A 55,374-nucleotide genomic window follows, 5' to 3' on the forward strand; every position below is an offset into this window, starting at 1 on the left:
TGAAAACGGGGGACCCTGAAAGTCTTTCTCTGGTCTGCATCCCCAATATTGTGTGTATTGTCTGAGCTGCACTGTATTGTACCCATTCTGCAATCTGTTAATACAATTTCCAATCAATCAATCAATCAATCAATCAATCAAAAGGCTGTTGTTGTTGTTGTATTACCTGTAGTAATACACATCACTCTTGCCAGCGCTGAGTCCCGACTTCCGGATGACTTCTTCTTTCTTCCAGCCAGGAGGGAGAGCGGGACAGTCCATCTTGCTCTTCATCTCCATAATCATTTAATAGCAGTGATATATCCGTGGGGCGGGCGGGGGGGGGGCGAAATCCCTCCGGCGATCGATTCAATAATAATAATAATAATAATAATAACCGTTAAATACCTCCGGTAAAGAAGACGCGGCGGACACCGTGGTGGGTGAGGAGGAATATGAAAAACCGCCACACAAGCGGCAGGCAGGGCTGCTGGGTCCCACCAAACAACTGATATTATCCACAAAACTTTTTTCTTCTCTCTCTCTCTCTCTCTCTCTCTCTCTCTCTCTCTCTCTCTCTCTCTCTCTCTCTCTCTCTCTCTCTCTCTCTCTCTCTCGCTCTCTCTCTCTCTCTCTCTCCTTCTCTCTCTCCCTCTCTCTATCTGTGTGTCGGTGTGTCTCTCTCTCTTTTCTCTCTCTCTCTCTCTCTGCTGGTGTGTTTGAAATGTGACAGTTTCCCCAATGCCGCGCGATGTGTGTGTGTGTGTGTGTGTGAGTGTGAGCTGTGTGTGTGTGTGTGTGAGCTCGTTGTGTGTGTGTGTGCGCGTATGTGCGTCTGCGTGCTCAACGGCGAGTGCAGTGACGTTGTGAAATTTCAGCACCTCGTCATCCCACACAACACTGCTGACCGCCCCGCAGCCCCGCCCCTCCGGGCCGGAACCCTCCTCCTGTCACTTCTCGGATCCGCCCCCTCCCTCCTCGAGTAGGGTCCAGCTGCAGCGCCGGAGAATCATCCTCTCACTGGGCAAGCCTGTGGCAGCCACAGAGCCGCGTGATTACCAAAGAATGAATGAATGAAAACTTTATTTAACAGATTGCAGAATGGGTACAATACAGTACGGCTCAATACATACAATTGTTAAGGGGATGCAGACCTGAGAAAGACGTTTGTCTTAGTTGTTTCCATCAGGGTCCCCCATTTTCATTTCATATAGACATTTATGACATACACAACATACATGACATTTATGTCATAGGGACATATAGGTATTTAGTACTATATGTAGCCGCATTTCTGGCCGCATTTCTGGCAGACGCTCTCTGATTGGCCGACGCCAGTTTCTACACTGGTTATTTTTCAGCTGCTTTTTAATATTCTTCCGATTTCTTTCTCTCCTTGACATTCTGTAATCATAGAATATAGGCCAATGCTAAACCCACTTTTAAGTTTACTACCACTCGGGGCGGCTAGGTGGCGCAGTGGGCAAGGCGCTCGCCACCAACGCAGGAGATGCTGGGTTCGAGCCCAGCTCTCTGCGTTGCTACCAGCTTGGCTGGTCGTTCATACTAATACAATTGGCAGTATTAGGGGGAGGGAAGCTGGTGGGTGGGGATCGGACGTTGTGGACAGCGACTCCTACAGGTCGGTTGGTGCACCTGCGCAGTAGAATCAGGAAGCGACGAGGGCGGCGTGTCCCTCCCACGCAGACCCTCGCCGCCGAGAGATCGCGCTGTGCAGGTGAAAAGATGCGACGGCTGCCTCCTCGAGTACCGGAGGGGACACGTGATGCAAGGCTTCGTCCACATTGCAGCCGGCTTGTGGGAGGCATGGCCTAACAACGTTCGAGACAGGGGAGGGTAGAATTGGACGATACGAAATTGGAGACGGGAGAAAAATAGAAAAATGGGGGGAAAAAGTAGATAAAAAAAAAAGTTTACTACCACTCATAAGTTAGCTTTAAAAAGCAATTCACACTGAACTTTAAAGTGCTATGGGTATATTTTGTGAAAATTATCCTAAAATAATTTGTACACTTTATTTCTAAATTGAGAACACAGGTTAGCATAGAATCAGCTAAGCAATGTACCTGTTTAGTTAGCTAGCTACAGTAGTAATACAGCTAGCCTACAGTAGCCTAGGCCAAAACATACTGCCATCAATAAAAGCACTTGCAGTGTACATACATTAGTATTGTAATGCATAATTGGCCAAACAAACTCAATCTTTGCAACTTCAAAGAAAGCTTGCTGTATTACCTACCTCACACATAGCAGTAGGGTGCAGGGTTACAGCTCAGACTGCATTAAGCCCTCTGGCATCTGAACATTCAAGAGGGGATGTGTCTAAAACAGAAAACTTAAACGGATGGAATATTGTAGTGACGGGCTGCTCAGAGTTGTGCCTCAAGTTCCCAGCATTCTTTGTGCCTCAGTTAAACTAACTTACTCTAACCTAACCTAAAGGATGCATTGGGGGGAAAGTAGGGCCAGTGCAGATTGAGAAACATCCAAATGTTAGCTAGATATAGCCCATCGGTTCCTTGCAAAAACGCAATAAGCAGGGTTTTATTTTGCAACACCCCTAGTCTTCATCATGGCACCCACTTTGGGAAACCCGGCCCTAGTAATCTGCATCACATTGTATCCACTAACAGAGCAGTCATTAAGACACGTTATTTCATTTTCTTGCTATGTTTTCACCACTCAATAGGGCGCTTTAGCATGACGTTTTTCAACCGTGGGGGCACATGGTAAAGTTTAACCATTGGAGGGGCACCAATGGGCATGTGCTCTCATTTTCGCCACAAAAAATGGCATTTAGCGCAATGTTTTCAACTGTGGGGGCCCCTGTTCACGTTTAACCATTAAAGGGGCACCAATAGGGCACATCCTCAAATTTTTTCCACTCAAAAACGCACTTTTGCGTGACATTATTTAACCGTCGGGGCACATGGTCAAGTTTAGACCATTGGAGGGGGACCAATGGGCACGTCCTCTCATTTTCGACACTCAAAAGGGCATTTTAGCGTGATGTTTTCAACTGTGGTGGCACATGGTCAAGTTTAACTATTGGAAGGGCACCAATGGGCACGTCCTGTAGTTTTTTCCACTCAAAAGGGCACTTTAGGTTTAGTCCAATGTTTTCAACTGTGGGGGCACATGGTCAAGTTTAGACCATTGGAAGGGCACCAATGGGCATGTCCTCTCATTTTCTACACTCAAAAGGGCATTTTAGCGCAATGTTTTCAACCGTCGGGGCACATGGTCAAGTTTAACCATTGGAGTGGCACCAATGGGCACGTCCTCTCGTTTTTGCCACTCAAAAGGGCACTTTAGGTTTAGCACAATGTTTTCAACATTTCAACGTTTAACCATTAGAGGGGCACCAATGGGCACGTCCTCTAATTTCTTCCACTCAAAAGGGCACTTTTGCATGACATTATTTAACCGTGGGGCACATGGTCAAGTTTAGACCATTGGAAGAGCACCAATAGGGCACATCCTCTAATTTTTCACCACTCAAAAAAGTGAATACCACGATCACACCAGAGGGAGCTCCACAAATCATGTTAAACCCAGATTCGGCTCAAACAAGGGACTAAACACGTTTCGCAATTATGCCACATCAATGTGGAACGCCCTACCCAAAGCTGTAAAGGAATGTGAATCACTACCCACTTTCAAAAACACTCTCAAAGAACACCTACGGGAGACTGCAATTCGAAACTGGCCCCTACAAATGTTCTAACCCAGTTGTACAGTAAAGACCAAGTATGGCTTTGTCAGTATTCCAATGTACAGTGTACAGTGCCCCCCCCTACCCACCCCCCCCCCCCCCCCCCACCTCCAATGTACAGCCCCCACACACCCAACCCCACCCCACCTACCCAACCTCCTCCAATGTACAGTTTCTATGTCAAATGTATATACACTCTTTTTCTGGACACTTTTTGTATCACAAACAGTACTGTATTTGCAAATCTGGTATGTCATAAATGTATAGATGTAGCAGTACTGTCTATCTTATGATGAATTGAAAATGGGGGACCCTGATGTAAACAAGACGAAAGTCTTTCTCTGGTCTGCATCCCCTTAACAATTGTATGTATTGAGCTGTACTGTACTGTACCCATTCTGCAATCTGTTAATAAACTTTTCAATCAATTCAATCAATCAATCAAACGCCAGACGTACTTCGAGAAACGTCCGTACTTTCCGCCAATCAGCGCGCTTTCTGTGGCTGCCACAGGCTTGCCCCTTGAGAGGATTCTCTGGAGCTGCAGCTGGACCTTATTGCCTCCCTCCCCTCCAGAGAATTGTGTGATGCAACCTCATTTATTATTTTTAATAATCAAATCAATCATGTAACCTGGGATTGTTATGACCACTCACACCAGAGTGGTATAGGTTTTCTAAATGTGGTGGTTCGACAACCTTTGCTTTGGAGAGTGGGAGAGTCGAGAGTATAATAACACGGGTTGTTATGTAACGGTGTTGTTTTGAACGCAGGGAAAGATCATGGTCGTCCCACGTTATATATCCCTGGAGCTCTCGTGCGAAGTTGCTACATTGTTTCTGGGAAGTTCTCAGAAATTATAGGAACCTGTCGCTTGTTTGTTATGTGCAACTTTGGGGAGTAAGTGTAACTGATTACACAAACCAGGATTACAATAATCTAAGAAAAAATAATTGAATTATACAAAAAAATTATTAAAAGTATCTGTAATCAAGAATCAAGAGGTTTATTTGTCACATACATACCAGGGCATACAGTGAAATGTGGGTGGTCATGCCCGCATCAATTGTGCAATAATACAATAATAAAATTTAAAAAAAAAAAACAGGTAAGACATAAGATGTGCATGATAAAAATAGACATGCTAAATTCCTGAGAAGGCACTGGTTCCTATGTACACTACAATACAATATACAATTTTAACTCTGTCATTATGTTATGCTTACTATATCTAAACTACAAGAACCACATCTGTTCTATCCTTAAAGTGACTTTTATATTCCTCATTCCTTTCAAGTGACTTTTCCATTTTGTTAATCTATTACAGTTACTCAATAAAACACACCAATCAGAGTAGAACTAGTAAATAAACACGTTACACTTATAATAATTTGGGATTACTCTGAACTCTGTTGACTATACTCAATGTATACCCATCTACTGCCTTCACTGTCTAAAACTGCCTTGCACTGTAATCACAACTACCTACCTCACCTATACCCATATATTATTGTTTACATACTTGTATGATGTGTAAATACAATAATACTGTGTGTATATTATATATATTTATTACATGGCGTTTTCACATTCGTCGAAATGCTTGCTTGTGATTGGTCAATAGCCCCCCGACAGCGGTCATTATTACACAATAATGACCGCTGTGGGACAATAATGACCGATGTGCGCAGCTGTTCGCAATCAAGCCCACATCAGTGCAGCAAATCAGACACACCTGCCGCGGCTGCACTGACAGCGGAGTGTGTGTGACGATTACAGCGGAGCCAGAACAGAGGCTGCCCGCGATAATAATAATCACTTTATTTGGGCTGACAGAGCCACAGAACTGCGAGTTGTCAAATGAATTAGGTATATTGTTAGTAAGTTAGCCATGTAATAAGCGGGATAATGTATAGCTTTACTCGGTCATCATCGCAAAATAATTGACCTTCACTGACGTTTAAAACACCTCGCAGAGGCGGCTCGGTATTTTAAACTACGTGTCGGTCAATTATTTTGCGACAATGACCTCGTAGCTATACATTATCCCTTACATATCCACATACCTGTATACAGTACATACCATATTATTATATCTATATCTCATACTCTTACTAGTTATACCACTGGCCAGTATGGCTTACTACCACAGCAGCCAACTTCAAGTCAAGTCAAGTCAAGAGTTTTATTTGTCACGGCATACAAGTATACAATGAAATGCGGGTGGTCTTGCCCGCAACAATGTGCAATACAGTAGTAACAACATATAATAGAATCCAATAAAACAACATTGTGCAATAAACAGGTAACATAGTAGGGCATATCGGTATTTGTACGTAAGTTATTTACAGAGCATGGAGGACATGCTAGGTCCTTTGGTAGTGCAATACACTGTTACTGTTACTATACTATTTTTAAAGTGACCTTTCCTTAGTGGCCATAAGTGTGGGCATGTGCAGCATGAGTGTGTGCTTGCTCATGTTAAAGTGGCTGCTAGTGTGTGAGCGTGTACAGCGTGCATGTCGTGTGTGTGCTCATGTCATGTGTGCTTGTGTGTGGAGAGTTCAGTGTTCAAGGCTCTGATGGCCTGGGGGAAGAAGCTGAGCCGAAATCTCTCTGTCCTAGTAGCTGGGGTTCGCAGGCGTCTGCCTGACCTCAGCAGCTGGAACAGGCTGTTGTTGGGGTGGTGAGGGTCTTTCATTATTCTGCAGGCTCTGGATTTGCACCTCTTGTTGTATAGAACCTGCAGGGGAGGTAGTGCAATACCCGTGGTACGCTCGGCTGAGCGCACCACTCTCTGTAGGGCCTTCTTGTCCTGTGCCGTGCTGTTTCCATACCAGGCAGTGAAGTTTCCAGTCAAGATGCTCTCTACAGCTCCGGAGTAGAAGGACTGGAGTATCTTCCCAGATACTCTGAACTTCCTTAACTGTCTCAGGTGGTAGAGGCGCTGCTTCGCCTTTTTTACGACTGAGTCTATGTGTGTTGTCCATGTCAGATCCTCTGAGATGTGGACCCCCAGGTACTTAAAGCTGCTCACCCTGTCCACGGTAGCCCCGTTTATCCTCAGTGGTGTGTGTGTCTCCTGCTGTCCTTTCCTATAATCCACGATCAGCTCCTTGGTTTTACCAATGTTCAGGAGCAGGCTGTTCCAGTACCTCAACCTCCTCCCGGTAGGCCTTCTCGTCGTTGTCCGTGATCAGCCCCACCACCACCGTGTCGTCTGCAAACTTCACTATGGAGTTGGAGCTGAACTTGGCCACACAATCATGTGTGTATAGTGAGTACAGTAGGGGGCTCAGAACACAGCTTCTTTTTGTTGTACTGTACTTGTGCTGTATGATAATAATAATAATAATAATAATAATAATAATAATAATAATAATAATAATAATAATAATAATAATAATAATAATAATAATAATAATAATAATAATAATAATAATTTAATAATAATAATAATAATAATAATAATAATAATAATAATAATAATAATAATAATGATGATGATGATGATGATGATGATGATGATGATGATGATGATGATGATGATGAAGAAGAAGAAGAAGAAGAAGAAGAAGAAGAAGAAGAAGAAGAAGAAGAAGAAGAAGAAGAAGAAGAAGAAGAAGAAGAAGAAGAAGAAGAAAAGAAGAAGAAGAAGAAGAAGAAGAAGAAGAAGAAGAAGAAGAAGAAGAAGAAGAAGAAGAAGAAGAGGAAGAAGAAGAAGAAGAAGAAGAAGAAGAAGAAGAAGAAGAAGAAGAAAAAGAAGAAGGTCTGAGCTTGACGTGTTTTGTCTGAAAGGAAGCATCATGACCCAGACATTAGTGCTGGAGCTTGACGTGTGTTGTTTGAGGACATTTCTCAGTCACACATAAAGTGAGACAGAGTTTAACCCTTTCACTACCACACTACCAAATGGTTAACCCTTTCACTGCGACAATACAGAAGGTCAACCCTTTCACTGCCACTGTAGTGTGGTAGTGAAAGGGTTAAACAGCCATGAAAGAAGCAGCTCTCTTCATGTGCCTCCGAGGTCCAGCAGAAGATATTTTTATGTCTCACCTATAGGTCCAGCCTGGAGCAGTTTGGGGTAGTATACTGCCTTGCTCAAGGGCACGTTGTGATTGCACCCGACCAGAAGAGCTCATCTGGGCAAGTTGTGTTTCATAATACATCATTGTTGGGAGACTTTTCTCTTGTTCGGCCCAAGTCAGCCACATTTCATGGTTTACTTTAGTTTAGATTATTAAAGAAGAAGCATTTTTTCAGGAAAAGGTTAAATAGTGCAGGATTAAGTATAGTGACTGTCTAGTTTGCTTTTAACCCTTTCACTGCCGCATTACCAAATGATTTAACCCTTGCACGGCAACAATACAGAATGTTAACCCTTTCACTGCCACACGACAAAGGGTTAACCCTTTAACTACCGGTTAACCGTCTGTAGTGTAATAGTAAAGGGTTAACCTTCTGTAGTGTGGTAGTGAAAGGGTTAAAGGAAGGTCTGTAACGTGTCTGGCTGTGTGACGTTAACTTAAAGAATTACACCAGAATATCTTATTTTAGCAAAAAAGCTAATCAGACATTGTCGCTGTTGGGATTTATTATCAAAACATACTGTTAGGCTTATGACCATACGATGCCTGGACATACGGCTCTATATTCTCTCAATATGTAGATCAACAAATAGATTTACAGACACGAGCCACACAGTTACTGGTTATTGCACGTGGAACAGGAAGTGAAGTGAGTCACTGGCTAAAATTAAATCAAATTAAACCTGTTGGCACATCAAGTACAATCAAGGAGCGCCACTTAGTGGCCAAAACATGGCACCGCAACTAAATAGTAACACAAAAATAGGCACACTTGTGACTGTTACGAAATCCATGGTGGTCAGCAGTCTGAAAGTAAGAGAATCCGAGGCACTCTGATTGTAAACAAAAAATCCTTTATTAAGGCAGGGATCACCGACGCATGTAGACTCTAACGAGTTGAATTAAAATGAACGGAAGTGAATGAGGAGCCTGACAAGAGGAATGGTGGTGTTGACAGCAGACGACAGGGACAGCAGTGGTCGCTAGTTTACTACTAGTAGATGACTTTAGATAAGAGGTAAGACTGCTGACAGGTTCTACTAAAGTGAAATATCCCTTTAAACCTTTATGCCATTTATACTAGAGCAGTTTTTACCGTAGGTGGATGAATTAGCTGGGTCAGTGTCATAATGATCACTTGACAAGCTTTTAAAATGGACACCCGACCTCTATTGTTTTCACACCCTGATGAAGACTTGTCAGAGTCCAAACGCGTCAGTAAGACCTGCCTTAACTACAGACGGTTAACCGTCCTTCGGTAGTGTGGTAGTGAAAAGGTTAACCTTCTGTAGTGTGGTAGTGAAAGGGTTAACCCTTTTTGTCGCAGTGAAAGGGTCAACAATTTGGTAGTGTGGTAGTGAAAGGGTTAATAAAGGATTTTTCATTTACCATGAGAGTGCCTTGGATTCTCTTTCAGACTGCCGGCGTCTACCGTGGACTTCCTTTGTGAAAGCAAGCTGGACTGCCTCTGTATTTAATCCTATGTTATTTGCCCTATCCTTGAAGAGCACCTGATTTCTTTGACCTTCAAACATTACCAACTCCAGCTGTGATGCCTGGCTCAAGAGCAATGGCAGGGAATCTAGCATGCATGTCTTGGGAGGAATCCGGAGTACTCAGAGGAAACCCGCATAAACCCGGTGAGAGACATGCAAACTCCACACAGAAAGGCCCCCTGCTGGGGTTCAAACCCAGGACCTTCTTGTTGTGAGGCAGCAGTGCTAACCACTGAACCCAGGACCTTCTTGCTGTGAGGCAGCAGTGCTAACCACTGAACCCAGGACCTTCTTGCTGTGAGGCAGCAGTGCTAACCACTGAACCCAGGACCTTCTTGCTGTGAGGCAGCAGTGCTAACCACTGAACCCAGGACCTTCTTGCTGTGAGGTAACAGTACTAACCACTGAACCCAGGACCTTCTTGCTGTGAGGTAACAGTACTAACCACTGAACCCAGGACCTTCTTGCTGTGAGGTAACAGTACTAACCACTGAACCCAGGACCTTCTTGCTGTGAGGTAACAGTATTAACCACTGAACCCAGGACCTTCTTGTTGTGAGGCAACAGTATTAACCACTGAACCCAGGACCTTCTTGCTGTGAGGCAACAGTATTAACCACTGAACCCAGGACCTTCTTGCTGTGAGGCAACAGTATTAACCACTGAACCCAGGACCTTCTTGCTGTGAGGCAACAGTATTAACCACTGAACCCAGGACCTTCTTGCTGTGAGGCAACAGTATTAACCACTGAACCCAGGACCTTCTTGCTGTGAGGTAACAGTATTAACCACTGAACCCAGGACCTTCTTGCGGTGAGGCAACAGTATTAACCACTGAACCCAGGACCTTCTTGCTGTGAGGTAACAGTATTAACCACTGAACCCAGGACCTTCTTGCTGTGAGGTAACAGTATTAACCACTGAACCCAGGACCTTCTTGCTGTGAGGCAACAGTATTAACCACTGAACCCAGGACCTTCTTGCTGTGAGGTAACAGTATTAACCACTGAACCCAGGACCTTCTTGCTGTGAGGCAACAGTATTAACCACTGAACCCAGGACCTTCTTGCTGTGAGGCAACAGTATTAACCACTGAACCCAGGACCTTCTTGCTGTGAGGCAACAGTATTAACCACTGAACCCAGGACCTTCTTGCTGTGAGGCAACAGTATTAACCACTGAACCCAGGACCTTCTTGCTGTGAGGTAACAGTACTAACCACTGAACCCAGGACCTTCTTGCTGTGAGGTAACAGTATTAACCACTGAACCCAGGACCTTCTTGCTGTGAGGCAACAGTATTAACCACTGAACCCAGGACCTTCTTGCTGTGAGGCAACAGTATTAACCACTGAACCCAGGACCTTCTTGCTGTGAGGCAACAGTATTAACCACTGAACCCAGGACCTTCTCACTGTGAGGGAACAGTATTAACCACTGAACCCAGGACCTTCTTGCTGTGAGGTAACAGTACCACCACATTTCTTCATTATTATTTACATAGTGCAATTGTAATTCTTCGGCTACTATAATTTTTCATCTTTCTTCCCCATATATTTTCTAAAGTCAAGTGCGGTATTTCAGTACAATAACCAATGACATAATCGCACGTGTGTGGCACCATGTACGTAGTTCAGGATAAAGTCCTTACATCAGACTAATTATACATATACTACATATCATGTCACCGTAGGTCTTAAAATAGCTTTGCTGTCACACACACACACACACACACACACAGTCACACACACAGTCACACACACACACACACACACACACACACACACACACACACACACACACACACACACACACACACACACACACCACCCATCCTGCACTCTCTCACAGGTCACTTTAGGAAAAAGCAAAGGTGAACTATACTAACTATACTATACAAACACATACATTTATCTTTCTTAAAGGGACCTTTCAAAGGTCCCTTTAAGAAATATAAATGTATGTGTTTGTATAGTATAGTTAGTATAGTTACATATAGCTAACTGTATAGTATAGTACAGTATAGTAGTAGTAGTAACTGTATAGTAGTGTATATAGGACTCATTACCTTTAATTCGTAAGCTTAGCATAGTATAGTATTTTATCTTAGTACCTTTTATCATGTCTATCTATTATCTATTCTATTTTATTCTATTATTATTTGTATTTTTTTGCACAATCAAGGCGGGCATGGCCACCTTAATTTCACTCTGGAAAATTATATAACTCACATCCTCCGTTTGTTGGTGCTGAGCCAAACTGTAGAAACAGTCATACATAAAACAAAGCGGGGCTCGCAACTCACTTGTTGTTCCAACTAAGGTGTTTTAATTGACAAAAAAGACAGTGGATACGACGTTTCGACCGATGCTTGAAGAAGACCGGAAAGGTCGGTCGAAACGTCGTATCTACTGCATTTTTTGTCAATTAAAAGAAAACACTTTGGAACAACAAGTGAGTTGCGAGCCCCGCTTTGTTTTACACCGCAGAGCTAATGATGCTAATGATGGAGCATCGCCGTCGGTTGTGTGATAGTAAAGGGCTAACCTTCTGTATTGTCACAGTGAAAGGGTTAACCGGCTACTCGTGTGGCAGTGAAAGGGTTAATGTCACTACATGTCTCGTGTTGTATGTACAGTATGTATGTACAGTATGTGACTAATAAATCTCTTGAATCTTGAATACAGCATGAGCACAGTACAACAAAAAGAAGCTGGCATCTAACCAGAGTGCAAATGTAGCAGCAAAGTGCAATAACAATATACAATGTACAAGTTATTAAATGTGATATATATAATAACAAGCTACTGAGTAATATATGCCAAACTGATGCAGGTAAATATACTATGGTACACTGGCCAATGGTATAACTAGTAAGAGTGGTATGGGATAAATACAAAGATACAGATATAAGATATAATATACAGTATTTAAAGTGAACAGTGATATATACAGATATATCCAAGCAGTTATATATATTTATACACAGTATAAAACACAGTATTATTGTACATGGCTATCATACATGTAGGCAAACAGCAATATATGGTAGACTATAGGTTGAGGTAGGTAGTAATGATTACAGTGCAAGACAATTGCTACTGAACACACAAACAGACGTGTTCCCTGAAAGTAGGCTACTGGGAAAAGTCATCGCGCGCGTCCGTGCGTGTGAGTGTGTGCGTGTGTGTGCGTGTGTGTGTGTGTGGGTGTGTCTGTGTGTGTGCCGGTGTGTGTGTGTGTGTGTGTGCTGTGTGTGTGTGCGTGCGTGCGTGTGCGTGTGTGTGTGCGTGTGCGTGTGTGTATCTCCTCTGTACCTTTAAAACGCAGGGAGCGTTTCACTCGGCCAACATATTTTTTCAATCACCAGTGCCAGGATGGATGACGTCTCCGCCAACAGCCAAGGGGCTTCGTCGCGTTGACAACCGATCCAGGGTCAGTACTTTCGTTTGCTTCAACGTTCAATCGAACGAAGGATCTGTGAATGAAACTGATCAGAGATCAGCGAGGAAAGGGAGGCAATGTAACCCGGGAACCTTGAATTCATACGGCGGCGTTTTTTGCAGTTTGCGTGAAGTAGTTGATAGCTCTGCTGTTGTTGTTGTTGTTGTTGTGAGTGTTTTCACTTTTCGGGACCGAAACGGGATTCACACAAAAATAAATAATTTCTACTATCTTAACAGTACGTAACGTTATCTGAACTGTTGCTAATGTTAGCTAGGGAGCTAGCCTGTGGGTCTTGTAGACTGTTCTTCTGCGACATGACGACTGTTGGTTTGTATTTGTTTTGGTTATAACCAGCTTCCACCAACGTTAGTAGCTAACATCAGCTAACTCCGTTATGTTACGACAATTATACAACGTTTTGTGTTGTTAATACAGTAGCTAGATACTTGTTATTAATGACTTCACCAATGATATCATGATGAATCATTGATTAATTGAAAATGGGGGACCCTGATGTAAACAAGACGAAAGTCTTTCTCTGGTCTGCATTGATTGATTGAAAACTTTATTAACAGATTGCAGAATGGGTACAATACAGTACGGCTCAATACACACAATTGTAACTTAAGGGGATGCAGACCAGAGAAAGACTTTCGTCTTGTTTACATCAGGGTCCCCCATTTTCAATGCATCATACATATGATATACATGACATACAGATAGACAGTACTGTTGCATCTATATATATCATATTAGATTAGATTCAAATGTATTGTCATCATACAGCAGTACAGTACAACAGAAAGAGGTTTGGCATCCAACCAGAGTGCAAGTGTAACAGTAAAGTGCAACAGCAATATACAATGTGCAGGTGATTAAACTGGATATAAAATATATAAATTAGTACGACTGAGTAATAATGGTAATAAGATGTGTGCTAATCAGAGCTACCTGTGGTCACAGCCTGCAAAACAGAAAACATTAGTACTTGGTTGCTATGATATGGCGTTATTGTTCATCTTGTCTGTGTGTGTACTATCATGTAACTAAGGCTGAGGTTAGACTAGTGTATTCCTGGCGTTTTTTTATACGTTTTTGACGACGTATCATGTCCTATCTACACAGAAACGCGTTTTTTGGCGTTTTTTTGTGGATACGGCTGAAACGCAAAATTGTGTTTGCGTTTGGAGATACGCAAAAAAAACGCCAGGAATACAGCGTGTAGTCAGCACGGAGCAGTTGTTGCGAAAACGCCCATGCGCAGTAGATACCATCTGCGTGCCCTTCCTGTGTACAGTGTGTGTGTTTGGGACAGAGCTCCGTGTCCCAAATAGCTTCAGCTACCATGTGTTGTCAAGTTATTGTTATAAGGACCCCAGTCCAAGCTACAACAGTCTGCATTCCCTTAACAATTGTTTGTATTGAGCCGTATTGTATTGTACCCATATGCAATATGTTAAATAAAGTTTACATCCATTCATTCTGCTAGCATTACCGATTGCATGAGCAGCTGGTTAACGTGAGCTATCAGGATTCAGACCCTGTTAGCTCAGAGTTCCTCTTTCAACTTAACAAGCATTAAACAAAATGGCCCAGTCATCTATTCACCTTTGTTTAATACACACAGCGTTGTCTCTAATGTTATCTAACTACTGATAGCTCGCGATATCATCAGTTTCGTGCTGGCTAAGTAGCGTGAGCTAACGTTAGCTTCTAGCCACAATGCTATATTGTTATAATGGCATACTCCATTGACGTTAGCATGCAGCTAACAATGCTACCGATCGTTTTTAGACTAAACTATCTGCTCTTGGTGGTCACTTGTGTTGATGTTAGTTTTGTTTAATCAACAAATGACAGGCAGAACACACAGTGAATGTATCCGTTTTGTTTATTGCACTTTTATTAGGCTTTGCTGAAAAAAGAATTGCTGCATTGAGTGAGCAAGCAAGATGGTGGCGCGGCATAGGCGCCTGCCTTATTGACATTTCTTTGCTGGAGCTTCCACCAGGAAGTGTATTGGCACATTCGTTCTGATTGGTTGAAATTGCCTTCATGTTTGCCACCTACTGCCACCTACTGCTTTGGCAGTGTACTACATCAGTGTGCTTGGCTGACAAAAACGAAAAAAAAACGAAAGTGTGACTCAGGCGCACGACGTCGCGGCGATACGCATAAGAAAACAATACGAAGATGATACGAAAGGTGTAACCTCTGCCTAAGGCCCCGTTTAGACGGAAACGCTAGCAGGTGAATCCGCAAAAATATTTTTTCGGATGTGCCTTTCGTTTATACGGAAACGGCGTTTTTACGGGGTGAAACCGCAAAAAAGTGAGACTACCTTCCAGGGTGGAATTCCTAGAAACGCAAAAGCTTTGCGCTCTCGTCTAAACTGTCAAACCGTATAAATCTGTTAAAATGATGACGAAAGGGTTGTCACGGCTCTGGTCGCGCGTACTGCTTACGTCACAGGTAGCAGGTATGCGCCAGTAGCCGAGACGTAAACAAAGCAAGTATGTCTGACTATCAACGGAGATCACCTGAAGGCTACATTGGCAGTACTTTTAACCCTTTCACTGACACACGACAGAAGGTTAGCCCTTTACTATCACACAACCGGCTGTCGTGTGGCAGTGAAAGGGTTAAATACACAAGAATCTGTCCCGCGGCGTGAGTGGACCCACTGTCTGTGAGTGACTCTGCTTTGGTCCAATCACATTCCCCATCCACAGTCTGCGAATCAGAGGCAGAGTAGGGCGGGTCTTCACAGCACGTCATGTGACATATGCGCCAATCGTGTGACAGCGAGGCTCCGTCGTCTGCACGGAGAATTCCACCCCAAAACGCTCGTCTAAACGTAAAATTAAACGTGAAACCGCAAAACGACTTTTGCGGTTTCTGTTCACAAAACGCTCGTCTAAACGTAGCCTGAATGTCATTCAAATAATCTGCAATATACCGATGAAATCCAAAGTTGCAATGAATGCACGCAAAATATATAGAATGATATTGATCCTCATTCTCAAACGGATATACGTAAAACTTACAAAGGAATTCCTTCGTAACCCGATTTACGTACTTATTCTAGAAACAGCTTCTTATTGTAAATTCTTTGTAGGATTTACGTACTCGAAAAGGCAGTCGTAAATCGGACAGACCGGTGTGCGCCCGTGGTTTCAACAGCTTTTTCTGGGACAAGTCTTTGGGGATTGCCGATACTACAGACATCCGTGTAATTAAATAATTATAATGATAATTAATATGACAATATTTGTATCATTAACAATTATGTTTTACATTTATAGTCATGACTCAACGAACCATGATGTCCGAAAATAAATCAATTAATAACAACTAAACCCTATCAACGCGGATATAGCTATAGTGGAATAGACTTAATATTCCATATACCATCTTGTTATTATGATATTATTCATTGTTGGTTTTATTTATTTATTACATTGCTTGCGCACATCTAAGAGCCAGTGTAGAAACGGCTTGATTGTACTTACATTTGCACTCTGGTTGGATGCCAAACTTATTTTTGTTGTACTTGTGCTGTAGATGACAATACATTTTAATCTAATCTAATCTCATTTTGGGAGATTATATAAAAGATTATTATCATCTGGAGTCGCAAATCGCTGTCGCGCTATGGAGCGTGCGTGTGTGTGTACAGTATACAGTATCAGCTGCTGCATCGTTAATGAACTATAGATTTATATGGAATTCGTTAATCTATTCTTAGTTTATTCCACTATATCGCACGATTGGGTTAAGATGCAGCAGGTGAGGCAGGCGACTTAGTGAAGATACTGTACATACGCCTGTCAAGAGCCAATCGTTCAGTATTCATATTAAATGAGATGTCATGCAATTATGTCATGTTCTACAGTAGGACTTACTACTATAGTACCTAATAAAACAAGTCATTAGAATAATAGAAGCCTACTTTGCTGGAACAATTAATTTCGCATGTACAGTAGTATGTGTGTGCTTGCGCGCTGAGGCTGCCTCACTACTCCATGCATTTATTTATCCACTCTGGTTGGATGGTGTATTGTACTTGTGCTGTATAATAACAATACATTTGAATCTAATCTCATTTTGAGATCAGTCGCAAATCGCTTCTGTTGAATGGATCAGCATGGTGGATGGCAATGCTAAACCTTACCTTATAAGGAGCTGGTGTCTGTATGCAAAAGCAATCAACGAGAATGCACATTTGAGTTTAAGAATGAGTGACGTATTTCATTTGTGGGAACCCAGCTACGAAGATTTTGGCCACATACGCGTATACGCGTGCGTTCAGGAATCCGGAGGCGGATTTTCGTAAATCTGTTGGTACAAAATTTTTACCAAGATATTTACCAAGGCATTTACGAACAGTGCACGTTCGAGAATGAGGACCATTGTGTACAAGATATAGAGCACTATTGGGGTGTAGGGTCTTGAGATGGGAGATTTATTATGATTTTCCATTCTTGATTTGTGGCGATATAGGAGTTGATGGTTTCTTGTTGTGTCTGTGTCAAGGCCTGCCTGTTGTTGTTTACAGGATGGCGGCTGCAGCAGCTGCCAGTGACTTCCTGTCTCCGGAGTCCACGGTCACCTCCCTGCTGGCCAGCTCTGGCCACCTGAGAAGCAGCCTCCTCCCTCCGCAACTCAACACCAGCATCCGATACGGAGACAAGGTTGTCTTTATGCCGCTTTTTCTGCAGTTCAATAGGTGTCACGAGTCACGACTCAGGAACACGTGTCAGAACATCTACACCCAAATGACCTGTATTACTCCGTAGTAAAAGCAGGGTTCGTACAAGGTCCTTGAAGTGCTTAAAGTGCTTGATTTTTGACAAAAGTTGAGAGTTGAATTTCTTGAAAACAGCCAATTTTTTTTACAAGTTTTGTTCATTCATGATAAAAAAAATTCTGAATCAAGAAATATAATATATGTTTTTATCTAAAGTGTAACTAATCAGTCGGATATTGGTTTTTAACCATAAATATTGGATTAAAAAAAAAACGGCATTTAAGTGAATTGTATCCTTTTAAATGCTCTTTTAAAATAAAAAATGGTGCTTGGAAAAGTATGTGAAAGTCCTTGAATTTCATTTGGCAATGTCTGTGGGAACCCTGTAAAAGGTGATGAATAAGGTGCTTTAACCCCAAACATGTCCTCCTGGGTGCTGTCCCTGTTTATTCCTTACGGCAACAAGGAAGGGCTAGATCAGGGGTCTCAAACTCAATTTACCTGGGGGCCGCTGGAGGTAGAGTCTGGGTGAGGCTGGGCCGCATCAAATATTCCACACAAAAAGGGTTTCATGTATTTTTTTTAAAAGATTTATGGAAATGTATGGTTGAAACATGCAAACGTTCAAACGCACACACACTAATAAGCATTGGAGGCTTTTAACCAGGGCCAGACTGGGGAAATCATTCAGGCCAGGAAATATAGTGCGAAATATAGCCCCAGTCAGGCCACTTTTTAAGCAGGGGGTCCCCCACCAGGAGATTTTGTGTTACAAAGACTTCATTTCCTGCATTCTGGTGCAGGAATTGTTTTATTTGTACCCTTTAAATGCCAGTGTTTGTGATGACATGACTGCAAAAAAAATAAAAAATTGGGGGGGCCGCAAAATATCATCCAGCGGGCCGCAATTGGCCCGTGGGCCGCGAGTTTGAGACCCCTGGGCTAGATCAACAAAACTGTTCAAAGGCATATATTTAACCCTTTCACTGCCACACGACAGAAGGTTAACCCTTTACTATCACACAACCGACGGTCGGTGATAGTAAAGGGTTAACCGGCTGTCGTGTGGCAGTGAAAGGGTTAACATTCTGTGTATTGTCGCAGTGAAAGGGTTAACCGTGTTGGTAGTGCAGCAGTGAAAGGGTTAATGTCTCAGGAGGTAAAGCGGTCGTCTGGTAATCTGAGGGTTAGAACTAGGGTTAACAGTGTTAGGGTTATCTGTGTCTCAGGAGGTAGAGCAGTCGTCTGGTAATCTGAAGGTTAGGGTTAGCAGTGTCTCAGGAGGTAGAGCGGTCGTCTGGTAATCTGAACGTTAAAGTTAGCAGTGTCTCAGGAGGTAGAGCGGTCGTCTGGTAATCTGAACGTTAAGGTTAGCAGTGTCTCAGGAGGTAGAGTGGTCGTCTGGTAATCTGAAGGTTGGGGTTAGCAGTGTCTCAGGAGGTAGAGCGGTCGTCTGGTAATCTGAAGGTTAGGGTTAGCAGCCTCTCAGGAGGTAGAGCGGTCGTCTGGTAATCTGAAGGTTAGGGTTTGCAGTGTCTCAGGACTCAGGAGGTAGAGCGGTCGTCTGGTAATCTGAAGGTTAGGGTTAGCAGCCTCTCAGGAGGTAGAGCGGTCGTCTGGTAATCTGAATGTTAGGGTTAGCAGCCTCTCAGGAGGTAGAGCGGTCGTCTGGTAATCTGAAGGTTAGGGTTAGCAGCCTCTCAGGAGGTAGAGCGGTCGTCTGGTAATCTGAAGGTTAGGGTTAGCAGCCTCTCAGGAGGTAGAGCGGTCGTCTGGTAATCTGAATGTTAGGGTTAGCAGCCTCTCAGGAGGTAGAGCGGTCGTCTGGTAATCTGAAGGTTAGGGTTAGCAGCCTCTCAGGAGGTAGAGCGGTCTCCCAACGAGTAGTTTGGAGTCTTGTATGGTTGCCTCGTCTGTCTGTCTGTCTGTCTGTGTGTGTGTGTGTGTGTGTGTGTGTGTGTGTGTGTGTGTGTGTGTGTGTGTGTGTGTGTGTGTGTGTGTGTGTGTGTGTGTGTGTGTGTGTGTGTGTGTGTGTGTGTGTGTGTGTGTGTGTGTGTGAATGAATGGGTGAATGTGAGGCATAATTTGTAAAGCACTTTGGATAAAAGCACTATATAAATGCAGTCCATTTACCATTTAATAGTAGGCCTATAATGTATATTAATTGAATTATTCTTGACATGTATATAGTTGAATTGATTGATTGATTGATTGATTGATTGATTGATTGAAGGACTATGACTCGGCCACAGCGGCCTTGGAGGCCTACATCTCAGACTTCGAGGGCAGTCGGCACGTGGAGCACTCGTCTACAGGGAGGCTGGTTCTGCCGCCCAGCCCGGCCTCCACGCCCTTCAGACCCAGGGCCACGCTCAGAAATAAAGACGGTAAGTAACACTTAACTCAAACTTTTTTATACCAAGACCCCATTTATTTAGAATTTCTTTTGGCGACCCCACACTTTTAATGTATCGCATAATTTCAACGTGGAATTAAGGAATATCAAAATAAAAGCCCACGTTCTAGCTGGTTCTACTCTACTCAACCAACATAATATATCCATGCCTAGCATGCTCTGTACTGACTGCAATGATTTTTATTTTTTTTTGTCTAGTGTGTTCATTAGATGGGTGAAATCCTCTTTCAGTGCCTATGTGCCTGTTTTCTTAGGCAGTTAGCCTCGCTGGTATGTGCGCCATTAGCGTTAGCCACACATTTCTAGGCCTCTTTGCTTTTGGAAAGAATGATTAAAAAATATATATATAATATACTGTATATATATATTTTTTGCATTCGAAGTTGGCAGTCGACTACGGCTCCTTTCGATCGATTAGTCGACTAGTCGAGGTTAGCCCTACGGGCACCAGTGGTTTATCTGTCTTGTAATTATTTTACTTCCTTCCCCCGTTATCTTCCTCTCCAGTTCTCAGCGAGCGGCTGAGTGACCAAGAGCTGGACTTCCTGACTCTCCCCGTCAGCTCCCTCCATCACCGTGGAAACCGCGACAGCCTCATCACCATGACGACGGAAGAGCTGCTGGCCATCCCCTGTGACGGCTCCCTGCCCGTCACTCACACCTCGGCCCTGCTCTCTCAGGCAGGAGCTTACCCTCCGGAACCCCCAGGTCAGACCTCTGGCACCAAGCCGGCTGAATTATTATGATCAGAATGAATGGGTCCATCACGGAAAGTCTGGCATCAAACGTTTCCCCCCCCCCCCTCATAATTTAGCTACTCCTGAATTCACACAAGTAGTGTAACCATATCACCATTAACCTCTTAACTCATTGAGCGCCACACCCTTTTCTAGGGATGTCCGATATTATCGGCCGATACCCTTTTCCCATCTTTATAGCTATGGAAACAATAGTATGGCTCATTTGACAGGTATTGTTCATAGTCCATTACTGACTAACGAGTTAATTTCTACATACTGTAGTTTGTGCACTAATACACGCTAAACATCGCCCCTTTCGTTTTGTTCTGGTTGCTCGCCCGAAACCCCAAATACTTCCAAATCAAAGGTATATGCCATGTACATATGTGTCTTCACAGAATCATCAAGGGGGGGGGGGGGGGGGGGCGTTTTTTTTTTTTTTTACTGCATACTTTTGAGCAAAGCTTAGCTTTATACTTTATACTTATAGTAGCACATGCATGAGTCTGGTCTCTTTTGAAAGGTAACATTCTGAAGTTGCTAAATCAATAAACCACTTTAAGTGCTAATGTATTAGAGAAACAGAGGTTTGAACACACAGAAGTAAAAGTTGTGTGTACTCACATTTCTGTTTAGTGGTTGCCAGATGCCTGTTTTTAAGTTCCAGCATAGAGGTAGGAGCTGGAAAACACTGCGGTTCCATAGCCACAAGTCTTATGTGGTACAGGAGGTCCAAATTTGATAAAAATCCCAGGGAAAATGAGTGTTTGAGAACGGTTTTGGTAATGTGTGTACGAGTAAAAATACAGGGTGATTATCCAAAATGGCCGTCCACTGCCATTCATTCAGACACGCAAGTAAAAACAATGGACTTCTTTGTCTTCTTGTGTCACCTTCCCCCACTCTCACCCGCCAAACCTGTCAAACATCCCTTTTTCCCGGGATTGTTCCGTATTTCAACCTTCCTTCCCGCCGTCATCCCGTTCCCGTTTTTTTATCTTTTTTTTATTTTTACAAAATGGCTGCAATTCCCCTCCGTGACGACAGGTGGCAGCAGTGTAGATTAGAACGTTGGCACAGAAAGTCAGACCGGAAGACAGTTGCGACCCGAAGAAGAAGAAGAACAGGGACCGGCTAAAGGAGGGCTTTAGCGCAAAATGTATTACATTCTACAACTACATACCATAAAGGCAGAGAAGCGATAACGGCAAAGTGTCAAGTCAAGTCAAGAGTTTTATTTGTCACGGCATACAAATATACAATGAAATGCGGGTGGTCTTGCCCGCAACGATGTGCAATATAGTAGTAACAACATATAATAGAATCCAATAAAACAACATTGTGCAATAAACAAGTAACATAGTAGGGCATATCGGTATTTGTACATAGTTATTTACATTTTTTATACAATCTCAGGTTATGCTATACTATTTTTAAAGTGACCTTTCCTTAGTGGCCATAAGTGTGGGCGTGTGCAGCATGAGTGTGTGCTTGCTCATGTTAAAGTGGCTGCTAGTGTGTGAGCGTGTACAGTGTGTGTGCTCATGTGTGCTTGTGTGTGTAGAGTTCAGTGTTCAGGGCTCTGATGGCCTGGGGGAAGAAGCTGAGCCGAAGCCTCTCTGTCCTAGTAGCTGGTGTTCGCAGGCGTCTGCCTGACCTCAGCAGCCTGAACAGGCTGTTGTTGGGGTGGTGTGGGTCTTCCATTATTAGTGTATAATGTATGGTGCTCCCCCTCAACATGCGAGTAGGGTGAGACAACACCAGTCTTTAGTCCAAATAATACCCTACTTTATACTATATTATTGTCATTAGTTTAATGTAAAGTCAGTCTTACATTGGCACTGCCTTAACGTTGCATTTACCCATAATCCTTTGCTGTATTAGACGTGCCAGTATAACTTTTGTAATATGAATGAAGAGCAAATGTAAAGTTAATCAATACACAATGAAGCAATATCTTTATCTATATCACATGTCAAAACTACTTTAATAAAAGAAGATTTCCGTTTTTCATTTCTACTCATTCATCCAAAACAAGACAGCAATTCTACTTCTGCATGCACCGGGAGAATTGAGCTCATAGCACAGATTTGGAGTTGATAGAATGGACATTGCTGTTCTTAGGAAATATTGCACATGGTGGAAATAATGGAAATGAACATTTCTAACATTAACATTTAGTGTATGTTTAAAGTTGATACATTGAGGCATGGTAGAATTTCACTTTATATTACAGCAGTATCCGTTTTTAACATTACAATTAGTGTCTGACACTATAGACACATGTTAAAAGTCAAACTCAACTTTGTCATTTTCCAATTTGTGCAAGACATACAGAAAAATTCAATTACGTGCCCCCCTTCCCACGGTGTATATAGAAAGAGACAATAAACACAAAAGTAACATAGGACACAATATACAACACACAGGACTATGTACAATATAAACAGTGCCTACAATTAAATTAATGAATGAATTAAATAAGAGGTAAAAGAGAACTTAGTGTAAATATTCTTTAATTTGTGTCAACGTTATAAAAATCCTATTGTATTCAACAAATTAATTATGATACACCACAATGTGCCATTTCTATCTATTCTAAATCTATGGCCTCGCGATTCCACGGCTGCGCAGTGCAGACAATATATATATTAGAGGTGGGCATAGATTAATTTTTTTAATCTAGATTAATCTATCTGCAATCCTGGATTTAATCTAGATTAATCTAGATTAAAATGACTAAAAAAAAACTAAAAAAAACTGCCGAAGGCATTCAAAATATGTGTGTTCTACCCAAATAATGACCAGAAGTAAGTCCTTACTTTTTCTTTCCTCCTTATGTTTCTCAGGCCAGGTGGCCCATTACACCATGAGCCCATCTCCCGTTTCCAAAATGCATTACAGACTGTTTGAAAAAGCTGTTTTGCTATGATAATTGGTAATGAAATATCAAAATAATGTTCAATAAGATGTACTTGTGTTTAATAAGTAGTTTTATTCAGAAGTTAACACAAATAAATAATATTACCAGTACAGTACAGTATCTAGCACACTCTCATGAGCAAAACAGAAAGAATCATTTCAAACTTGAACTATGTGAATGAATGAATGAATGAAAACTTTATTTAACAGATTGCAGAATGGGTACAATACAGTACGGCTCAATACATACAATTGTTAAGGGGATGCAGACCTGAGAAAGACGTTTGTCTTGTTTCCATCAGGGTCCCCCATTTTCAATTCATATAGACATTTATGACATACATAACATACATGACATTTATGGCATAGGGACATATAGGTATTTAGTACTGATACATTTGTGACATAGGCGGTATTCAAATATACAGTACTGTTACCCCTAGATCCTGACAGAGTATATACATATGATGGGGAGGGGACTGTACATTAGGAGGGGGTGGGTGGGTGGGAGGGGAATATACATACGGCGGGGAGGGAATATATACATGCGGTGGGGAGGAGACTGTCTATTAGGAGGTGGTGGGGGTTTTGGGCATTTACGGTGGCCAGTTTCGAATTGCAGCCTCCCGTAGGTGCTCTTTAAGGGCGGTTTTGAATGTGGGCAGGGATTCACATTCCTTTACAGCTTTGGGTAGGGCGTTCCACATTGTTGTGGCATAATTGCGAAACGTGTTTAGTCCCTTGTTTGAGCCGAATCTGGGTTTAACATGATTTGTTGAGCTTCCTCTGGTGTAGTGGTTGTGGTATTCACTGACCTTTGGGAAGTATTTTGACATGTACATGGGCACCCCGGTCGTATAGTGTATCTTGTAGACCAGGCCCATTGCAAGTTGCTGTACTCTGTCGTCTACTCTAAGCCATCCTAGGTTGGCAAAGTGGGCAGGGGTGAGGTGGGTTCTGGGGTTCAGGTCAAGTAGTAGTCTGACCAGTTTGTTTTGTGATGTTTGTAATTTTGTTTTAAGCGCCTTTGAGGTGCTTTGGTACCATGAGGTGCACGCATAGTCATAGTACCCTTGAATGAGTGCTCCTGCCAGAGTCCTCAGGGTATTCTTGTTTACCAGAGAGGAGATCCGGTACAAGAATCTAGTTCGTTGGTTGACTTTTTTTATTACATTGGATGCCATTTTGTCACAGGAAACATTTGCCTCTAGGATGGAACCCAGGTAGGTAATTTCGTCTTTCCTTGTGACAATATTGTCACCCACTGTAACTGAGAAGCCGTCGGTCTTGCTGAGTTTGTTATTTGAACCGAAGAGAATGGACTCTGTTTTGCCCATGTGTAATGATAGTTTGTTATCAGCGAGCCATATGCAGATTTTGCCTAGTTCCGTGCTGAGGGTTTTTTCCACCTGCAGTTTGTTCTTGTCAGAGACCAGCAGGGCTGAGTCGTCCGCAAACAGGAACAAGTTGCAGTCACAGGCTGACGACATGTCATTTGCATAAATTAGGAAGAGTAGCGGTCCTAGTATGCTTCCTTGTGGAACACCACAGCTCACTGTGAGGGGGGGGGATAGAGTACCGTTTACCTCTACCATCTGTTCTCTCCCCTCCAGGTAGGATTGCATCCAGCTCACTGATAGGCTATCAAAACCAATTGCTTTTAGCTTGTCCATTAGAATGGAGTGATTGACAGTGTCGAAGGCCTTTTGTAGGTCCAGCATGACCATGCCGCAGTATTTGCCAGCGTCCACCTCTTGTTTGATGTGGTCGTTCAAATAGAGGAGGCATGTGTCAGTGGAGTGGGACGTTCTGAAGCCAGATTGGAATTCGTAGATTAGGTTTTTTTCCGCCAGGTACTTTTCGACCTGTTCGTAGACTATTTTCTCCATGACTTTCGAGATGGAGGTAAGAATAGAAACAGGGCGGTAGTTGCCTGGGTCTAATTTGCTGCCCTTTTTGTGTAGAGGGGTCACTCTCGCAATTTTGAAGTCCTTGGGGACGTGCCCCTGTGACATGGCTTGAATCAACTGCTCCAGTGGAGTTGCTCAGTGGCCAATGGTGTCAACTGTGGTTGTACTGGGCAGCTCCCAGGTGTGAATGGAACTGTGTGAATGTGAAGCAGGGCGTTCCTGAAAAAGAGCATCTGTGCTCAGCGAACCTACCCTGGGTAAATAAAGGTAAAAAAAAAAAATGTAAAAAAAAAAATGTTTTTTTTATTTTTTTATTATTAATGCGTTAATTATATTATCGTGCGATACTAGTATAGCGTTAACGCAGCACGTTAACGCCGTTAACGGCCCAGCTCTAATATATATATAATTATATAATATACATACGAGGGGGAGGAGACTACATTGGGAGGGGCGGGGAAGGGGGCGGGGCGAAATATCCAGTTTTTTAAAATCCCAATGTTGACAGCTATGTCACCCGCCCGTGTGGGATCTCTTTCAGAGTGGACGCTCGTTGGCTACAATGGTGATCAATCATTATCGCCATCAGCGGTGATTGGTCAGTTCAATCAGGACTGTTCATTACTGGACGTGGTCATTTGACGGCGCGGCCTGTCAAATGACGCTCGCCGGATATATCGTCATGTAACTCGATACCCGAAGCACGCAATTGGTTGAGTGTGGTGACAATCGAAAGGCGGCAAATTCAACTTTCGAACGGTGTATTGGATGATCTGCGAAAAATGCAGCCCAGAGCCAGCAAACAAGCGCAAAGTACCGCAAGTGCATGACGGCCTGCCGTCGGGCTGTACGATGCTTATGTGGTTAATGCATTTTTCTTTTAATTTCTTTTTTATAAATCTATCTATTGACATTTTTCAATTTAGACACTTTACAAAAGATTGTATTGAGCATGAACAAATTATACAGTCAGAACACACAAACTAATTATACAGTACAAACACAAAGCAAAAACAAACAATATTTCAATATTAACATCTATAAGAGAGGAGACACTACAGTTCAATATTAACATCTAGCTAAGAGAGGAGACACTACAGTTCAATATTAAACATCTATCTAAGAGAGGAGACACTACAGTTCAATATTAACATCTATCTAAGAGAGGAGACACTACAGTTCAATATTAAACATCTATCTAAGAGAGGAGACACTACAGTTCAATATTAACATCTATCTAAGAGAGGAGACACTACAGTTCAATATTAAACATCTATCTAAGAGAGGAGGAGACACTACAGTTCAATATTAAACATCTATCTAAGAGAGGAGACACTACAGTTCAATATTAAACATCTATCTAAGAGAGGAGACACTACAGTTCAATATTAAACATCTAGCTAAGAGAGGAGACACTACAGTTCAATATTAAACATCTAGCTAAGAGAGGAGACACTACAGTTCAATATTAAACATCTAGCTAAGAGAGGAGGAGACACTACAGTTCAATATTAAGCATCTAGCTAAGAGAGGAGACACTACAGTTCAATATTAAACATCTATCTAAGAGAGGAGACACTACAGTTCAATATTAAGCATCTAGCTAAGAGAGGAGACACTACAGTTCAATATTAAACATCTATCTAAGAGAGGAGACACTACAGTTCAATATTAAACATCTATCTAAGAGAGGAGACACTACAGTTCAATATTAACATCTATCTAAGAGAGGAGACACTACAGTTCAATATTAAGCATCTAGCTAAGAGAGGAGACACTACAGTTCAATATTAAACATCTATAAGAGAGGAGACACTACAGTTCAATATTAAACATCTATAAGAGAGGAGACACTACAGTTCAATATTAAACATCTATCTAAGAGAGGAGGAGACACTACAGTTCATTATACAACGGCATGCACATTTCTCGATTCTGATTGGCTGAAACAGTCATTTTACACGTCTTTATTGGCAACAATTCCACACTGCTGGCCCAGGACCCGCCCACAACCGAACCACATCACATCACTCTGCCGGATCACAAGAAGGTGGACAATAATCTTTACAAATGGATATGTTGATAGCGACTAAACGACTAAATATCAAGCGATTCTGTCACAGCGAATGTCTTAGTCGTTTAAACAATGTTGGATGATGTAATTGATGGGTCTTGAATCATTCTGTAACAAAAGAAAAATCGCGGATTGATTGATTGATTAATTTTCAATTTTTTTTCAATTTCTTTTTCCTTGCGACTGTCAGCGCTCGCTCTAGTCTCCACCCACCGCCACACACCCCCCCCACACACACACACACACACACACACACACACACACACTCTGCCTGGAACGCGGGGGATAGTCAGAGAGCTGGGTGCTGCGCTGTTCTAAGTGAGCATGGCCTATTGAGTTGATTGATTGATTGATTGATTGCTAATTTTATTACTGTACGCTTGGTTTCCAACTGGTTAAGTTTAGGCCCTCTACAGTAGGTTTAAATAAATAAATAAAAGAATAGGGCGAAGAAAACTTTTTTTCCTATAGGGCAAAGAAAACTTTTTAATTTGTTTTACCTACTTTATATAGAAGCATCTAAGAATGAAGTTCTATGGAAAGTAGGTCTGCATTCCCTTAACAATTGTGTGTATTGAGCCGTACTGTATTGTACCCATTCTGCATCTGGTAATAAAATTTTCAATCAATCATTCCAATAATACACAGTTGGATGTGTTAGTTGGTTGGATGCACTTCAAGCTGCTTCCACATGAGGCAACTTCTCTCAATCATTCCAATAATACACAGTTGGATGTGTTAGTTTGGTTGGATGCACTTCAAGCTGCTTCCACATGGAGGCAACTTGTCTTTTTTGTAGTTGTGGGAACTACTTTTTCTGGCGGATGGTTTTTTCAATAAATCTTCGATTAATGTGTGTTTATTGTATAGAAATAAGGTTGGATGAATCTGGCAGTTGTATAAAAGCTTTACACCACTTGCAGTCGTGATTTGTGAACAATAAACCATGCCTAGGGGGGTCTAACGACCACCCCTAGGCATGGTTTATTGTTCACAAACTACTCCTGCGCGTGATGTAATGCTTAAATATTAAACATCTATCTAAGAGAGGAGACACTACAGTTCAATATTAAACATCTAGCTAAGAGAGGAGGAGACACTACAGTTCAATATTAAACATCTATCTAAGAGAGGAGACACTACAGTTCAATATTAAACATCTATCTAAGAGAGGAGACACTACAGTTCAATATTAAACATCTAGCTAAGAGAGGAGACACTACAGTTCAATATTAAACATCTATCTAAGAGAGGAGACACTACAGTTCAATATTAAACATCTAGCTAAGAGAGGAGACACTACAGTTCAATATTAGACATCTATCTAAGAGAGGAGACACTACAGTTCAATATTAAACATCTATCTAAGAGAGGAGACACTACAGTTCAATATTAAACATCTATCTAAGAGAGGAGACACTACAGTTCAATATTAAGCATCTAGCTAAGAGAGGAGACACTACAGTTCAATATTAAACATCTATCTAAGAGAGGAGACACTACAGTTCAATATTAAACATCTATCTAAGAGAGGAGACACTACAGTTCAATATTAACATCTATCTAAGAGAGGAGACACTACAGTTCAATATTAAACATCTATCTAAGAGAGGAGACACTACAGTTCAATATTAACATCTATCTAAGAGAGGAGGAGACACTACAGTTCAATATTAAACATCTATCTAAGAGAAGAGACACTACAGTTCAATATTAACATCTAGCTAAGAGAGGAGGAGACACTACAGTTCAATATTAAACATCTATCTAAGAGAGGAGACACTACAGTTCAATATTAAACATCTATCTAAGAGAGGAGACACTACAGTTCAATATTAAACATCTAGCTAAGAGAGGAGACACTACAGTTCAATATTAACATCTATCTAAGAGAGGAGACACTACAGTTCAATATTAAACATCTATCTAAGAGAGGAGACACTACAGTTCAATATTAAACATCTATCTAAGAGAGGAGACACTACAGTTCAATATTAAACATCTATCTAAGAGAGGAGGAGACACTACAGTTCAATATTAAACATCTATCTAAGAGAGGAGACACTACAGTTCAATATTAAACATCTATCTAAGAGAGGAGGAGACACTACAGTTCAATATTAAACATCTATCTAAGAGAGGAGACACTACAGTTCAATATTAAACATCTATCTAAGAGAGGAGACACTACAGTTCAATATTAAACATCTATCTAAGAGAGGAGAGGACACTACAGTTCAATATTAACATCTATCTACGAGAGGAGACACTACAGTTCAATATTAAACATCTAGCTAAGAGAGGAGGAGACACTACAGTTCAATATTAAACATATATCTAAGAGAGGAGACACTACAGTTCAATATTAAACATCTATCTAAGAGAGGAGACACTACAGTTCAATATTAACATCTATCTAAGAGAGGAGACACTACAGTTCAATATTAAACATCTATCTAAGAGAGGAGACACTACAGTTCAATATTAAACATCTATCTAAGAGAGGAGACACTACAGTTCAATATTAAACATCTATCTAAGAGAAGAGGAGACACTACAGTTCAATATTAAACATCTATCTAAGAGAGGAGACACTACAGTTCAATATTAAACATCTATCTAAGAGAGGAGACACTACAGTTCAATATTAAGCATCTAGCTAAGAGAGGAGACACTACAGTTCAATATTAAACATCTATCTAAGAGAGGAGACACTACAGTTCAATATTAAACATCTATCTAAGAGAGGAGACACTACAGTTCAATATTAAACATCTATCTAAGAGAGGAGGAGACACTACAGTTCAATATTAAACATCTAGCTAAGAGAGGAGACACTACAGTTCAATATTAAACATCTATCTAAGAGAGGAGACACTACAGTTCAATATTAAACATCTATTTAAGAGAGGAGACACTACAGTTCAATATTAAACATCTATCTAAGAGAGGAGACACTACAGTTCAATATTAAACATCTATCTAAGAGAGGAGACACTACAGTTCAATATTAACATCTAGCTAAGAGAGGAGGAGACACTACAGTTCAATATTAACATCTATCTAAGAGAGGAGACACTACAGTTCAATATTAAACATCTATCTAAGAGAGGAGACACTACAGTTCAATATTAAACATCTATCTAAGAGAGGAGACACTACAGTTCAATATTAAACATCTATCTAAGAGAGGAGACACTACAGTTCAATATTAAACATCTATCTAAGAGAGGAGGAGACACTACAGTTCAATATTAAACATCTAGCTAAGAGAGGAGACACTACAGTTCAATATTAAACATCTATCTAAGAGAGGAGACACTACAGTTCAATATTAAACATCTATTTAAGAGAGGAGACACTACAGTTCAATATTAAACATCTATCTAAGAGAGGAGACACTACAGTTCAATATTAAACATCTATCTAAGAGAGGAGACACTACAGTTCAATATTAACATCTAGCTAAGAGAGGAGGAGACACTACAGTTCAATATTAACATCTATCTAAGAGAGGAGACACTACAGTTCAATATTAAACATCTATCTAAGAGAGGAGACACTACAGTTCAATATTAACATCTATCTAAGAGAGGAGACACTACAGTTCAATATTAAACATCTATCTAAGAGAGGAGACACTACAGTTCAATATTAACATCTATCTAAGAGAGGAGACACTACAGTTCAATATTAACATCTATCTAAGAGAGGAGACACTACAGTTCAATATTAAACATCTATCTAAGAGAGGAGACACTACAGTTCAATATTAAACATCTATCTAAGAGAGGAGACACTACAGTTCAATATTAAACATCTATCTAAGAGAGGAGACACTACAGTTCAATATTAAGCATCTAGCTAAGAGAGGAGACACTACAGTTCAATATTAAACATCTATCTAAGAGAGGAGACACTACAGTTCAATATTAAACATTTATTTAAGAGAGGAGACACTACAGTTCAATATTAAACATCTATCTAAGAGAGAGGAGACACTACAGTTCAATATTAAACATCTATCTAAGAGAGGAGACACTACAGTTCAATATTGAAACATCTATCTAAGAGAGGAGACACTACAGTTCAATATTAACATCTATCTAAGAGAGGAGACACTACAGTTCAATATTAAACATCTATCTAAGAGAGGAGACACTACAGTTCAATATTAAACATCTATCTAAGAGAGGAGACACTACAGTTCAATATTAAACATCTATCTAAGAGAGGAGACACTACAGTTCAATATTAAACATCTATCTAAGAGAGGAGGAGACACTACAGTTCAATATTAAACATCTATCTAAGAGAGGAGACACTACAGTTCAATATTAACATATATCTAAGAGAAGAGACACTACAGTTCAATATTAACATCTATCTAAGAGAGGAGGAGACACTACAGTTCAATATTAAACATCTATCTAAGAGAGGAGACACTACAGTTCAATATTAAACATCTATCTAAGAGAGGAGGAGACACTACAGTTCAATATTAAACATCTATCTAAGAGAAGAGACACTACAGTTCAATATTAACATCTAGCTAAGAGAGGAGGAGACACTACAGTTCAATATTAAACATCTATCTAAGAGAGGAGACACTACAGTTCAATATTAACATCTATCTACGAGAGGAGACACTACAGTTCAATATTAAACATCTAGCTAAGAGAGGAGGAGACACTACAGTTCAATATTAAACATATATCTAAGAGAGGAGACACTACAGTTCAATATTAAACATCTATCTAAGAGAGGAGACACTACAGTTCAATATTAACATCTATCTAAGAGAGGAGACACTACAGTTCAATATTAAACATCTATCTAAGAGAGGAGACACTACAGTTCAATATTAAACATCTATCTAAGAGAGGAGACACTACAGTTCAATATTAAACATCTATCTAAGAGAAGAGGAGACACTACAGTTCAATATTAAACATCTATCTAAGAGAGGAGACACTACAGTTCAATATTAAACATCTATCTAAGAGAGGAGACACTACAGTTCAATATTAAGCATCTAGCTAAGAGAGGAGACACTACAGTTCAATATTAAACATCTATCTAAGAGAGGAGACACTACAGTTCAATATTAAACATCTATCTAAGAGAGGAGACACTACAGTTCAATATTAAACATCTATCTAAGAGAGGAGGAGACACTACAGTTCAATATTAAACATCTAGCTAAGAGAGGAGACACTACAGTTCAATATTAAACATCTATCTAAGAGAGGAGACACTACAGTTCAATATTAAACATCTATTTAAGAGAGGAGACACTACAGTTCAATATTAAACATCTATCTAAGAGAGGAGACACTACAGTTCAATATTAAACATCTATCTAAGAGAGGAGACACTACAGTTCAATATTAACATCTAGCTAAGAGAGGAGGAGACACTACAGTTCAATATTAACATCTATCTAAGAGAGGAGACACTACAGTTCAATATTAAACATCTATCTAAGAGAGGAGACACTACAGTTCAATATTAAACATCTATCTAAGAGAGGAGACACTACAGTTCAATATTAAACATCTATCTAAGAGAGAGACACTACAGTTCAATATTAAACATCTATCTAAGAGAGGAGGAGACACTACAGTTCAATATTAAACATCTAGCTAAGAGAGGAGACACTACAGTTCAATATTAAACATCTATCTAAGAGAGGAGACACTAACAGTTCAATATTAAACATCTATTTAAGAGAGGAGACACTACAGTTCAATATTAAACATCTATCTAAGAGAGGAGACACTACAGTTCAATATTAAACATCTATCTAAGAGAGGAGACACTACAGTTCAATATTAACATCTAGCTAAGAGAGGAGGAGACACTACAGTTCAATATTAACATCTATCTAAGAGAGGAGACACTACAGTTCAATATTAAACATCTATCTAAGAGAGGAGACACTACAGTTCAATATTAACATCTATCTAAGAGAGGAGACACTACAGTTCAATATTAAACATCTATCTAAGAGAGGAGACACTACAGTTCAATATTAACATCTATCTAAGAGAGGAGACACTACAGTTCAATATTAACATCTATCTAAGAGAGGAGACACTACAGTTCAATATTAAACATCTATCTAAGAGAGGAGACACTACAGTTCAATATTAAACATCTATCTAAGAGAGGAGACACTACAGTTCAATATTAAACATCTATCTAAGAGAGGAGACACTACAGTTCAATATTAAGCATCTAGCTAAGAGAGGAGACACTACAGTTCAATATTAAACATCTATCTAAGAGAGGAGACACTACAGTTCAATATTAAACATTTATTTAAGAGAGGAGACACTACAGTTCAATATTAAACATCTATCTAAGAGAGGAGACACTACAGTTCAATATTAAACATCTATCTAAGAGAGGAGACACTACAGTTCAATATTAAACATCTATCTAAGAGAGGAGACACTACAGTTCAATATTAAACATCTATCTAAGAGAGGAGACACTACAGTTCAATATTAAACATCTATCTAAGAGAGGAGACACTACAGTTCAATATTAAACATCTATCTAAGAGAGGAGACACTACAGTTCAATATTAAACATCTATCTAAGAGAGGAGACACTACAGTTCAATATTAAACATCTATCTAAGAGAGGAGGAGACACTACAGTTCAATATTAAACATCTATCTAAGAGAGGAGACACTACAGTTCAATATTAACATATATCTAAGAGAAGAGACACTACAGTTCAATATTAACATCTATCTAAGAGAGGAGGAGACACTACAGTTCAATATTAAACATCTATCTAAGAGAGGAGACACTACAGTTCAATATTAAACATCTATCTAAGAGAGGAGGAGACACTACAGTTCAATATTAAACATCTATCTAAGAGAGGAGACAATACAGTTCAATATTAAGCATCTAGCTAAGAGAGGAGACACTACAGTTCAATATTAAACATCTATCTAAGAGAGGAGACACTACAGTTCAATATTAACATCTATCTAAGAGAGGAGACACTACAGTTCAATATTAACATCTATCTAAGAGAGGAGGAGACACTACAGTTCAATATTAAACATCTATCTAAGAGAGGAGACAATACAGTTCAATATTAAACATATATCTAAGAGAGGAGGAGACACTACAGTTCAATATTAAACATCTATCTAAGAGAGGAGACACTACAGTTCAATATTAAACATCTAGCTAAGAGAGGAGACACTACAGTTCAATATTAAACATCTATCTAAGAGAGGAGGAGACACTACAGTTCAATATTAAACATCTATCTAAGAGAGGAGACACTACAGTTCAATATTAAACATCTATCTAAGAGAGGAGACACTACAGTTCAATATTAAACATCTAGCTAAGAGAGGAGAGGACACTACAGTTCCCATTTCAGGCATAAGTCCAAAGACTGCTTTAAGAGGATCCGGGTCAAAGTTTCTATCATATATTTCTTTGAATGTATTAAACATGTCTGTCCAGTAGCTGGTGAGAATGTATTAAGGCAAATTTGACATTGATTTTTGAGACGACGGCCCCTGAATTTGACACTCCTGTTTGACTCATGTTTGAATCATGTTAAACCCAGATTCGGCTCAAATAAGGGACTAAACACGTTTCGCAATTATGCCACATCAATGTGGAACGCCCTACCCAAAGCTGTAAAGGAATGTGGATCACTACCCACTTTCAAAACCTCTCTCAAGAGACACCTACGGGAGACTGCAATGCAACACTGGCCCCTGTAAATATCCTAACCCAAACCCCTCCAATGTACAGTCATTTACCTAGTATGGTCTTGTCAATAGTCCAATGTACAATTTTGTTTGTTTGTACAGAGTCCCCCCCCCCCCCCCCCCCCCTCAATGTACAGTTTTGCTTGTTTATACAATGTGCCCCCCCCCCCCCCCCCCCCCCCACCCACCTCCAATGTAAATTACCCAGTATGGTTGTCAATATCCCAGTGTACCCAACCCCCCCCACCCAACCTCCTCCAATGTACAGTTTCTACGTCAAATGTATATACTCCCTTTTCTTGACTCCTTCTGTATCACAAACAGTACTGTATTTGCAAATCTGGTATGTCATAAATGTATAGATGTAGCAGTACTGACTATCTGTATGTCATGTATGTCATATATGTCCTGATGAATTGAAAATGGGGGACCCTGGTGTAAACAAGACGAAAGTCTTTCTCTGGTCTGCATCCCCTTAACAATTGTGTGTATTGAGCTGTACTGTATTGTACCCATTCTGCAATCTGTTAATAAAGTTTTCAATCAATCAATCAATCACTCCTTGTTTCTCCGTGTGCCAGGCCTCGTGTCACGGTCCGGGACCTGTTCTCTGGGACAGATGACCCTCAGGGACCTGCTGAACCGGAGCACTGAGCCCCGGTCCTCCTCGTGGCCCAGACACGGACCCGAGAGGTCGAGTTACTCTCACACAGCCTGCCAACACCACGCTGCCCTGACCAGAACCGGCAGAACCTCAAGGCCACTAAGGTTGCTTGTAACAACATGTCATTCATGTTTTAGAGTTGGTAAAAATAGAGGACTTATAGTACCTATAATGTTCACTCTTCTCTTCTCTTCTCTGCTCTTCTGTACTCTATGTTACTCTATTATATCTTATATCTCTATGCTACTCTATTCTATCTTACTCTATGCTACTCTACTTTATTATATCTTACTCTATGCTACTCTACTTTATTATATCTTACTCTATGCTACTCTACTCTATTATATCTTACTCTATGCTACTCTATTCTATTATATCTTACTCTATGCTACTCTACTTTATTATATCTTACTCTATGCTACTCTATTCTATTATATCTTACTCTATGCTACTCTACTCTATTCTATCTTACTCTATGTTACTCTATTATATCTTACTCGATGCTACTTTATTCTATCTTACTCTATGCTACTCTATTCTATGCTACTCTATTATATCTTACTCTATGCTACTCTACTTTATTATATCTTACTCTATGCTACTCTATTCTATGCTACTCTATTCTATGCTACTCTATTATATCTTACTCGATGCTACTCTATTCTATCTTACTCTATGCTACTCTATTCTATCTTACTCTATGCTACTCTATTCTATCTTACTCTATGCTACTCTGCTCTACTTTACTCTATTCTACTCAGGTCTAGAGGAAGGGTAGGAGAAACCACTACAAGACTTGATCCAGAATCCTCCACTGTTGGTCCTGGAGCTACACATCAAAGGAACTCCAAGGTGATGCAGTATGATGAAAGAAAAACCATATCCACCATTAACACAATATTATCCACCATTAACAGACTAAGCTGTCTCTCCCTTCCCCTACAACCAGGTCTCAGAGAGAGGGACCGGGGCTGTGGGTGTCTCTTCCTTCCACTACCCCCGCTGGTTCACCGCCCAGAGGTCTGAGATGAACTTCTCTGGACTCACCAGCGTCCCGGACCTCCAGTACCCAGCATGGCTCCAGCACTGTGATTCTGCTGCTTCCCTGGAGGATCCCTGTAAACACGGAGGTAACCCACACCACACCTCAGAGACTCTGACCAGGCCAGGAAGGTGTACCTCTAAGGCAGGGGTTCTCAACGCGGGCTCTGGGGACCCTCAGGGGTGCTCATGGAGGTTTCAGGGGAACACTTAACCCCCAACTCCCAATGAGGGTTGGCATGGAAGGTCGTCTACCTCCTGAGCCACTGTCGCCCCAGTGTATAAAAATTGCACTTTGCAGAAGTATTAGAAAGACTTTGCTGTTGAAATAGTTTTTTAGTGACTTTGACTAACACCTTTAGTGCTAGAAAAGATCAAACTCTTTATAAGTGACTTTGACTAACACATTTAGTGCTAGAAAAGATCAAACTCTTTATAAGTGACTTTGACTAACACATTTAGTGCTAGAAAAGATCAAACTCTTTATAAGTGACTTTGACTAACACATTTAGTGCTAGAAAAGATCAAACTCTTTATAAGTGACTTTGACTTAACACCTAGTGCTAGAAAAGATCAAACTCTTTATAAGTGACTTTGACTTAACACCTAGTGCTAGAAAAGAGATGGTAAAACCAGGACACGCTGTCTCTAGATCTCCTTGGCCAGGGGAGAGTTAACAACATGTTTCCCATAGTTAGTACAACACTAAAAGGTTCAACCCAGTCAAATGCTCCATCATCGTTAAGATCTTTGTCCCATGATCCTGTTAGATCCTGTGGGTCCAGGAGTACCGTGGCCCAGACCCAGAGCTCCCTCCTGGCTCACAGAGCTGGACGACTCCCTGGAGGACGAGCGGCAGCATGAGGTACGAGGACAGGACCTCGAGGTGGGAGACTCACTTGTTTTTATTGGCAGCTTTTTAAAACTTTATTGTAGTTCTATGACTTTGTGTGTATACTGTATTTTCTATTTCTTTTAGTATTTCTGTTTTTGTATTGTACAGCACTTTGGTACAACTTCAGTTGATTTTAAATGTGCTATGTAAATAAAGTTGACATTGACCTTGACCTTGGAGGAGAGAACACATCAACATCTGGATCAACAGGCTTCACGTTATCAGCTGGAGAAACTCTATTTTCTGTTCTGGTCATTTCACTTGTGCAAGCCAGCTGTGTTTCTTCACATTTATATGTGTGATTATCGATTGTTATAGATCCTACATGAGTCATTATTTAACACATCTTTCAGAGTGTTATAGATCCTACATGAGTCATTATTTAACACATCTTTCAGAGTGTTATAGATCCTACATGAGTCATTATTTAACACATGTTTCAGAGTGTTATAGATCCTACATGAGTCATTATTTAACACATGTTTCAGAGTGTTATAGATCCTACATGAGTCATTATTTAACACATGTTTCAGAGTGTTATGAGATCCTACATGAGTCATTATTTAACACATGTTTCAGAGTGTTATGAGATCCTACATGAGTCATTATTTAACACATGTTTCAGAGTGTTATAGATCCTACATGAGTCATTATTTAACACATGTTTCAGAGTGTTATAGATCCTACATGAGTCATTATTTAACACATGTTTCAGAGTGTTATGAGATCCTACATGAGTCATTATTTAACACATGTTTCAGAGTGTTATGAGATCCTACATGAGTCATTATTTAACACATCTTTCAGAGTGTTATGAGATCCTACATGAGTCATTATTTAACACATCTTTCAGAGTGTTATAGATCCTACATGAGTCATTATTTAACACATGTTTCAGAGTGTTATGAGATCCTACATGAGTCATTATTTAACACATGTTTCAGAGTGTTATGAGATCCTACATGAGTCATTATTTAACACATCTTTCAGAGTGTTATAGATCCTACATGAGTCATTATTTAACACATGTTTCAGAGTGTTATGAGATCCTACATGAGTCATTATTTAACACATCTTTCAGAGTGTTATGAGATCCTACATGAGTCATTATTTAACACATGTTTCAGAGTGTTATAGATCCTACATGAGTCATTATTTAACACATGTTTCAGAGTGTTATAGATCCTACATGAGTCATTATTTAACACATGTTTCAGAGTGTTATGAGATCCTACATGAGTCATTATTTAACACATGTTTCAGAGTGTTATAGATCCTACATGAGTCATTATTTAACACATGTTTCAGAGTGTTATAGATCCTACATGAGTCATTATTTAACACATGTTTCAGAGTGTTATGAGATCCTACATGAGTCATTATTTAACACATGTTTCAGAGTGTTATAGATCCTACATGAGTCATTATTTAACACATCTTTCAGAGTGTTATAGATCCTACATGAGTCATTATAGAGACGGAGCGGGTGTGTGTGCGCTTTGAAAAGGTTCCTCCATCCTAGCGTATCTGCCAGTGCAGGTGGGTGACTGTCAATCAAAGCGCATTGCGAGTATGGGCGGAGCCCAGCCAAAAACAGCTTGTACTTTGGAAGGGGAGAAAGTGGTGCACTAAAGTACTTGATTAAAAATACAAAACCATGAATTTTATTGAAAAAAAACCTTGCAGATGTGTTCCATAGACTCACAGGAATTGTGTAAAATTGGCCAAATAGTGAACAATAGGGGACCTTTAACAAGAAATGTTTTCAGAAAATGTTGATTGATTTATTTGCCCATAATGGTAAATTGCAGGGACATAACGCTTCAAATTAGCAGTGCAAATCTGTTTAAATTTGTCATACAATATTTTTTTATTGAGAAAGTGTGTAAATCACTAATAGAACAAAAACAACAACAGTTTTTTACATTTTTCCTTTGGATTTAAGTTTAACAAAAGAAAAACAATACAAAATTATGTTTTTAACTAACAACAACAGTGCCAGTGCAGTTCAATTAATCTTTGTATTCAGTTCAGTTCAATGCAGTTCAACTGCCAGTGCAGTGCAATAACTCAATAATAATTAAATAATACAAAATAATAATTTGTTTAGAATAAATCAGAAAAAATGAATGTCCCTCGTCTTGTTTCTGCATAATATAATGATGGAATATAATCTTTGTGTTGCTCAGGAAGATGAGCGGGACTTCTCCAGAGAGCAAGCGGCTGAGAGGATGTCTCTGGAGGGAAGTCTCCAGGAGCTGGACAGCAGCAGGTTCAAAGGTCAGTACCTTCTTCCTGCAATTCTACACTTAAAGGAACACGCCGACATTATGGGAAATGCACTCGCCGTCTTCTCTCCAGAGTCAGACAAGAAGATGGATACCAGTTTCCTCTCTCTGCGCGTTCAGTAGAAAGCTATCCTGGCTGCAAGCTAGCCTAGCTTAGCGCAAATGAATGGAAACGGATACGGACCACTAGACTGGCTTAAGACTCCGGGTGAGGTGTTTTTTTTCCTCTAACCGGGTCCAGCATGCACCTCTCTCTGGGGCCGCTGGACGCAGAGGTGGAACTGATCGGGTCTCTGGGGCCGCTGGACGCAGAGGTGGAACTGATCGGGTCTCTGGGGCTGCTGGACACACAGGTGGAACTGATTGGGTCTCTGGGGCTGCTGGACACACAGGTGGAACTGATTGGGTCTCTGGGGCTGCTGGACACACAGGTGGAACTGATTGGGTCTCTGGGGCTGCTGGACACACAGGTGGAACTGATTGGGTCTCTGGGGCTGCTGGACACACAGGTGGAACTGATTGGGTCTCTGGGGCTGCTGGACACACAGGTGGAACTGATTGGGTCTCTGGGGCTGCTGGACACACAGGTGGAACTGATTGGGTCTTCCTGTCTGACTTTGGGGAAGATGGCAAATAAGTGTTTCCCAAAAATGTTGGAGTTCCTTTATGAGACTGTGATCGGCAGTGAAAACTAGGGATGCTCGATATTGGCTTTTTTACAGATACCGATATACCGATATTGTCCAGCTCTTAATTTCCGATACCGATATCAACCGATACCGATATATGCAGGGTTTCCCCCCCAAAAAAACGGAATAATTTCAGGTAATTAACATTACATATCTCTTGTTGTGGAATTAGCACAACATTATGCATACTTTTGACAATAAATAAAATCAGAATTTGTTCTTACTTGCTTGCCTGGGTAAAATCTTATTTTTTTTTTGAAAACCGATACAGATATTTTCCGATATCACATTTGAATGCCAATATCGGTAGGCCGATAATATCGGACATCCATAGTGAAAACCCTTAGGTGATATTCTTTTCTCTTTCGTTTTAAAACCATTTCAACCCTTACAGTGAATAATATCACAGTTGATATTCTTTAGTGCATCAGTTTGGTCGTTTGTTGATTCCTTCATACGTCTTCAGCAGTGGTTCTTATTGTGTTTGATTCCTCCATACGTCTTCAGCAGTGGTTCTTATTGTGTTTGATTCCTTCATACGTCTTCAGCAGTGGTTCTTATTGTGTTTGATTCCTTCATACGTCTTCAGCAGTGATCACGTCTTATTGTGTTTTCTTCCTCAGACGATAAGATCGAGAGTTTGATTCAGACAGCTGAGCGGGTTCTGAGCTCTTCGTCTCTGTGTCTGGGAAGAAGAGGAGGAGGAGGAGGAGTAGGAGGGGACGGCAGAGGAGGAGAGGACTTTGCCTTGAGGGACCCTGCTAATCGTCAATGGATTCCGGGACCAGGCAAAAAAAATAATAATTCCCCCCAATCCCAGGACACCCACATCCCCAAAATATGAAAAGGGAAAACAACATTGAGCATGAAAAAAAAAATCACAAATGAACAAATAACACTACCGTAGGATTGCGGAACAAACGGACTGCCAGACGGTTGTTAGATGCAATACATGTGAAGTGCAATGTTTACTTCCCCTTCCTTATACAATATAATACGTCATCACCACGTCAACCCAGTGTGACTACATAACATCAATGCCCTCTAACCACACCCTGTGCATAACATTGAACATGGATGTGACAGAATGTGAATGTGAATTCTATTGTCCATTATTGTCCCCCACACTACAGTACATTACTACAGTACGAACAGACAAAGGGGGGGGGGGGGGGGGGGCTGTATCCCAGGCCCAGGATCAGGGTCTGCACGGCTGATAAAGGCTCTCCAAGTTCTCTGAAATTTGACTAGAGACTAGGGATGTTCGATATTGGCTTTTTTACCGATATCCGATATACCGATATTGTCCAACTCTTAATTTTCGATACCGATATCAACCGATACCGATGTATGCAGGGTTTCCCCCCCCCCAAAAAAACGGAATAATTTCAGGTAATTAACATTACATATCTCTTGTCGTGGAATTAACACAACATTATGCATACTTTTGACAATACATAAAATAAGAATTGTTCTTACTTGCTTGCCTGGGTAAGTAAAGGTTAAATAAATGTTAAAAAAAAGTTTTTACATTTTTTTTTTTTAAACCGATCATTCCCAATATTACATTTTAATGCCAATATCGGACATCCCTACTAGAGATCCTTTCAATGAGAACCTTGTTTCTTCTAGTTTTAATAGACCCTGGGGCACTAAGCTTTAAGCTACCATGAAGCCACTGACATGAGATTGCAAAGGAATCCATCAATACCAAACGTGTCACACACTAGCTCTACGGGTTACCGTGACAACCTCACATCTCTAGAGTGCAAACGTATCGCAACTTCATTTATGTGGAGAGCACTTTCCTGCCGTTGTTTAGGCCGACAATATAAGTACATAAAAATTCATCCTATGTCCATTGAATGGCTGTGAATGGTGTTTTGATTGATTGACTCGTAGTGGATCATATTTTTTTTTTTTTTTTTATTATTGGTCTTTTTCCCCCTCCATTTTCCTCCGATTTTCTCCCATCCCAATGTTAGTCGTATGCCAATTCCCAGTCCCTTCCTGGTCGCTGCGCTTTACCCCCCACAGTCAGATCATTTGGGAGAGTGGAGGCTACCACGTGCTTCCTCCGACACACGTCCAGCCAATCACCGCTTCTTTTCACCTGGCAGCGCGGATTCTCATTGAGAGGGCGTAGCGTGTGGGAGGACCACACTATCCCCCTCACGTCCAATCCGCGCTTAGCAGGCGCCCCGACCGAACTGTAGGAGTCGCTGTTTACAACGACCCGGACCCACCCCGCCAGCTTCTCCCACCCTCTGATACAGCCAATTGTATCAGTGCAGACGGCCAGCCAAGCTGGTGACAACCCCGGAGCTGTGAGCTGGATTCGAACAGGCGAACCAAGCTCACAGCTCCGGGGCTGGTGACGAACGCAATCTCCGCTCGACCACCTAACCGCCCCTGTAGTGGATCATATTAATAAAAAAACTTTTGTTTGTGTTTCCTTTATCCTGACAGTTCCCTGTAACAAGCCTGCAAGCCCCGCGCCAAATAATGGTCCTATACGGTACACTGAGGAAGCTATGGCTGCTGGCCCCGTGCCAGATAATGACCCTGTCAGCCCGGGGAGCACTGAGGACCTACTGGATGCTGAGCGCTCCTGGGACGCCCCGCCCGTCACGTTGTGAGTCAGTCTGCACCACAGTCTTTAAAAAAAATAATAATAATGTTTATTCATTTAAATGTTTAATTGATTGACTTTTCTGTTTCTACACTGTGTTTGTATTTATTATGTGCTGTATATTCCTCGACGTCATTGTAAACGAGAGCTTGCTCAGAGAGAGGATTCTCAATGATCCTTCAAGATGAAGTGCTCGTTGAATTGAATTGAATTTACTTCCCCTGCAGTAAATCACCTGTTCCAGTAGGGGGAGCAGGAGAGACACTGACGGATGGAAGACAAGAGGTCTGTGGCTTTCTTCTCTTCTTCTCTTAGAAACGTTGTATTGGTTCTATTAAAGAATCATACCGGTGTTATTCTGAGTGTGATGCTGACCGTCGGCATCTTCCGTAACCCTTTCCATTCCATTGTTCATGGTGGCATCATGGGTGACAGTAGGTAGAGCAGTTGTCTGGTAATCGGAAAGGTTCCCGGTTCGATTCCCGCTCCTCCCGGCAGCGAGTTAAAGTGTCCTTGAGCGAGACACTTAACCCCCTAACTGCTCCCGATGAGCAGGTCGGCACCTTGCGCGGTCGCCTCCGCCGTCAGTGTGTGAACGTAGTGAGCGAATTAATGTGAATTTGGATCAAAGCTGTTACCATCCAGTCGGCGTCGTGGAGAGACGTGTCGGGTTCCTGCAGAAGGAGAAGCCATTCATCCTGAGGAGTTAGATCATCCGTCTCAGTAGAAGCAAATGTGTTTCTCTTTTTATAAAATGTTTGGGATGTTTTTGGTAGATATTTTATTGGTTTTTGCCACCGGGCAGTCCGGTAGAGAGAGAGGAAGTATGGGAGATAGAGGGGGGAGGACATTCGGGGAAGGTCACCGGGTCCGGGAGTCGAACCCGGGACGGCCGCGTTGCACTGCAGCGCTGTACGTGGTGCGCCACCCTGGCGCCCCAGCAGATGTGTTTCAACGTCGGATAATTGGTTCACTCTTCCCCAATGGAGCCTCCTCCTCAGAGCAGCCCGCTGCCATTCAGAGACCTCTGAAGGTCAAGCAGTAGTCTGACCAGTTTGTTTTGTGATGGTTTTAGGGCCTTTGAGGTGCTTTGGTACCATGAGGTGCAAGCATAGTCGTAGTACCCTTGAATGAGTGCTCCTGCCAGAGTCTTCAGGGTATTCTTGTTGACCAGAGAGGAGATCCGGTTTGTTGGTTGACTTTTTTTATTACATTGGATGCCATTTTGTCACAGGAAGGATTTGCCTCTAGGATGGAACCTAGGTATGTAATTTCATCTTTCCTTGTGACAATATTGTCACCCACTGTAACTGAGAAGCCGTTGGCCTTGCTGAGTTTGTTATTTGAAGAGAATGGACTCTGTTTTGCCCATGTGTAATGATAGTTTGTTATCAGCGAGCCAGGTGCAGATTCTGCCGAGTTCAGAGCTGAGGTTTTTTTTTCAACCTGTAACTTGTTCTTGTCAGAGACCAGCAGGGCTGAGTCGTCCGCGAACAGTAACAAGTTGCAGTCACAGGTAGGGCAGGGGAAACGGGGGGTGGTAGGTTGGAGGAGGGTGCTTATGGGTAGGGAAGGTTGAATGCTAGGGAGAACAGGTAGGTTTTGAGTCTGGATTTGAAGGTGGAGATAGACCAGGTTATTAACCCCATTGATTATGTATCTCTTCACCTTAGCCTTTTAATACATTCTGACACACACACTACATCCACACTGTGATTATTATATTGTAAATAAGGTCTATTTTATTGTTGTTTTAATCTCTGCACAGCTTTTATTCTGTCTATTTTATGCTCATTCTATGTCTGTTGTTACTGCTGTGAAGCACGTTGCAGTTGCTGCTAGTGGAGCATGCAAATGTAAAGCATTCATTCCAAAAGTGACGTCACTGATGCTTGAAATGCGTGAGCTTTAGTGAAACAACATGGCAAATGTACAAAACGTTGCTACCATGTAACATCTCCGGTCTCTCTTTCTTTGTCTTTCTTTTCTGTTCTCCCAGCTGTTAACAGGCTGTTATGCTACCTGGCTAGCTAGCTACCTGTACCCAGCATGCCGTTCAGTGGTGTAACAGTTAATAGGGTCCCCTCTCAATACTTAAATGGGGTGGAGGGGTCGTAATTAAAAATACAAATTTCAACAAATGCTTAGTAAAGAAAAATAAGAGACAAAAGTCCACAATGCAAAGGTAAGCAAGAAGAACACGGATCACAATAGATTAGACATGTCATCATTATCTTATCTGTGCAACCTCTCCGTTGTGTCTCCCAGGCCTGCGGTGCCTTTCCCTGGGGCGGCAGCAGCAGGAAACACCCTGGTCCTGTGGAGGCCCTGAAACAGATGCTGTTCAGTCTCCAGGCCATGGAGGTGGAGGTGGACCCACAGCCCAGATCGGTACCCAGATCCAACACACACACACACACACACACACACACACACACACACACACACACACACACACACACACACACACACACACACACACACACACACACACACACACACACACACACACACACACACACACACACACACACACACACACACACACACACACACACACACACACACACACACACACCACCTGCATGTCTACTGGATCAGTACCAGCTCTAAAATAATGCAACAGAACGATGTCTTTTCAGTTGTCCTGCCTATCAGACAAGATGTCCTCACAGTGCCATAGATGTGAAGCATTCTCACACATAGATCAATCATTGAACAGGTCTCAGACAAAGTGTGACTGACTGACTGACTGATGGACAGACATTGCCAGTCACCAACATCACAAAACAAACTGGTCAGACTACTGCTTGACCTGACTCCTAGAACCCACCTCACCCCTGCCCATTTTGACAACCTAGGATGGCTCAGAGTAGACGACAGAGTACAGCAACTTGCAATGGGCCTGGTCTACAAGATACAAAATGTGAACCACTACCCACCTTCAAAACCGCTCTCAAAGAGCACCTAGGGGAGGCTGCAATTCGAAACTGGCCCCCGTAAATGTCTGAACCACCCTCCCACCCACCCACCCCCTCCTAATGTCTTTCCTCCCCCTCGTATGTATATATTTACTGTTATGATCTCTGTTTAACAGTACTGTATATTTTCATATCTTGTATGTCACAAATGTAACAGTACTGTATATCTGTATGTCATGTATGTCATAAATGTCATGATTAGATTAGATGATTAGATTAGATTATTATATCTGTATATCTGTATGTTGTGTATGTCATAAATGTCATTATGAATTGAAAATGGGGGACCCTGATGTAAACAAGACGAAAGTCTTTCTCTGGTCTGCATCCCCTTAACAATTGTGTGTATTGAGCCGTACTGTATTGTACCCATTCTGCAATCTGTTAAATAAAGTTTTCAATCAATCAATCAAACCTCTGAAAATGACTGGTTTCTTGTATTTTGTGTTGCAGACGTCTGAGGTTCATCGTGAAGTGGAGGACTTGGAGTCAGCTCCAGGCGAACAGTGTTTACAAAGGTACCCTCGAGCCAGTTGTAGCGGTGGTCAGCCCAATATAATCAAATATTTAAAAAATTATAATTCTGCTTTGGGCGCCAGACAACCTCAACAAATGATATAAGCCAAATAAAGCTTACTGTCCAATACCGGTTAACTCTAGTAACCTCCACTACAACAAATGAGCTTGTGATAAGGGTTTGAATAAGAGGCAGGAAAACAGTATTTAGTGAAATGATATATGCTCCTGTATTCAATAACACACAAAAACAAGTGCAAAATAGCAAGTTAAACAAAACCAACAGTCCAGATTGTGTGTGTGCTCAGTGAGTGTGTGTGTGTGTGTGGGGGGGGGGGGGGTAGCAGGCTGGGGTAGGCTGAAGTGGTGGCTGAGGAGAGCTTGGAGATTTGTAGGGGAAGCTGGGAGAACAGGGACACTGGAGATCTTGAGTAAAGGTGGTCAAGTCCGGGATAGTTGGGGTTTTTAAGAGACAGTTCATTGAAGGGGTTAACTTGCTAGCACTGGTGTCCTCTCTTTACAGGTGATACTCTCTTTGATCGGCCATGTTGTAGGCCACAGGATATATGATGAGTCTGTCACCGTTCCCTCCAAATCGACTTGTTCTTTGCCTTCTTAACTCGCGTTTTCCGTCTCCATATTTCCCTTGCTCTCACTTTACTCCTCTCTCCTGCTCTGCTCCACTTTGCTCTGCGTCACTCTCTGCAATCAACTCAGCTGAGGACCTATATGGCAATTAGACTGCCAATAGGCCACTCTGCTACACAGTATCCAGGTGTATCTATTTGAACATGATGGTACTAGCTAGGGATGCACCCATAAAACCTTCCCACTGCTAACCAAAACCCAGAAAACCTTCTCACTACAACCCATAAAACCTTCTCACTGCTAACCACAACCCAGAAGTCCTTCTCACTGCTAAACAAAACCCATAAAACCTTCTCACTACTAACCACAACCCCGAAGACGTTCTCACTGCTAAACAAAACCCAGAAGACCTTCTCACTACTAAACAAAACCCAGAAGACCTTCTCACTGCTAAACAAAACCCAGAAGACCTTCTCACTGCTAACCAAAACCCAGAAGACCTTCTCACTGCTAACCAAAACCCAGAAGACCTTCTCACTGCTAACCAAAACCCAGAAGACCTTCTCACTACTAAACAAAACCCAGAAGACCTTCTCACTACTAAACAAAACCCAGAAGACCTTCTCACTACTAAACAAAACCCAGAAGACCTTCTCACTACTAAACAAAACCCAGAAGACCTTCTCACTACTAAACAAAACCCATAAAACCTTCTCACTGCTAACCACAACCCAGAAGACCTTCTCACTGCTAACTATAACCCATAAAACCTTCTCACTGCTAACCATAGCCACTGGTGTATAAACAACTGGTATATATAAACCACTAATATATGAACCACTGGTTTGTATATATATAAACCACTGGTATACTGTATATGAACCACTAGTATATGAACCTCTGTTACATGCTGAGGTCTATGTGTCTGCAAATCAAATTTCCCCTGAAGGATGAAGAACTGAACTGAAGCATTGTTTCCGCAGGGCCCTTCATCACCTCGAGAGACTGAAGACTCTGGTGGAAGAACCTAAAGACAAGGAGAGACGGAAGACTCTGGTGGAAGAACCTAAAGACAAGGAGAGACTGAAGACTCTGGTGGAAGAACCTAAAGACAAGGAGAGACGGAAGACTCTGGTGGAAGAACCTAAAGACAAGGAGAGACGGAAGACTCTGGTGGAAGAACCTAAAGACAAGGAGAGACGGAGAGATGGGAAATAAAATGATAATCCTAAGAAGACGAGGAGAACTCGTAGGAGAAGCACCTCAGGAGAAGGATCGTCTTTGTCAGTGTTTAACCAGGAGGTCTTCATCTGTATGATGTTCTTCAGTGTTTAACCAGGAGGTCTTCATCTGTATGATGTTCTTCAGTGTTTAACCAGGAGGTCTTCATCTATATGACTATATGATGCTCTCCTCTACATCCTCTGGTTATTAACCCATCTGAGGATCTATAGTGTATTCACTGAAATGTATTTATTATCTAAGAAATAACAGAAGCGATTTATTTTGCACATAATCTCACACACGTCCAAAAACTCATTCATTTAGTTTGAGTAAATGTGTTTGCTAAGGCCATCAGGGACATTGAATCCTTGTGTTATGTTAATTACAGCTCCAAAAAATTATCTAGATGAAAAAATAGCACTACCTTATATATATATATATTGGCAAAACTGTGCTGGGATTCAGGAATAACACATGTCAACTGTTAAAAAGAGGTGCCAAATCAGTGAGAAGCACAAAAAAAAATCCAGTGCCTTAAGCATTTGTGTGATAGTTTCTTTACACTGTTTGACATTTAGCGTGTAATGATAACCTTTCATATATATTTGACACCTTGTTTTCATCTTCTATCCTATTTTGGGATTCCCAGACACTTCTTAGGACTAAGATCCATCTGTTACAATTACATACAGAACTAAGTTAATTAAAAGTGATGGTCTAAGTCTCTACTGTTCAGTAAAAGTGATGGTACTCTTCTTGTTGTTTGTACCGTTAAGGTTCAACACACTTGTAAGTTATCCTGCCAAACCAGATGTTCTCTTTTGGGCTCATTGACTGATCCCATGTAGGGGAATCTTTCCACATAAATGTAAGGCTTGCCATACCAACACAAACCTTTAGGGTGAGCCGTTCCCTTGGAGATGTGCATTGCAGCAGAGATGTTCACTTTATTGAGATAGAGCTGTGATGACATCACCATGGTATTGAGTAGATAGATAGATAGATAGATAGATAGATAGATAGATAGATAGATAGATAGATAGATAGATAGATATACACTTTATTGCCATTTCAACACTGTTGAGCTGTGATGATGTCACCATGGTATTGAGTAGAGCTGGGAGCTGTGATGATGTCACCATGGTATTGAGTAGAGCTGTGATGATGTCACCATGGTATTGAGTAGAGCTGTGATGATGTCACCATGGTATTGGGTAGAGCTGTGATGTCATGGTATTGAGTAGAGCTGTGATGATGTCACCATGGTATTGAGTAGAGCTGTGATGTCACTGTGGTATTGAGTAGAGCTATGATGTCACAATGGTATTGAGTAGAGCTGTGATGTCACTGTGGTATTGAGTAGAGCTGTGATGTCGTCATGGTATTGAGTAGAGCTGTGATGTCGTCATGGTATTGAGTAGAGCTGTGATGTCGTCATGGTATTGAGTAGAGCTGTGATGTCGTCATGGTATTGAGTAGAGCTGTGATGTCGTCATGGTATTGAGTAGAGCTGTGATGTCGTCATGGTATTGAGTAGAGCTGTGATGTCGTCATGGTATGGCATTCTGGCTCTAAAAAGTGTAATGTGGCGCAGTGGTTAGAACTGTTACCTCACAGCAAGAAGGTCCTGGGTTCAGTGGTTAATACTGTTACCTCACAGCAAGAAGGTCCTGGGTTCAGTGGTTAGAACTGTTACCTCACAGCAAGAAGGTCCTGGGTTCAGTGGTTAACACTGTTGCCTCACAGCAAGAAGGTCTTGGGTTCAGTGGTTAACACTGTTGCCTCACAACAAGAAGGTCCTGGGTTCAGTGGTTAATACTGTTCCCTCACAACAAGAAGGTCCTGGGTTCAGTGGTTAATACTGTTGCCTCACAGCAAGAAGGTCCTGGGTTCAGTGGTTAGCACTGTTACCTCACAGCAAGACGGTCCTGGGTTCAGTGGTTAATACTGTTCCCTCACAGCAAGAAGGTCCTGGGTTCAGTGGTTGGTACTGTTGCCTCACAGCAAGAAGGTCCTGGGTTCAGTGGTTAGTACTGCTGCCTCACAGCAAGAAGGTCCTGGGTTCAGTGGTTAACACTGTTGCCTCACAGCAAGAAGGTCCTGGGTTCAGTGGTTAGTACTGTTACCTCACAGCAAGAAGGTCCTGGGTTCAGTGGTTAGTACTGTTACCTCACAACAAGAAGGTCCTGGGTTCAGTGGTTAGCACTGTTGCCTCACAGCAAGAAGGTCCTGGGTTCAGTGGTTAGTACTGTTACCTCACAGCAAGACGGTCCTGGGTTCAGTGGTTAATACTGTTCCCTCACAGCAAGAAGGTCCTGGGTTCAGTGGTTAGTACTGTTGCCTCACAGCAAGAAGGTCCTGGGTTCAGTGGTTAGCACTGTTACCTCACCCCAACCACAGACTCGGGTTGGCGCTACAGGAATCTCAGGTCCACAATGCCAACAGGCTCAGAACAGCCCCCCCCCCTCAGCTGTCATCTTGCTGAACTGCAGTGCACCACAGTGACAGCCCCCTCACCCCCAGACTCAATCTCTCCCCCCACCCCACCACCGGACTCTCTCTCTCTCTCTCTCTCTCTCTCTCTCTCTCTCTCTCTCTCTCTCTCTCTCTCTCTCTCTCTCTCTCTCTCTCTCTCTCTCTCTCTCCATACCATATGGTATACCAGTTATTTACTTTATGAACAAATCTGCCTACAACTGTCTTACATCTGTACACCATTTTACACAGTACTCATAACTACCTTCATTATACCACTATATCCAACCTATAGTCTACACTGTATGTTAGCAATGTACAATATATATATATATCATATCCATACATACTCTCATTAGTGAAACCACTGGTTAGTATAGTTTATTACCATAGTGTAAGGCAGTGGTTTTCAAACTACGGGTCAAATTGGGGTCGCGGGTAGGTGACAGTGGGGCGCATTGACAAGTAAACATTTTTATTTTTTTAATGTTCTGGCAACCTATCCTGGCTCATGCCTCATTTTATAAATGTGTATTGATAACATAGTGCTGTAATTACATTTTCTAATAAATATGCACGATCAAGTTCAACAACGTGTGCTTTTATTTTGATATTCCTTAATTCCGCGTTGAAATTACACGATGTGGGGTCCCCAAAAAAATTCCTAAATGGAATGGGGTCACGGTATGAAAAAGTTTGAGAACCCCTGGTGTAAGGTATATACTTCTACCAATGCATACAATAATACTGTACATACATTAGCTTAGCATATTTATTCCATAGCTTTGTAATAATACTCCACAATGTTACACTGTATACTGCAGTGCACTTTACGTTAGATGCCAACTTCATTTCATTGTACCCTGTACTTGTACTTATACAATGACACTATATTCAATTGAATTCAATCTAATCTAATGTACTTAAGAAATAGTTTCCTCTCCTTTAATTAAGCTGCTACTGGGACGGTGACTGTAGCCGCCAGCTGTGAATGTGTGGGACAACGTGAATCAGGGCAGTCAAAACGTCCTTGGGTTTACAATCATTCACCTGGAACCCATAAGATGGCAATGCTCCTCTCCAAAAGTATGTCCCAGAAAGTATGTCGGTATTTGAACCTGACCCTGTAGGCGGAGCGTAGTTGCAAAACCCCAAGGTGCCCCACGCCCTGCAGGGCAGAGAGGGGTATGAATTCCACCGTGCAGGCTGAGGTGGAGGAGAAGTGTCTCAACACGCCGACACACTAAGCACACCGGTCTAGTGGGGATCCAAGGGAGCAGACATTTCACCGCGGCTCCTCTCTGTACTGGATACTGTTTTTGAGAGGGAGGAGTGAGTCATTCTGCTCAACTAAATCAGTCGGTAGGCTATTGGCTTAGACCACGGGTTCTCAAACTTTTTTATACCACGACCCCATTTTATTTAGGAACTTTTTTTGGGGACCCCACACTTCATGTATTGCGTCATTTTTTTTTTTTTTGCTCTACTTTTTCTCCCCATTTTCTATTTTCCCCCCATCCCCAATTTCGTATTGTCCAATTCTACCCTCCCTTGTCTCGAACGTTGTTAGGCCATGCCTCCCACTGGTCTGCTGCAATGTGACAACCTAGGATGGCTTAGAGTAGACGACAGAGTACAGCAACTTGCAATGGGCCTGGTCTACAAGATACACTACACGACCTAAAGGTCAGTGAATACCACGATCACAACACCAGAGGGAGCTCCACAAATCATGTTAAACCCAGATTCGGCTCAAACAAGGGACTAAACACGTTTCGCAATTATGCCACATCAATGTGGAACGCCCTACCCAAAGCTGTAAAGGAATGTGGATCACTACCCACTTTCAAAAACACTCTCAAAGAACACCTACGGGAGACTGCAATTCCAAACTGGCCCCTGTAAATGTCCTAACACAACCCCCTCCAATGTACAGTAAATGACCAAGTATGGTTTTGTCAATATTCCAATGTACAGTTTTGCTTGTACAGTTGTACAGTGTCCCCCACCCACACCTCAGTAAATTTCGCAGAGTAAATTTTACTCCATTTGAGCCCAAGTGAGTAAAATTTTACTCAGTTTGAGTAAAATGTACTCAGCTAAATTTACTGTACCCAACCCCCCCACCCCACCCACCCAACTACCTCCAATGTACAGCCCCCACCCCACCTACCCAACCTCCTCCAATGTACAGTTTTTACGTCAAATGTATATACTCTCTTTTCTGGACTCTTTTTGTATCACAAACAGTACTGTATTTTCAAATCTGGTATGTCACAAATGTATAGATGTAGCAGTACTGTCTATCTGTATGTCTCTATTTGAATGACCACATCAAACAAGAGGTGGACGCAGGCAAATACTGCGGCATGGTCATGCTGGACCTACAAAAGGCCTTTGACACGGTCAATCACTCCATTCTGATTGACAAGCTAAAAGCAATTGGTTTTGATAGTCTATCAGTGAGCTGGATGCAATCCTACCTTGAGGGGAGGGAACAGATGGTGGAGGTAAACGGTACCCTATCCCCCCCCCTCACAGTGAGCTGTGGTGTTCCACAAGGAAGCATACTAGGACCGCTACTGTTCCTAATTTATGCAAATGACATGTCGTCAGCTTGTGACTGCAACTTGTTCCTGTTTGCGGACGACTCAGCCCTGCTGGTCTCTGACAAGAACAAGTTACAGGTTGAAAAAACCCTCAGCTCGGAACTAGGCAGAATCTGCATATGGCTCGCTGATAACAAACTATCATTACACATGGGCAAAACAGAGTCCATTCTCTTCGGTTCAAATAACAAACTCAGCAAGACCGACGGCTTCTCAGTTACAGTGGGTGACAATATTGTCACAAGAAAAGATGAAATTACCTACCTGGGTTCCATCCTAGAGGCTAATCTCTCCTGTGACAAAATGGCATCCAATGTAATAAAAAAAGTCAACCAACGAACTCGATTCTTGTACCGGATCTCCTCTCTGGTAAACAAGAATACCCTGAAGACTCTGGCAGGAGCACTCATTCAGGGGTACTACGACTATGCTTGCACCTCATGGTACCAAAGCACCTCAAAGGCGCTAAAAACAAAATTACAAACATCTCAAAACAAACTGGTCAGACTACTGCTTGACCTTACTCCTAGAACCCACCTCACCCCTGCCCACTTTGACAACCTAGGATGGCTTAGAGTAGACGACAGAGTACAGCAACTTGCAATGGGCCTGGTCTACAAGATACACTACACGACCAAGGTACCCATGTACATGTCAAAATACTTCCCAAAGGTCAGTGAATACCACGATCACAACACCAGAGGGAGCTCCACAAATCATGTTAAACCCAGATTCGGCTCAAATAAGGGACTAAACACGTTTCGCAATTATGCCACATCAATGTGGAACGCCCTACCCAAAGCTGTAAAGGAATGTGGATCACTACCCACTTTCAAAACCTCTCTCAAGGGACACCTACGGGAGACTGCAATTCAACACTGGCCCCTGTAAATATCCTAACCCAACCCCCTCCAATGTACAGTCATTTACCTAGTATGGTTTTGTCAATAGTCCAATGTACAATTTTGTTTGTTTGTACAGTGTCCCCCCCCCCCCCTTCAATGTACAGTTTTGCTTGTATATACAGTGTGCCCCCCCCCCCCCAACCACCTCCAATGTAGATTACCCAGTATGGTTGTCAATATCCCAGTGTACCCAACCCCCCCCCACCCAACCTCCTCCAATGTACAGTTTCTACGTCAAATGTATATACTCCCTTTTCCTGACTCCTTCTGTATCACAAACAGTACTGTATTTGCAAATCTGGTATGACATAAATGTATAGATGTAGCAGTACTGACTATCTGTATGTCATGTATGTCATATATGTCCTGATGAATTGAAAATGGGGGACCCTGATGTAAACAAGACGAAAGTCTTTCTCTGGTCTGCATCCCCTTAACAATTGTGTGTATTGAGCTGTACTGTATTGTACCCATTCTGCAATCTGTTAATAAAGTTTTCAATCAATCAATCAATCAATGTATGTCATATATGTCCTGATGAATTGAAAATGGG

General features: G+C 41.6%; 2 protein-coding genes across 2 annotated transcripts in view; one reads left to right on the plus strand and one right to left on the minus strand.

The window, feature by feature from the left end:
- The window catches only part of mbd2 (methyl-CpG binding domain protein 2), a 149,998-nt gene extending 149,284 nt beyond the window's left edge, over positions 1 to 714 (minus strand). Inside the window, exon 1 of the mRNA XM_084325723.1 lies at positions 167 to 714. Coding sequence (XP_084181849.1) covers positions 167 to 285 — 119 coding nt within the window. The 5' untranslated portion in view covers positions 286 to 714. The remainder of the gene's footprint in view (positions 1 to 166) is intronic.
- Positions 715 to 12,856: 12,142 nt separating this feature from the next.
- cUnh18orf54 (chromosome Un C18orf54 homolog) lies at positions 12,857 to 49,652 on the plus strand. Its single transcript, XM_084325941.1, has 15 exons — positions 12,857 to 12,983; positions 17,307 to 17,442; positions 19,732 to 19,885; positions 20,422 to 20,622; positions 35,896 to 36,082; positions 36,740 to 36,830; positions 36,928 to 37,108; positions 37,790 to 37,905; positions 40,104 to 40,194; positions 41,515 to 41,658; positions 43,361 to 43,526; positions 43,751 to 43,808; positions 45,792 to 45,914; positions 46,958 to 47,022; positions 48,592 to 49,652. The coding sequence occupies exons 2-15, from the start codon at positions 17,308 to 17,310 to the stop codon at positions 48,824 to 48,826; spliced, it is 1,947 nt and encodes a 648-aa protein (XP_084182067.1). The 5' UTR covers positions 12,857 to 12,983; position 17,307; the 3' UTR covers positions 48,827 to 49,652.
- The last annotated feature ends 5,722 nt before the right edge of the window (positions 49,653 to 55,374 follow it).

This window comes from Notolepis coatsorum (assembly GCF_963971535.1).
Source record: "Notolepis coatsorum genome assembly, chromosome: 12".
In the NCBI taxonomy this organism is placed as follows: domain Eukaryota; kingdom Metazoa; phylum Chordata; class Actinopteri; order Aulopiformes; family Paralepididae; genus Notolepis; species Notolepis coatsorum.

Bases quoted from the DNA above. Each gene is read 5' to 3' on its own strand.
- cUnh18orf54 (XM_084325941.1), top strand. From the start codon at position 17,308: ATGGCGGCTGCAGCAGCTGCCAGTGACTTCCTGTCTCCGGAGTCCACG. The intron at 20,623-35,895 runs GTCAGACCTCTG...TCCGTGTGCCAG, and splicing joins TTACCCTCCGGAACCCCCAG to GCCTCGTGTCACGGTCCGGG. The intron at 47,023-48,591 runs GTACCCTCGAGC...TTGTTTCCGCAG, and splicing joins GGCGAACAGTGTTTACAAAG to GGCCCTTCATCACCTCGAGA.